Source organism: Lampetra fluviatilis, chromosome 1, assembly GCF_964198595.1.
Source record: "Lampetra fluviatilis chromosome 1, kcLamFluv1.1, whole genome shotgun sequence".
In the NCBI taxonomy this organism is placed as follows: domain Eukaryota; kingdom Metazoa; phylum Chordata; class Hyperoartia; order Petromyzontiformes; family Petromyzontidae; genus Lampetra; species Lampetra fluviatilis.
Window position 1 is genome coordinate 13,887,555 of NC_136275.1, and position 59,407 is coordinate 13,946,961.

The 59,407-nt window shown below is 46.9% G+C and overlaps 2 protein-coding genes across 2 annotated transcripts; one reads left to right on the forward strand and one right to left on the reverse strand.

Moving 5' to 3' along the window:
• Positions 1 to 12,201: 12,201 nt before the first annotated feature.
• On the reverse strand, positions 12,202 to 21,680 carry LOC144932799 (uncharacterized). The gene is made up of 2 exons (XM_078857263.1): positions 20,167 to 21,680; positions 12,202 to 15,768 (listed from the first exon to the last, which is right to left on the reverse strand). The coding sequence occupies exon 1, from the start codon at positions 20,864 to 20,866 to the stop codon at positions 20,168 to 20,170; it is 699 nt and encodes a 232-aa protein (XP_078713389.1). The 5' UTR covers positions 20,867 to 21,680; the 3' UTR covers positions 12,202 to 15,768; position 20,167.
• Positions 21,681 to 31,075: 9,395 nt separating this feature from the next.
• Positions 31,076 to 39,394, forward strand: LOC144932786 (glucose-6-phosphatase 3-like). Its single transcript, XM_078857239.1, has 6 exons — positions 31,076 to 31,624; positions 33,488 to 33,594; positions 34,654 to 34,744; positions 36,392 to 36,510; positions 37,075 to 37,216; positions 37,739 to 39,394. Exons 1-6 carry the CDS (start codon positions 31,365 to 31,367, stop codon positions 38,088 to 38,090), a joined length of 1,071 nt encoding a protein of 356 aa, XP_078713365.1. The 5' UTR covers positions 31,076 to 31,364; the 3' UTR covers positions 38,091 to 39,394.
• The last annotated feature ends 20,013 nt before the right edge of the window (positions 39,395 to 59,407 follow it).

The following is a 59,407-nucleotide window of genomic DNA, read 5'->3' on the forward strand; positions in this document are numbered from 1 at the left end:
GGTCCCTTTAATTATTAGAGGTATATATATACTTTAAATCACAGCCGTGCACGGTGGCTGATGTCACAGCACGCATTAAGACAACACAGCGCGTATATTCATGGCTTCATAATGCCTCAATATTGATTAATGTGTCGTAATTTTAACCACATGAGAATCGACTAAGATTCATTATCTAATATACAAGAAGGCTGGTTTGACCTACATCGGCAAAACCATTGTTCAAAATCTAATTATGGACACTTTTTTTAAATTGATATTTTAACTGACGACGCATTTAAGAGTTGCCCTCTAGAGTAACCTATAACATTGCTGTTTACCCTAAACGACTCTCAATACTTTTTTCAGTCGGGTCCTGTATTGGGGTGTTTGGCCCATGCTGTCAATGAATGTATTGGCATATGAGAGGAAACTGTGGTACTTGGAGAAATGCCTATACACATTAAACACTCCGCACATATATATGCAATTATCTATCGCTGTACTTCCTTAAATGTGGCATCTCGCAATTCAATCGTACACAATAATTCTCAGGGAGTCTCCCATTCAAGTACCAATCGGGCTCAAACCCCGCTTAGCTTTGCGAGATCCAACGAAATCGGGCGAAATCACAGTTACTGCATTTGGGCGCAGGGGAGAAAGTGATTCCAGCAATCCGTGACGTTTACATTACAGCAGACGCCGCGCTTTGCGCAATTTCCCACGAGATATTAAATCGCGCGCCTGCAACGGGAATCGAACACCTCAAATGCACCACTGTAATCGTAATCGGAGGGGATACTATTTAGTAACGTATTACGTATATAAGTTTCTGTACAACTAGAACCCATATCTAACGGAAAAGGATCCTTGCTGGGCAGTTCGCAAGCATTTGTTGGCGTAAACCTGACTGCCGACGATACGCTGAATGCCGAACTCGGTCCAGAGTTTGCTTGTGAACAAAAATGCTGACTGAAAAGACGCACTCCCACAAAGCCATTTATCATGTGGAAAGGCCACTCAAACTCGCCTATGCAATGCGCAACTCCACCTCGCAGCTCGTGGACCCTCTCCGTGTTATTCGCTGTCGCTGTTCCAGGCGCTTACAATCCATCCACAATTAGCACGCAAAAACTAAAGCTGACACGGGGGTGGTCACTACCCCGACCAGCCTTATAGACCCCCTCCCCTCCCCGGCCCCGACCCCCTTTCTCCCCGTTTTCCACTTGGCGCAAAAACAGCTGCGCATTGTTCCGATTCGACCGCGCACGCGCAGGCCTCCGAATTCACGTATTGGGGCATTGGCACCCGCCGGACGCTAAGTTCATTGCGAGCGTCAAGGGATCGCTTGTGTTCCCCCCTCCCAGCCCCCACCCCCGGGTCTCTCACAGCTCAGTCGGTGAGATTGCATTACCAGCCCGCGTTCTGCTCGCAATTATCCGAGCACGCGGTCAGTCGCCTTTATATAACCAGATCAGGTCTAAAAAAACATGTTCGCATTTTCGGTGGAGAGGTGTATATTTCTGCTGGCGTTTGGCGGAAATAAATTGGCCAGAGATATGGATGTTGAGGTTTTGTTTGTTGACCGATGTGTCCTTTGAAACGTCGATCGTTGCGCGGTGATATCTCTGAACTGGTTCTGGTCGCCCGCTCCGTCCATCTGAGTGCATTCAGCCACAAATTAGCGTTTAAACTCACACTGGGGAGAAAGCTGCGGTCTGGTGTGGCACTTGTCCATCCTCACGGAGTATGTGCCCTGCAGACAAGAATGGGTGCTCGCGAACAACACTTGCCTCGACAGCCTGCAAAGCTATACGGGGAAGCGATGCCGAGTTTGGTTAAGTCGACAAGGGGCCCGGGCGAGAGTGTGTGTGTGCTTACTAATGGGGGAGCGGTAGTGGAGGGGTTAGCGCGCTGTGCTATGAACCCGATATCCGGGTTCGATTCCCGCTCACGACCAACACCAGTGACGATTATCTGAACCGGTCCCTGGCCTCCCCTAGGTCGACTCTGCCTCAAACGAGTGCATGGTGTGGTGTTTTAGCATCGCCACTGGGGAGACAAAGGCGACCGGGCGTGGTGCTGGCCACCCACCCCCTCTTTTGCCGTGCCAGTCTTCATAGGTGCTCGCTGATAGCACTTGCCCCAACAGTCTGTTAAGATCTTTGTATTTTGTGTGCGTGTGTGTTTACCCGTCTCCTCCCACACCTTCCCTTCACTCCTCGCGTTAAATCGCTTTCGAGGTGACTTGGAACGCAGTGTTCAACTCGCAGTGATCGGAGTGCGTTTGTCGGTGAGCAGCGGTGAACGCGAAATGAAAGAAAGACAGCCTGCAGCGACTTTTACCTTTGGCGATGTTTGGCACCTTGCTCATCCTCCCACCTCATCTGGTTCTCGAGTTAGACGTGAAATTATAAGTGCGTTTATATAAATCAGCAGCAGTATGGTGATGGTGATAGCAAGTCACCAAACTATTCGCCCGATTTCGCCAGATCTCTGAAACTAAGCAGGTTTGAGCCTGGAAAGCGCTTTGGATGGGTAACCACAATACAGGCTACGCTGTTATAGGCAGCAGAATTGTAATATTTATTTAAACTGGATGAATCCGATGAGCTATAAAGCTCTTTTTTCACAGATGTCCAGCAGCTGCGGGACGGTGCCACGTGGTGGGCAGCTAAGGGGCGCTGCATCAAAATATATTGTTGTATCCTACTTCTATGTCCCCGTGTGTATTCTTCCTGCTTTCACCAACCCAAATTGACCGGCGTGGTGAAATAGTTACCTCACCCCTACGTCCCGTACGGCGTGATGAAGCCCTCATCTAGCAGTAGTATTACTCTATTACTACAAGGGCTAAGATCCGAATTCGTCCTTGTATCCGCTACCAATCGTATGAATGTGACGTCAACACTCGCCCGTACCGAGCTGAAACAGCTTGAGGTCAGGTGCCGTGGCCAACATTCTTATGCAGGAGGGGTCGGTCACCGGACGAACCGAGGATTATGTCGGCTACCTGTACATAGTTACTGGAGCGTCCCTGCCAGGAGGCTCGGCGGTAGAGCGAGTGGCTCGTAATCACAAGGTTTGTGAATTCAAACCCTGGTTGGGGGTTGACTTAGTCCATGATCCCTTTGGGGTCAACAGTGGTTTTACTCTGGAAAGATTCTCCCCCCGCCGTAGGAAAGTGGAATTTCCATCACTGGATCAGGGATAAAAATAACGTTAACTTGCTATATCACGATTCACCATCTGTGAATCGTCATGATTCAGAATCGTGATATGATTCCTATGTGTCCCTTTTGTTGACTTAAAGCTTTCGTGACTGCAGGAATTCATATTCTTTGGGTCTATCGGTAAAGAAAATAACAAAAAACTCGTAGTTTTTGTTATTTTCTTTGAACCTATCTACGTGACTTTTACCGAAAGACGCAAATAATATGAATTCCTGCAGTCACGAAATCTTTAAGTCAACATTATTTACTCATCTGTTAAATCTCGTCAACCCGCCGGTCTCAATAGGCGCTCGCTAAGACCTCTTGTCCCTACGGTCTACAAGCTGACGGTGGAGGTGGGTGGACTGTCTTCGCCTTCTGTATTAAAACACGCGTCATGAATTGCTGCTCAATAGAAATAAATCTCTTGCATTTTGCAGTTGAAGCGAAATGTCACGATCCGTTGCTCGCCAACAAAACCCGCCTCTCACCTCGAGCCAAACTCACTTAATCGTCCGTGTTTATATTCCCTCTCGGTACACGTGCATCCAATTACAGTCGCCCATTGCCTAACGCGCCGTGCGAGTATCATTCGCCCCATGCCTGCTGCGCGCAGCAGCAGCATCAATATTAGTATTACCATTTTGCGCGTGTTTTTTCCACCCACAATTCGCGTCACTTGGAATAACTTTCAGGACGAAAGTTGTAAACAAAAAAAAGGGGTAGCTGAAAATGTCATTACATCCATGTGCTCCTTGTAAAATGGTTATTCAATTTGGCAGCGTCGTCAGGGTAAAACTATTAGGCACCAAACATTAGACAAATGTACGCACACTTTCTTTTTTTTGTCCGTTCCCACTCTGGAAGTGATTACGGTGTTGCATTTATAACGTTATTTATCACCGCGCAGCTGCTTCGTGTTTGGGTAAGTTAGGAGCTTCATTATGAGCACATTATAAGGACCATTTCTACCGTTGACCTTGCTCTGAAAGGCACACACATATAGTGATGCACAGGACAGCCGCAGGTTTAATTAAATCATCATGAGTAGCAGCAGCCATGGTCAATCTACTGCTAGACGAAGGCATCTCAAAGCCGCCGCTGCTGCCACCTCCTACCGTCTTACGATGTGGTAGTCCACCTAGCACCTTGCAAATAAACTAAATCGCTCCATCTCATCAGTGAACAGACTCTCCGGCGCTCGCCAACTGCGCTTGTCTCTACAATCGTAAAGGCGATAGGGGAATCTTGATAAACTGTGTATGTTTCTTTGGTCTATATCACAGTTTCAGAGGCACAGGCCCAAAGGCTTAACACGCCAAGCGATCAGCAATAAAAAGCACGAATAAAGGTGCAATACATTATGAGACATCCTTTGCCAGTAGCAATATATAGTAATAGGTTTTTACCCTTTAATCTGGCACCAAAACTGACACCTTTATACAAGGGATAATGTTTGCAATAACCACAACACAAGCAGTCAAAATGCAAACAAAAAGAGACAACTCTGAAAAAGTTGCAATAGACAATATTTGACATGTTTCTTGAAATGAGCAAGGCTATAAGAACTTGGGGGAAAAGAAGATGGGAGGGAATTGCAAGAACCGGCACCACAGATGACCCAAAATAATAACCCCTGCTAACAAGGTATCCTCCATCAACGGATTTGGGCATCTGCACTATCAGGCGGCTGGCCAGCGGAATTCATACTGGTAGGAACCTCCTGGTTACACCAGCCCACAGGGGATTATTGTGTCCGTCCGTCCGTCGTGCATCCAAAAATGGGAGGGGTGGGGCTGGGTGGGGGGTGGGTGGGGAGGGGCTGGGTGGGGAGAAGCTGGGTGGGGAGGGTGGGGCTGGGTGGGGGGTGGGAGGGGTGGGGCTGGGTGCGGAGGGGCTGGTCACCCCGTGGTGCCCTTATAAAACTCAACGTTTAACCTACTCACGCCGGCTTGTGCCCGCCCTCACAATCGGGCATATTTGCGGAATACACCACGCCACCGTTGACCCTGGCCATTGACCGAGCAACCCAACGTTCCTACCAGCTCCCTCCGCAGGAATGTGTTTATACTGGAGTACCCTCAAGACAGGTAGAGCTACCACGAGAGGACGCACACTGACTCCAGCCGGAGCAGAAAAAACAACTGGATTAAAACTGACTGAAAATCCCATCGAGGTATAAAAATTGGACGGATCCCCTTCAGAACGCAGTACGTGGCGGTGGTACTTCCCCGGGAGATGTGTTAAGACGGTGTTTTAAGACACCTGCCACGCCTGGTTTGGTTCAGTGTTGAATGTTAATGCTTTACACGTGCAGCCACAGACCTCTACCCAAATATCCACCAGCGGGAAATCTGCGAAGTATTTCAAGGCAATGAACCAAGAGGTGTCCTCACCTCCTAGTGGCGAGGGATTAATGAATGCCACGAAAAAGATCATGCTTAGGTGGAATTCAACACATGCGTCCATAATAACACTGCCGTTAAGAGAGCGGCCACCAGGTGATCCACGGGTAGAGTGAGTGCGGCTCGCAATTGGAAGGTTGAAAATTCAAATCGCGGTTGGGGGACGACTCAGCCCTTCTGGGGTCATTAAACTACGCACCACTTTGTGGGGAAGTCAACAGTGGGTGTCCTATGGATAGACCCGCCCCCACCATATGAACGTGGAGTTTACCCCTACTGGCTCGGTGCTGTCAACTGGAGATTCTCATTTGAGCAGGATATCATTTTGACAAAAAGGACTTCATATCATAGACAAAGTTTTGGGCAATGGCCCTTTTGCATCGCAATGGCATGACGCATGTTTTTAGCGTCTGTACGTTGTGCTTTATGCACCACTGTCAACGCAAAATCACGTAAACCAAAACGTGAAGAGCGATAGGCCAGTCGCTTTAACTACATTAGCTATTGGGCGCATGCCAGGCAGGCTGGCGTTCCCGACACGGCGCTTTGATGCGATCCCGTGCGAAGATGCTGCCTCGCGCGAAGATGCTGCCTCGCGAACGTAACTTACGCTCTTTTGGCTCCGTCTGAACGAGAGCCCGCGCCAGTGATGAGAGCCCCGGGGGGATTTTTAGGCACGGCGCGCAGCGCTTGCGTGGGCTGCGGGAACGACGGGAAGTCGGGTGAGGGCGGTGGTTGGGAGGGGTGTTGGTGGTAGTGGTGCGAGGTTGTGTGAGAGGATGGTGGTTGTAGGTTGGTGGTGTGAGGTTAGTTGGGTACGGATGGTTGTTGTGTGGGGGGGGGGGTCGCTTGAGTGAGGGGTTAGTTGAAGAAGAGGATGGAGGAGTCTTGAAGGTGCTGTTGTTGGTTGGGCGAGAGAATTGGTTGTTAAGGGGTCTTAAGTTGGGTAGACGAGAGGGTGGTGGTTGTGGATAGGAGACTTGATGTCGGTTGGGTGAGCTTAAGTGGTTGTTGGGCGGTAGAGATGGAGGAAAGATGGAGGAGTCTTGGAGGTGCTGTTATTCCACTGCCTTGGTCCTCTGGCACGACAGGCTTGGCTCTAATGAGGAACAGAAGACCCGGGGTGGCTTTTCCCGTCGGAGAAATCTGGTTTCAATCTCCCCGTAATCAGCGCGGCCGTTTGATGTACGGGAGGAATTCCCCGGCGCAGACGCAGAGCGCGCGCCGCAAGCGCCAACTCCAGCGACCCCGTGTCCACGGCATCGCCCCACGTGCACATCCCCTTTCTGCCTCTGCGTGTAGTAGTAGTCGTCGTCGTAATTATTTACAATGTTTTGATAATCCACTGCTGGATAAAGGCCGCCCCACGGCGCGGTGGTTGTTTGAGCATACTTCCCCAGGCTGGTTTGTGCGGTTTGGTGAAGGAGGAGGCGCCCACGATTGGGTCAGATATCCCTCTGAACTCTGGCGAATTATCATGATGGGAGAAACATCGGGACGCTTTCGCCAAAACATCTGACGAAAATGAGAATTCGTCAAGCTGACAATCTGGCTCTTTAACCTTTTGATCTGCGAATACATCAAACGGTGTCCATTCGGGAAAGGCGGGGTTGGGGATCGAGGGGGTTTTGGGGGGGGGGCATAACTCAGGTCAATGCCATAGCGTGGTTGGCATGGACCGTGATGCAAAACAATGAAATGGGCCCCCCTGGTCTCTTTCTCCCCTCTTTCTCCTCTCCACGTGTTGGGCCGCAGGGCAACCGCACCGCCGTCACACTGGTGGGGCGGCGCGTAGCGTGGCACTGACCCTGGTGCAAGGTATGACGTGTAAAGATATCTCAGGTTTACGCTCTGTCGCCACTGCCTGTGTAGTCCACCGATAGTGGAGCTTTATTGGAATGTGTCCTGCCCAAGCCATGTCTTTAAGCTGTGTTTGTTTTCGAATCCACGTGTTGCTCTTTCTGTCTCAGTTTAACTCAAAGCACGCATCTTTCCGTGCGTTTGAGCTTTTGTTCCATCTTGCTCGAGTTTGTTTCCCTGCATAAATATGAACACGTGTAGGTCCGTTAGTAGCAGATAAATCATGATTAATTATAGCTGTTAATGTTTCCGTCACCATAGGAACGTTTTCATAATTATTTCTTTAAGCGGCTTAACTGCTGCTGATGGTGAAAACATTGGTCTTGAAATTGCATCGGCTGATTAACTAAGACGTTCCGTTGTATTTTTTTGTATTGATATTGGAATGGACCTTGTCTATTTCGTTTAAATCTCTCACAACTGCATTAACGCTGTGTGAATTGCGTTGTACAAAGAATTGCCAAAAGAAGGCGTGTGGGAAGGGGGTGCGTGGGTGCAAGTGGAGGGGGTTGACTCAGACATGGGGGGTGGGGGGAGGTTGAAGGCCAGGAGAGCGCGAGTTAATAGAGTGAAGTGGGGTGAAGGGGGTTCGGATCGTAATGAGTGAATATGATTGATAATACTCCTGCGTACGTTTTAACAGTTTTGCTATGTAGCTCTCCGACGGTGCGTTTAATTTTTTATTTTAGCTCGTCTTGATCGGCGTGATGTCCGACGTTTTGCATCTCGTGCTGGTAATTCCTTAATACCTCCCCAGCATGTGGAGCGAAACGTCGGACATCATGCCGAACAACACGCAGTACAACCAGGAAATACATCGGAGAGCTACATACTTCATAATGCCAACACTGCACTTTGATCTGCAGGCATAATTCCTTTCACCCGCTCCGCTGAAATGTTTACGATTTGATCAACGTATGACGTGGCGCTCACTCTTTCTAGCGACGTGTCCTGCCTAAGCCCACTTATTTTACGTTTGAAACATCACAGAGAAATGTGTAGAAAATGCACTCAGTATTTGTGCATTATGCAAAACCCATCGGCAGATCCTGAAGAGCTGCATTGCGGTCCTCTTGTCGTCTTAGGTCACCAAAGCAAATAATTTAAGCAAATTTGACCCAATGAGAGGCAGCAGTAAGACAGATTTCGACAACTGTTGATCGGTTTCGTCCTTATTAGGACTCATCAGTATTGTATGGCAACCAATGCTCACTTCTGCACAGTCTGCCGCTGGGAACCTTATACTTATTTAGCCTAATGGTTTGTAGTACTCCGTATAATTAATAGCCCTTCTCCATAAGACGTCTGCTATCCACAGCTGCACGGAGAACAGTGACGGGTGATTAAGGAACAAATGCAAGGCGGGTTAATTATCCTCCGGATGAATTAATCGTCTGGATAAGGAGGCCGTTGCGTGTAATTGCACGTGCGTCTCGTTACGTGGAAACTGCGGATCTTGTATCGGCTACGCGTGATTCGTCTGTGTTGGCCGTGAGCGAGAATCGAACTCGGGTCGCCAAATTTGTAGGGCAGCTACCCACTGCACCGCCATTCCCCACTAACGCACGTGCACACACACACGCGATTTATATATTCAGTGTAATATTCGACCAAAACGAATAACGTGAAAGCCAGTCATTGGTTCTTTGTGCGTCGATCGTTCGTAGCGCCCTGCACTACGAACCCGGCCTTCCCGGCCATCAGGGACGAGTGATATTCGAACCAGTCCTGCCCCTCAACTCCTCCTCCACCAACCCGCACTGGCCACCCCGCGTGTTGAAGTAGCAGTGTATTGACAAAGTTCTATAAAGTATTCGTCTGCGTAAAATAAAATAAAAACTTCATGCTCTTGTAAAAAGGTAACGGCGCATTTCTGCAATGTCTTGCTCACGCCATCTCCATAGAAAACTATAGCAAGCCCCTCTCTATGGCATTTGTTTTGACTTACCCTTCTTCGCTGGCCAATACGTCTTGAAAGAGGTGGGTGTGCCCACCGACACCTGATGCCACCACACGGCGATCTGCCAATCGACTAACCGCGGTGTACCCAATTCTGCTTCTCGGTGGAAAGAGGATTTAAGAAAGTTGCCCATTGTTTTTCACTTACCGCGCCGGAAGATGGCAATCAAACCAGCGACCTCTTGACTACAAGTCCAGTGCGCTGACCGTTGTACCACTGTGGCAGCATCCTTCTCGCTCTCGTAAACCATGAATGTATATGCATGGCTGAGGCTAGTGTGTTCTCTGCCCGCCTCGCCTGGTCTCGCTTTGAAGGAGTCAAACGCCGCGTTCAGCAGAGCCCTGAGAGTCATTACACGCAAATCCACACGCGGGGAACTCTCAAATTACCCCTCTTAAGGTCAAACAGCCTCGCTCATTACGGGGCCGAGACAGGAAACCCCGAGCCGCCAATTAAACCAAATCAAAGCACACTGCGCGAACGGGCGCCGCCATCGGCCGCTGCCTGAACAAAGTCACTCCTGCGTGTAGTCGGGGCTTTATTTCAACCGGAGCTGTCTGGGGCTGAGGACCGGAAAATGATTTTTTAAATCCTTTATATTAAGTTCGCTTGCTTGCTTACGACCGTGTAAATCTTGCGGTCGTTATTTAACCCACTTCCCGTGATCCAATCGATCTGACATTTTCCACACAGACTCGTTGTGCGTAACAAATAATGTTCGTGAAATTTTTTTTCCAAAATTTTACACTTTTTAGGCAAAAAAAAAATTATTTTACATTTATTCAAATAGAACTCATTCATGGCTTTGGCTGAACGTCACAGTGTAGGAGCCCAGAGCGTGACACCTCCACAGGCCCTGGCGGAGTAGCGCAGTTGGTAGCGCCCTCGCTTCCCATGCCAAAGGTCGCGGGATCGATCCCCGCGTCCTCCACAGGCGAATATATGTTTTTACATTTATTCAAATAGAACTCATTCATGGCTTTGGCTGAACGTCACAGTGTAGGAGCCCAGAGCGTGATACCTCCACAGACCCTGGCGGAGTAGCGCAGTTGGTAGCGCCATCGCTTCCCATGTCAAAGGTCGCAGGATCGATCCCCGCGTCCTCCACAGGCGAATATATTTGTAAATCCTTTATATTAAGTTCACTTGCTTGCTTGCTTAAGACCGTGCAAATCTTTCGGTCGTTTTTTAACCCACTTCCCGTGATCCAATCGAGCTGACATTTTCCACACAGACTCGTTGTGCGTGACAATTAATGTTCGTGAAAAAATTTTTCCAAAATTTTACACTTTTTAGGACAAAAATATTATATTTAATTACTAATTGCTTAATGGTGCAATGCAATCATCTGACCCATAGGTGGCAGCCATCTCAAGCCAGAGGACGAGAGGACTCTAGCCGCCACGCATATAAAGGATTTATAGTGAAAAACTTTGTTTTTACTGGTTATACTTATTTTACGTGTGTGTTGTGGTGGGGGCGGGAGGGGGGTGGTGGATACAGTACGCTACTTACCTTTCGTGAGTTATAGGAACATGATGTGGGCCTCCCTTAGTTCAGTTCAGCCTTAACAGATTTCCTGATGCAGTGTGTGACATTGAGCTCGCTTGCAAGGCGTCACATATTCTGGCTACAAGGGGGATCCTTGTTATATTTGTAGGCGTGACTGCATTTGCCGGTGTGCGTTAACGGTAAATACCTAATAAGGATTTTTTTTGCAAATAATGGTAATCATTAATTAAGCCAAGTAAAAAAGCAAACACCAGAAAACACAGTTGCACTGCACTAATAACGCGTTTAGGCCGAATTTCTGTTCGTGAACACATAGCACGACTAAACTAAACTAAAACACAATTTTTATTTTACCAGCTGAGACCCACTGAGCAATATATATATATATTTCAGAAGCGTCCTGACCACAAATTATAGCCCAATTAAGTGGCTTATCACGTGGAAATGTATAGCAGCCAAATACTTTAAACGCATGTTTCTAAATGTGGAGTAAAAAAAACCGGAGGACTCGGAAAAAAAAAATCCACGCGACGACGGGGAGGGAGACACACAAACTCCAAATATACGGCAGGCGTCAGGTCGGGATCGAACCCACGCCCGCGTGTATACCAGGCGAGGTGGTTAACATCTCGCCACCAGAGACAAGTAGCGAACTCAACCCGTCCAGTTACGATCATCTTCTCTCATATTTCCCCCAAATGTTATTTTTTTAAATGCAGAAATTGATGTCGGTGTCCTGTGCCGCGAGACAAATAATCACTCCGATCTGTCCCAGGGCAATGCAAGCACTCGCGTTAGAGAACGGCCCACGGAAGTGGGCATTAGAGATCTACCTCTGCTGGGATTCGTTCAAATGGCCTCATGTCCACACGATGATTCGAACCCGGCAGTTCAGCGGTGCCAAGCTCAGCGCTCTTGCTGTTACCGAGTGCATGAAAAAGTAAACCAAGCTTTACTCTGTACTAATTTTGTGGTCACCTGTGCGGAGATCATACGTTATTAACTTTCAAAAGTGTATTTGAAAATTGTTCCTCAGAAATGATCGTAGGGCTATCCGAATATATATGAGGGTTCTCAAGTTCTTCCAGGACATCTCATTTTATCCCTGGCCACCAAGTTCACGCAGTGGGCTCAGGAAAGCAAACGCAGTTGAAGACCATAAATCAAAGAGGTCATCACGGAAAATGCTGAATACAACGCTACACCCGCCATCGCATCCTTCCTTCTGCCAGATCCAGCAATTGTTGAACACCCGCCCACCTGACCCCAGGGGTCTCGTCATGACTTAATTCACATTTTGCTTGAATTATATTTGCACTCGTTATCAAGGCACAAAATCATTAAACACACACACGGACACAAGAGTTTCGTCCATAACAGAGCAATTATATATTTGTATAGTAATTAGTAATAATCGAACAATATTGCATTGACAGTAACTGTACGTCCAGGTTCGGCCTTAGCGTGGCATAGACGACCGGGGTAGCCGCCCAGGACGCAAAGCTGTGAAACGGTGCCAGCCACGTATGTTGAACTGTCGCACCGTACGTGGCCAACCGTGCAAATCGGAGGTGTGGGGGAAGGACAACAAAACTACACACATAAGGCAGTTCTAAAGAAATGAGTATGAGGGGTGCAGACAATTTTAGAGACAACGCGACCAGAGAGACGGAAACGAAGGCGGCGACACGAGACGACAGAAACCCAGTGAGAGAAAAGGAGCAAAGAGACTCAACGATAATACGGTGTACCAAAAACATGTTTTTTTGTCCATGGGTAGTAAGTGTTATTTCCTAATTGCTTACGCCTCAAAAGTACAGAAAATGGCTATTATGCACCAAAAACTTTGCTTTTGTGACCAGAACAGTGATATTTTGAAATTTACCTATTTTCAATGAGAAAACGTGTGCATTTGTGTCATTCCTTCACGTAAAGTACTGGTCAAAAAAGCAAAGTTTGATGGGGAATGATAGCCATTGTCTATCCTTTTTGGGCACAAGCAATTAAAAAATAACACTTACAACCCAGGGACAAAAATCGTGTTACATCGTGTTATTACCAACCACGTCTCCCCCTGCTGGCGAACCCTAGGAGCCGCAAACATTCCTCATTCGCCCTGTGCGCTGTGATCAGCAACACTGAAAACAGAACTAACAAAAGTTGAGAACCGATCCTGTTTGGAGGGCGAAGCTCGAGTCAGCGGGTTAGGATCAGAGCCGTAGCGAGGCATGTTGGTGCGAGGGGGCAACGTTTTCCCTTCAGCCCCACCCCCCGCAGCTGCGGAAGCCGACACTGGCCACCAAAAATGTGATCGATCAGCCGCCACTGCTCGCTTCGTTCCTAATTAATTTGGCTACCGATATTTGACAGCGCCCGCCTCGGAAAGGGGCACCTGCTCGCCACTGTCACGACCACTGGTCAGAATTAGTGAGAGAGCGCTTGGTGGGTTAGTTGATCAACGGTAGGGGGTGTATGCAGTGCAAGTAGCAGCTTGGCCAGTTGCGAAAGATCTCTGTAATGTCTGGTACGATACCCGTTGCCGGTTGGCGAGTGGGCGAGGGTTAGTGTGTTCTGCCCCCAAACGGTTTGCCCCTCATCGCCCCATTGGCACTTGCAGAACATTTTTCGTTTCTGACCGCTATTCGCTGCTGGTGTTGGATGTTAACAGCAGTGGTGGTGCTAGCCCACTGGAGACCTTACCCTCTTTTAATGGGCGTCGCGGTGGCGAGATTATATCTTCTTCGCCTGGTATGCTGGAGGTTGTGGGTTTCATCCCTACCCTGACGCCTGTATATTTGGAGTTTGCACGTCGCTCTCTCTCCCCGCGATCGCGTGGATTTTTCTCCAGGTCCTCCGGTTTTCCCCTCCACATTTAGAAACATGCGTTTAGAGTATCTGGCTGCTATACATTTCCACACGATGATAAGCCACTTCGTTGAACTATCATTTGTGGCCAGGTGGCTTCAGAAAAAGAGCTTCACATAGCTCGGTGGGCCTTACCTTGTAAAATAAAAATAGTTTATTTTTTGTTTAGTTTTAATGTACGGTACAGTATACATTCCTAGAGAGATGACAGGAGATATATATCTAGACAAAACAGAGATGTAGTGAGATAAAAAAAAATGCAATGAAAAAAGTTCATTGCTATAGTGAGATGCAAGATGAGAGAGATTAATTGTATTTTTATGTTAATGAGCTTTTTATATATTTTTTTTATCAGATTTGTGATTCGAGCTGATATTTGTCCCACCCCTATTGGTCCATGAATCCGTGGAGCCCCTGCGCCTACTTAGGGCCCTGAGCTTTGGCCACCGCTAGTTACAAGACCGGACCTGTATACGTCTTAAACGAAATTCAATTGCAGTAGATACGCAATTAGCATTACAGCGCACATATATATAATACTGTAGAGTGGTGCAATTTATAACAAGCCTTTAAGGGTTACCTACAATAAATTAATTTGGGAGCAGCGGCGTGTATTATTCTGCACATAAATACGTTAACACTGTCAATGCTTCTTACACGATCAATATGCGAGCAATTGGAAAACCAACAAATATAAACGCGCAATGAGTAACGATTGATCGATTATTAAACTCACGATTTCGTGCATCGAGTCCCCGCGAATGTAACGTGGATGCTCACGGAATGCACTAAAACCCGAACGGGTAAGTACAATAGTTGGAGAATACAAGTAAGACAGCACGCAATGAAAAATACAAAGACAGCAGAGAACGAACCACAAAGGAGACGGTAGAATCTAGGTCGACACGCAGTACCAACGAAGCAGGACAAACAATTACAAATGAGACATTACGGATGAGCAACAATACAAACGATGTAAATATGAATCGATTCTTGACTCGAATTACCAATTTCATAACATCGCATATGAATCGTGATACATCTCAAACTGATTTTCTGCTCAAATGAGCATCGAGGCAGTGCTCATCTCCTGCTTCCAACCCTGAGCGAGTGGTGGAAATTCCACGTTCCTATGGCGGGGTGCGATTCTCTTCATAGCACAATCCCCACAAAGCGGTACCAATTTTAGCAACACTGAAAGGATGATTGGTTGAGTCGTTCACCAAGCAGAACTTGAGCTCGCATCCTTCTGATCGTGAGCCACTCGCTCTGTCGCTGTATCTGGCTGGGTTTATATCTGGCGCAATATATGCGGTGTGAAACGAGATTGCATCAATTTGCGAAAATCCGGTTCACGACACGAATCAAGAATGGAGCCAATTCAAGAATAAAAATTAGATTTGTTTAATCGTGGCTAATATGGCGACCCCTAGTGGCTGGGTGAGTCGCGTGAACTCATTACGTACAAACTTGATTTGAAGCTTTCGTGACTGCAGGAATTACTCTTTGGTTCTTTCGGTGAAGACTTTACCGAAAGGACCAAAGAGTCATTACGTACAGTACAAGTGAGAGGAAACAAATCCATGAGCGAACCGTGAGATTAAGAATCGATATTAATCCACGACTCGATGTACATACAATGGATGAGCGTGTGGCTGTATGTACGCATTTGATGATACATTGCTGTCTTGTGGGAATCCTGATTGTATTACAATCTTTGCACCTTGTAACAGCCTCTGGCAGCTGTGTCAACTTTTAGAGGACGTTCGTGTAATAATAAGCACAGATGACGTCCATCCGCTGACATGTGGTATAGTTGAAACGCTCCCGGCAGCACGATTCGTTCACTCTAAGTCAAGACCACGTGGCCTGCAACGTGGATGTCGTGAGCGGTTCCTCCTCTCGGCGCTAGGTCCAGGGCATGAACCCACTGCTGCCCGGCGCGGGGTACAGCCAAACTGGGACTCGGGGTCATCTGCAAGGGAGGACGGGGACACACACGGATTAGTGTCAGACCGTGCGTCAAAACTTTGAAGCGGCCAGTAACGCAAAGTACTGTCATAGTTGTAATCATCAAGAGTGAACGCGTTTTTTATTCAAACATCCATCCCATTCATCATCATCATGCCGCTATGGTCTACAACATGAACGGCGCCACTTTGTGCAAAGTCCCAAAAACATCAACCGTGGTTCTATTTAAATACTAAATCCCTCCGTATCTATCATAATGTGGAATTGCCACTAGGGTCGTCAATATATAAGATCCTATCATGTGAGATCCACGGCCGAAACGTATCCCAGTGAATCTGGCGACTTATATCGTCGTTGGTGATGAAGGCGAGACATCGGGACGTTTTTGTTAATAACATCTGATGGAAATTAAAATTCGTCTACGTGACCTTTGAACAAATACAGAGAGTCAGGGGGCGGGGGAACGGGTTACTCGGGGACTGGCCATAACTCAAAGCAGTGGCGACACCCGCACCCAACAACACCACGTGACACCACCACCACCACGCGATGCCATCACTAGAACCATGCGACACGACCCAGCGACACCAAGACCAGAACCACGTGACATCACCACCAAGCAATATCCAGATCAGAACCACGTGACACCACCACGAGAACCACGCGAAACCAACACGCGACAACCATATCAGAACCATGCGACACCATTAAGAGACACCACCAGCAGAAGCACGCGCCACCACCACCAACACGCGACACCACCACGTGACACAACCACGTCCACCACCACCATCGTAACGCGACACCCGGCATGTCTGAAATCATATAGGCCACGATATCTTCGGCGTGCTAAGGGGACTTTCATTATTAATATTTAATTCAATTAAGCTTGTAAACCCTACAGGCGAGGAGGCGGATTGTGCATACGCGTGTTTGGCTGGGGTAATTGGCCGTGGCATGCCACGAATGTTGCCGGCTGAGTTGCGAAAGCGGCGAGCGAGTGAGTGTTTGGCGGGGTCGAGTAACATCATCGTCGCTCAGCGTGGCCAGGTCGTGCGAAGCGCTCGTCTCGCGGCAGTCAATAGCGCGAATGCGGCCAAACCAAACTGGAAACGCGACGCGAAGTGGAGTGGAGCAGTGGTCACGGCGGTTAGCGGCACGGAGTGCGCCGGCCAGCCGGACGCCCGTGACATACACACGACCCCAACTCCCGACCAGGAGTCAGTCGGTTACCAGTCCTATATAACCCTCTCGCTGAGCCCTCTAGCACTAGCCGTGCCATTGACCGGCATACGCATAACCAACGAGCCAATACGCAACAAATATTACCCCACACTCATCCCCGTCTCGACTCACTAGCTTGTCTCCGTGCTCTCAACTGGCTACCCATCGCCAGTAGGGGCACATACAAGACCGCCTGCCTCTGCCACAATGCCTTCATATCCGCCTGCCCGCCGTACCTTTCTTCATTATTGACAACTTGCAGCTCAGCACACGGCAGATGCCTGCGCAGCGCGACTCACGACCTCCTTTTGTTACCAAGATCCAGGATGGTCATGTCTATGCGCCGCTTCTCGGTGGCAGCCCCAACAGTCTGGAACGATATCCCTCTGCACATTCGCAGCATCACCTCAATCGCCTACTTCAAGAGAGACTTAAAAACTCACCTCTACAATCATGCTTTCGAGCGACTCTGAGCTTGGCTCCGCGCCTCTGAGTTGCGGCCACTACGTCTGCAAATTTGCGCGCGTTACAAATTGAACTATTATTATTATAAGACACGACCTTAACCCTAACAAATGACCAAATCAGACACGAATGTTAAGCATCACACTGACCCTAACCCTTACTAGCTAGCCAAACATGAGTGTTAATCTCTCACATTGACCATAACCAACGAGCCACCTAGTTACTTGTACTAAATCTACTACTGACCCCAGCCCTACCCATAAGCAACTAGCCAACCAGGGACTAGTAGTAACTCTGCCAGTGATCCTAACCCGAAACAACCCGCCACTATTGCTAGACATGCCTACTGACCCTTGGCATAACCAACTAGCCGAGCAAACGCAGCCACAACCGTAACCAACTAGCCAACCAGACACCATGACTATTGACGAAAACCCTATCCCGAACAAAGTAGCCAATCTGCGTCGAGTACCGGCCCCGACCCCAAACCTAACCAATTATCAAACTAGCCACAATCACAAATCTTAACCCCCACCCCTACCTCTAATCCCACCTCTCGCACTCCACCTGTAAGACCTCGTTTCACTTCTTGCGTTGCAATTGTGGAGTTCACAGCACAGCTCTACAAACACATCTCGAGCCAATGGCGCTCCCCGTGGAACCATGAACTATGCATACACAACGAGATCCCCACGTGTAGCCTTCAGAGACTCTGCGGGAAAGCAGCGTAACTAGCATGGAGGCAGGGGGTGCCTTGCTCCCCTCTCCCCCTGATCTGGTGGCCAAGGCTACGAGTTGGGGCCTTCGTGACAACCACCATGAGATATTTTTTCAATAGTTATAATAATAAAAAAAGTATTTTGCAAAATACGGAGCTCCCCTCCAGCGTGAAATATTCTATACCGTGATCTTATTAGGCAAGAGGAGCCGCGATATAAAGCCTTGGTGTGACCTTGCGAGTCAAATCAAATATTATGGCCTCGCCTGACCGATTGCCGCACCGCCTGAGCTAAAAGTGTCGTTATGCCACTTTTAGCGAGCACCTATTTAGATCGGAATGGCTCGTCTGATTTTGTTGGAATAACAATAAATGTGATGTTTGGTCATATGTACGTCACGACTGTAGCTAAGTTCGAGATGTAAATGTTTAATGTTTTCGCAGGGCAATTATATTTACATTTGGTATAAATATAGTCGAGCCCATGCGTACAACGATAATAATTCGAAAACTTAAATGTTTAAAGTGGGGCCTTCAAAAAACATGTCCCCAGATAGATTTTACTCTTTGGGCAGGCCCTGCAATGAATTTGAAATCGCATCAACTCGTGTTTAACGCCTACGCATTTACCATATCCACGATCAAGTAATCGGCCTACTCATGGTTGCTACTCCTGTACCTGCAGTCTTGTACACACGGAGCCCTGTTGCAGACTACAAACGCCGGCATAAGTGTCGCAGCCTATTTAAATGTGGTCGCATTTAGACGCGTATGTAAACGACAGAGTGCACGCTGCGCCCTGAACCTAGCGACCTGTGTTCGAATCCCGGCCACATCTAACATCAGTAGAGTGCTCTCTGCACTACTCGTGGGCCTTCTTTTGCTAAAACGCATTGACCAATGTGGTAAAGTATGGTGACACAAACCCCAGTGACCAACACGTTAGACAATCAACTCTTGGATGTTTGATTACTTATGCACGCCGTGTCGATCGATAATGGGGTTGTTTCGCCATACTTCACCGCGCTGGTCAGTGCGGGTTCAATGAATATCGGAGTGTGATAACCACTTACTGCACCACCACGACACCCCTGGGAACCATATACAACAACTTATATTATTCAACACATTTCCTGAAACATTTAATCCGAGGCTCTTTTGTGCGGGTCGGTAAGTGATCTATTGGCGCGTATAAAATTATCGCACACTCATAATCATCACGGGGCCTCCTTTGCCAGTGTCAAAATATAAGAATAGGTTTTCCTGGCAACAAAACAGGTGTTAAAATGCTAAAACACCAAACTGAAACCTTTTGCGAAGAATCATGTCTGCATTAACCACAGCTACTTGTCAAAGAAAATACAAGCAAAAAAACATGCTCTGACAGTATATGCATTGTCTTTGAAACTGGATTGGTCCACACCAGAGACAGCGTCTTGAGACAAGCACCGATGGAGATAAATCACCGCTATCTTCCTGTCACATCATCACTCTCCATCCCCTCAGCTATATCCATCATCATCTCTATAACCTTAATCCACCTTCTCTTCACCATCCACTACCTCGTCGCCAACATAATCTCACCTCCATCCACCATTTGTCCTCACCATCCGTCAATATGTCACTTTCGTCCACCTTTTCTCATCTCCACTCACCCCTCGCCACCTCCATCATCACCATTCATCCCTCGTTAGTCAACACCAGTTACCCTTCGTCATTTCCATCAACTCCTCTCCATCCACCACTTCATCATCTCCACCACCACCTTCCCCACCTCGTCCCCACCCCCCCCCCCTCCTCCTCTTTCTCCCCTCTTCACCCACAACCCCCCACGCCCGCACCCTCACCTCCAGTGATCATAGTGTGGTTGATATGGGCCCTGGTGCAAGGGAATTAAATGGTGCATCCTACCCAATTCCCCGGTGTCATCTCCTCAGAGCTTGGCGCTAGGGCCCTTTTGGCCACCCATGCACAGCCTGCACCCTCAACTCTCACCTCAGTGCGAGGCCGACATTGACCAGGCCCCCTCCATGCGCCACACCGAGAACGCGTAGCTGAGCCGCTCCTGTGCCGCGTAGCTGCTGCCGCACTGAACCCCTGCATGGGGGCCCTCGCCGCAGTCCCCCTCGCCTCCCCCACCACCGAGGACTCCGACATCACCACCACCGCCGCCACCACCAACATCGCCGTCGCTCTGCAGAACCTGGTAGAGGAAGTCGATGTAGCGCGTGGCGAGTTTGAGCGTCTGGATTTTGCTCAGTTTATCCGAGGGCAGTGTCGGGATGATTTGGCGCAGGGACGCGAACGCCTCGTTCAGAGACTGCGTGCGCTGCCGCTCGCGCACGTTCGCCACGAAGCGCTGCTGCTGGACCTCTTCCCCCGAGAAGGAGCAAACGCTGCCCGCGCTGCCCGCGCTGCCGTCCGCTGCCCCACAATCCCCTGGCACCACCGCGTCCCCGCATCGTTGCCTCCGCTTGCCGCTGCCGTCTCCTCTGCACACAGGAGATGATGTTGCCAGCCCCCTTGCTGCTGCCTCTGCTGACGATGTCGCTGATATTGACGATGTCGCTGCTCTTCCTCCGCCCTGCGCAGGGCGCTTCTTGCGGGAGCTTCTCTTGGGCGCGGGACGCCCAGGGGAGTCATCTTCACTGCATGAGAGGGGAGTGAGCGGAGAGCCGTTCACGGGAGACTCCATGGTTCCTAGAGTCCCCCGACTCTCCACCCGCCGAGTTCAATCCTTCACCCCCTGCCGAGTTCGATATCTATGACCCCCCCCCTTCCCCTCTGCGGCCTCGAAGTCCTCTGACCTCGCTTGACCGGATCGCGGTGACTTTGGCTGAAGGAGAGCGAACCCACTCTGGACTTGGAGCGAGGATGACGATGGAGCGAGGCGAGCTAGGCGCGAGTGGTAGAGTTTGGAAAATCGAGTCCCGTTCGAGCGGCCCGCTTCCGCTTTTTTTCCGCCTCTTATTTCTACGCGAGTTTCTAATCCGCGTGTATTTTGTATGTGCGACTTTCTGTGAGGCTTAACGTGAGATGTTTCTGAGCCTTTCTAAGAGTTGTTTTTATTGTCTTTTTCAGTGATATTCTGTCTTTATAAGTGTCTTCGTGCTAAGATTTGTTTCTGTTTATCTCTGTGTCTAAGTGATTATATTGTGTATTTATAGGTCTTTCCCTTTAATGTTGTTCTATGTCTTTCTATGTGTATTTTATTAAATGTTTATCTGTCTTTATACGTGCTTTAGCGCAAATTGTTAAGCGTACTTTTTTTCATAATCGATATGTTCTACGCATGTATTTTATAAGTGTCTTCGTTCTCTTTGCGTCTTTCTCTGCCCTTGTTCTATGCGCCTCTCTACGTGCGTTCCTGCGTGCCTCTTTGTGCGCCTTGGATTCGGTTTCACTGCTGTCCCAGCCGTGCCAATAATGTTCCACCCTGCTGCAGAACGTCTCCTTGGAAAAACGAATCCGATGGCTCCCTCCCTCCTACCTCTGCTCCGAACTTTGAGCAACTTTGCGCTCGGCGACTCTTTGCCATGTGCGCACGCCACGCCCGCGTTTATTAGCTCCGCAATTCTATTGGCTGACGAGTGGAGAAATGTATCCTCCTCCTCATCCACCAACCCAACCCTTCACACATCCCCATCCCAGCCCCATATGCGCCCACGACCCCTGGCTGCACGAATATCGTGAGCGTCGTAGTGGGCAGAGGAGCAGCAGCCACTACCGGGGTGGTGGGTGTACAAACACTCCAAACATGTTTCGATGCGGCTAAGAGACATCCACAATATTTGGTACGAATATAATAGCATTTTTCAGTGCGCGGTTTCTCCCCTCCAACGAAGTGATGCTGATTATAATGATGATGTTTGGAATATTTAAGGGTAAGTCAACATGTATTTGGTTTAACCGGGTGAGAATTCAAGAAACTAGATAAGTCTCATATAAATGCACAGTATACCGTGCGAACAGTCGGCTCAGTACTGAATCAGTAGAACTGTTTTTTTTTTTATCCATGACGAAGTGTCGGGAGAACTTCGCGGATCTAATATGAAACATTCGCTATAGGAGGGTACTCCAAAGTCCCACAGTGGCTGCGACCCTGGTATTAAGGGTGTGATAATGCATCTATTTTTCATCGATTAATGCCGATTTTTCAGGCTCGTGATCCATGCATCAAAGAATGCGTGCAAACATCGATGTTTTAACATTCGGATATCGTATTTGTATTTGCGAGTAGTGCCGCAGTCGTTAGTACACTGCACTGCAATTTCGACGACCCGAGTTCAATTCCCCGGATGCCGGTCACGGCTAACATGAGTGGCGGGTGGTATCTGGAACCGTATTGTCTTGGGCTCTCCCACACTCTGAATCCATCCCCTTTACCCGCCCCATCTGGAAACAGACGCTGCTCATGCGTGCATTCCTCTTCCATCCGTTTCCTCTTATTTTCCATTCTTTCTCTTCTCTTTCCCGTTCCAGTTTGTATTTTCCCATCCATCATATATTCTTGACTCTATTCCCACTCCCGCGGTGTGCTGCCACGGGTAAACAGTTACGAGTAGCGTGCAATGAACCGAAGCAATTACTTGAAATTGCCGTGTGCGTGCGGACTTCCACGCTGCACGCGTCACAATTCACGCGGTCCCACGCGCGCGATATTTACTCAGGAACACAAACCAGCGCCGCAAATTATAAACCAAAATACAGGTCCTGCAAGATTTAATGTGAAGGTCCCTTTTTAAGGTGGTAAAAAAAAACCCAGTGCCTTAATTAGCACAATGCGTCCCGTTCATTGCCTCTCGTGATGTGTACAATGCACAGGTGCATGGAGAACGCCGCTCATTTGCACACCGGTTTACAGGTTGTTGCCGCAAGTGCTGTCAAGTATACGTACGGCGTTCCGAAGTGGGTGAGTGATGATGCGGTGAGTGATCCAAGTTCTAACGATCTTCTAGAAGGGTAAGAAAGCTGAATTATGTCACAAATACAATATAGCCGAGTGTTGATCTAAAACTATAGAAAATGGCATTTAAAATGTATATGTTGGGGCACCCGAAAATTTGGGGATAAGAGGTTTGGAATTTGTACTTGTTTTAATTCAGGCCTTCGAACATTTGTATCAGAATTTTCTTTAAATATGACATCATATTCTCGATAACTAATTTTGTTGTAATTTTTGGAACAGTACGACGCTAAAAGAGATATATAGCGGTAGAAGACCGAAAAGCACCAGGGCCTTGTATTTCACAGGGTCGGTATGTTCAGTACGGAATTTCAGGTAAAAAAAATATGGCTCAGTAGACCCAAAATGTTAAAAGTGCATGTGTTTGGTAAAGGAATCAATAAAGATGGTATATGTCACACATCACATTTTCTGCATCATGCCTGGTCGCCTTTGTCTCCCAACCGCTGTTTACAAACCGTACTTATGTAACTAATTTTAAAGCTGTTCAAATATCACGCGCCACTGATCTTAGGTGTGGCAGGGAATCGAACTAGGGAGGCAGGGTTCGTAGTGCTCTAATTTAATACGCGACTGCTTCTCAACATACATACCCACAAAGACAATCATCCCCCGTATAGCCTCAACGGACTTTGCAGGCTCGCACGGTACACGAGGGGTGGGTGGTCAGCACCACGCACAGCCGCCTTTGTCTCCGAAGTGGTGATATTTACCCACCGCACCGGGTACTCATTTGAGGCTGAGTCGACCTAGGGGAGACCCAGGACCGCTTCGGATAATCGTCACTGCTGTTGGCGGATGTGAGCAGGAATCGAGCTCGAGTCGCCGGGTTTGTAGCGCAGCGCGCTAACCAGTACACTACCGCTTCCCACATAAACACACAACACACGTGTGCACACAAGACCACGCGTACTGAGTACACACACACACATCCACAAGTGCACACAGTCTGGTTTCCAAAATCAGAAGGGCCGCGGTTTGCAAATGTACGCATTATGGGTGTTTTTTCTTTCTCAGCGCTAACACAAATATAAACTGTATGAGCCTGGGTCGAGACAGACTCGGGTTCATTCATAACACAAACGTACAAATGTACGGCCGCTCCGGAATAATACTACTTTAAACAGCTACACAAAGACGTCTTTTGTCCACGTGTCGATATAAGTAAGGAGAGAGAGAGAATGGGGACTGTGAGAGGGTGAAAAGGGTTAGGGTAGTTGGGTGGTAGGTGGGCTGAAAGGCGGCGGGGGGGGGGCGAAGGAACACATTCTAATTAAACATTTCCGCGCGGGTTAATTGCCACAAATAACAGTGCAATTATTTCAGTGACACGATCGCTCGCGATGCAAAAACAAATAGGGCAACGCATCCTTCCCGTATTGTCTCTCCACGTACAAATACGCGAGTTTAGTCTTGTGTGATTACAGAATCACGCGATCTTTTGGGAATGCGTATTTTTCAGCAGCAGTGTTGGTTTCATCTGGACCGATTTCGACGTCCAGCGACTCATAAGCAGAGGCTCGCTTCCTTATTACATCGATGTCGATGAACTGCACGATGGTATATCGGACGCGACACTCCCGATTTGCAGAAAATGCGTCACAATGCAGCGCTCGCTGTCGAGGTGTCCGGGTGGCGGGTGGATTTTTTACATAACGGACTGTGACAGATGGTGACGGCTTGGGGAGGTTTTCATCCAGCAGTGGATTGATCATGGCTGAGGATTTCGTGCGAATGGGTAGGTCTAAATAAGCATGTATGCTGTGTGTCCAACAGGTCAGACATGGAACACATTACAATGCGCTTGCATTCATTCATTTCGCCAATGCGTTGGGCTCTTGGCCCGTTTAGACCCAGTTACTTAGAGTCATTTATAAGCTCGTGTGTTTTTTTGTGTGCCAACTATTCATTTTTAACGGAATTGAGAAACGAGGGGGAGAGGCGGCGCAACGGTGAGCACACTGCGCTATGAACCCAGTTTTTTCTGAATTCACAGTCCAACGCTTAGCACACTGCACTGTGAACCAGGAGATCTCCGTTCCATTCCCAGTCACGGTTAACATCAGTCGCGAATGACGTCCGGATCGGCCCTACGCATCACCTTCGCCACACCGCACTGCTCAGCGTGAAGTATGGTCAAACGACAGAGGCTACGCGGGTGATTTTTGTCGTACGCTTTATAAATATGTCTATGCGTGTGTGTGTGTGCGCACGAGTATGAATGTGTGTGCGCTGGTGTGTGTGTGTGCACGTTTATGTATTTGTGAAGTTTGTGCACTCACGTGTGTGCATGCCCAGACATTTGTATATGCATGTGTCGGTGGAGAGTGCAGCGGATAGAACGCCGCGCTACGAACTCGGCGACCCGAGTTCGTTTCCCGTTTCACGACCAACACATGTGACGATTACCCCCCCCCCCCCAAGGTCAACTCAGTTCCTAAATGACTGCCTGGTGTGGAGTGTAAACATCAACAAATGGGGAAACAAAGGCGGCCGGGCATTGGTGTTGGCCACACTACCACCTCATAGTCGCTCGCTCACAGCACTTACCACGAAAGTATGTTATGGCTATGTGTGTGTGTGTGCGTGCGTGCTTTTTGCTGTAAAGAAAACAAGGAGGAACAAATTCATTTATTCGGTCAGCTCATGAGCGATGGATGGCGTTACTGCCGCAGAGGTTTGCCCCTTCTAATTTTTCTTTCGTGTTTGCATTTCGCTTAACGTAAATACATTCCCTTGTATGGGCCGTTTACAAAAAAAAATTCTGATCCAGTATAAAGTACTGTGCTACATTAATGGTTTGCTGTGGCCGTTTGCATGTGAAGGTGGTTAGAGTGGTTAGAATTGCATGAAGATCCACTTCGTTCGTAAGACGGGCTGCCCTCTAGTGATGATAATAATATAATACGTTTACTCACGGCTACAATGGTTATATTGTACTCTTGCGCCAATATCTACACGCTCCCTGCTTTCACCAAACCCGCCCTGACCAGCGTGGTGAAGTATGTCAAAGTAACCGAAGACCGGGACGGCATGATGAGGCCCTCGTCCAACATTGAATTGACACAATCCACTGCTACATTTTCCCAGTGGAACCTCAGGCCTGGTTTTCAAGTGGGTCTTACTTTACATAACTGGTTCATTTGATTGTTTATGTCATACTACAGTATTTCAGAAAAAAAGTTTTGCTCGCTGGCAAGCCGGCTAGCTCTAGGGAGGGACAGCGGGGATGTCCACAGGATGCACAGGCTGCTAGTTTGACATTTTTATGGAAGATCACTAAAACTCCACACATAGAAGTCAGCAACCTCCTTGTTGTACCAGAGGCACGTTGCTGATCTTAAACGTGAGTGTCCCACGCAATTCATGGATCCATCTCGGCATCAGTGACGTGCGGTGAGGTCAATGGCTGGGGAGCCAGATTCACACACTGAGGGGGGCGTGGACTCACGGAGGGGGGCGTGGCCTCACGGAGGGGGCGTGTCTGACATGTCCCCCTCGGTGAGGCAGATGTGATAGTTGCCTCCCCTGGTGCTTTTTCATTGCAGTTTCATGACGAGACCAGCGAGCCTAAATATATTAATACACATACGTGAAATAAGTTACCTGGACTATGGAAGGCAAGGACATGAAATGAAGGGGTCTACAAACATTACATTGGTGACATACTGAGATAGTAACAGGCACGCGCTTATTGCCCGCGCTCCATCCAGTTACTGAGGGGTTGCGCAATCAGAGGGGAGGCTGAGCTCGTCGCTGCCTCACCTCTCGTGTCTTCCTGTATTTGCAGCGGAGCTCCGCAAATTTGGCGATTTCGAATATAAAAATGATTGGAATCGTACAGAAATGACATTTATAACACATTAGTGCAAACATCTTAATATTTATTTTATTCATTTTTTTTTACTTTTCGTAACAGCTATTTTCATTGGAGTATGACAGGTGAGGCTATGCCTCCCCTGCCTCCCCTGACCGGACGTCCCTGCTCGGCAGGATCCACCAACCCCTCAAGTTTTAATTGAAAAAAGTTGCGTTTCGAAAATGCTCGAATTGGCTTAATGTTATTTTTTACGCAATGTTCTGGAATGGAATAATCAACGTTACACCTCACATTAATTCTATCAACGGGTTTCCAATAAGAAACACGTGATATTTTACTCCATTATAATCAGACGTTTCTCTTTACTCACGGCGTTATAAACGCATTACAAAAGTATAGCTGGCATAAGAATGTGCAAATTTTGTATCAATGGTGGAATCAATTTGGTATTTTGAGTTTGTGCGACTGTATAGATGTTCTAGAATGCAGGAGCCAGCAACCAAAATAACAATTAGAGCTATTTTCTTCCAATTGGTAAAAAAAAAACTAAATATTTCGAGAGCCACAGTGCATGTGAATACAATACATGTCAACCCATGTTTTTTTGTAATCACTATTTTTTTGGCAACAGCATACGCACAATGGTTTGTAATCCTGCATTACGAATCACTGTCGGGCTTTTAGACGTTCACCGTTTATCGAAAATAATTCGAAGGGGATTTCCTCGTGTTACTTTGCAGTTATCGGGTCGGGAGCCACGAAGCAGTCCCTACAGAGCCACGTGAGGCTCTGGAGCCGCATGTTGCCAACCCCTGGAATCTAGACTCTAGACCAGGGGTGGGCAAACTTTTTGACTCTTCTTTCAGCTCCCACACTCGTTGTAACACTTTCCCCAAACTTAACCAGCGGACACGAGAGTGGTACAGCAAGTCCTGATGATCCGCATCAGTTTCCTCCAGGAAGGTAATAAACTGACGGTGCTGAAGTCCCCTTGCTCGTATAAAGTTCACAAGTTTTACGACTGGATTCACGACACGTTTAAGCTGCAATACAGACTTACACAGGGATTCCTGTTGGATGATGCAGTGAAGGAAAATAAGATCCTGGACAGGGTTTTCCTCTTTCACTTTATCCTGGATTCTTTTCAGCAGCCCAATATTTTTTCCAGTTAAATGTGTCGATCCATCCGTTGTGACATTGACAAGTTTACTCCGAGGTAGCGTCATTCTTTCGATGACAGCAGATACCTGGTTATACAAGTCCTCTCCCCGCGTTGTTCCTTTCAGGGACTCTATGGTCAAAACCTCCTCTGTTATCGCAAAACTGTCAATGCCTCGGATAAAAATGAGGAGCTGAGCAGTGTATTTTACGTCCGTACTTTCATCCAGTGCTAGTGAATATAATTCAAAGGAATCAGACTTTTTGTTTAATTGACTGGCTATATTTTTTTATCAATCAGTTCCACACGGCGAGTCACAGTCCTGCGTGATAAGCTGACTTTTTCAAATTTGCTTTTGATCTCCGGACACAAGATGTCTGCTGTCTGTACCATGCATTCTTTTACAAACTTGCCTTCGGAGAAAGTGGTAATGAGTGGTAATGTTGGTGAGAAGAAGGTTTTAAAGAAAATTGAAATCGAAGTGAAGAAGGAAATTATTGAAAAGTTTGTATAATTAATGATTTTTTAAACTTTAATTATGTGTTCTGTGCTTAAAACTCTTTAAAAAAACTGTGGGGTCTAGAACGGACTCGTGAAATTTGGAGAGAACTCAGAGTAAAGTGTTGTTTGTTTTGTTGAATTACACAAAGCGTAACAGTTATCTATATAACTTTTGTTATATAAAATTCCTAGTAAGATATTAATTTTGTGAGTGTAGACATACCCCTCCCCCTCATTCAAGCCGTATAATTTAGAGAGCGAAAGCGCCGAGTACGTAAATCGCTAACATAAGAACCCGTTAATCTCTTCTCGCATCATTCATACGATGATGCGGTGAAGTTAACGTTGATACGATATTACGGTGAATGCTTCCAAAAACAATACTGTACCCAAATATTACTGTTAACTTACTTTCAATAGAAACATGAATTGCTCATACGAATATTCTCTCTCTCTCAGAAACAATCATCTTGTTGAACGATTCTAAACCTTGATGCGGCAATGTTAGTTTTCTCTGTTATTCAAGGTTATCTCAGTGTTATTCAATGTTGTTACATTTAGTTTACTATTACACTGAATTCTATGGCGTAATTAACTATTTTTGTGCTTAATAATCTTTAAAAAAAAACAATATTTATATACAGTTCGTAGGAGTCTGGAACGGATTAATTGTATTTACATACAATCCAATGGGAAAATTAGGTTCGAGTCACGACCAAATCGGGTTGGACAAGTTCGGCGGGCCGGATTAAAAAGCCCAACGGGCCGTATACGGCCCGCGGGCCGTAGTTTGCCCATGTCTGCTCTAGACGAAGTTTACTACTCAACACACCGCCCAGAGCGACATCCATGCAGTGGCGGCTCGTGACATTTTCACTAGGTGGGGCTGTTCTGAGTGACCTCTGAAAACATGGTGTACTAGTTAAGAAAAGCCTAGTCGTGTTATTGGACTTCCCGTGAAAGTGATATCTACCAATGGTAGGCATTTATAAATATGAAACGATACAACTGAGTACTCAAATGCTGTCCCCATGACCCTCAAGTCCACACAACACAACACCTCTGACACTGACAAAAGCCGTGAGCTGCTGTAATTGCACAGCGCAACCTCGCGTTGTGACGTCTCATTACAGCCATGGGCGCCTTTTTCACTGCCCTGAATGGGTCTCAAACGGCGTGGCTAAAATGCGAAGCTGATCGCAGTGAATGAAGGGGGACATCTCTCACTCGGACGCCTTCACAGCCGCCCCGAGACCGTCCCCGCGGTATTAGTTGCAGCGGTTTCTAATATGAACTTCAAATATGATCTTCATTAGGCAAGTCACATTGAAAGAATCATTACATGTAAATAATGTAAACACAACAAAACGATTTATCTACATTTTTTTATTAGAAAAATATTTCTCATCCCCAGTTGCTTGGTGGGGCAATGCCCCAGCGCCCCTAATGGACGAACCCGATTCAAGAGCCGAATGGCTCACAGGGCTATACCTAATAAATGAACTTGAACTTGAACCGCGCCTGCATCCATGACCTAACACCCCAACCAAGATTCAAACGTACAACTTTTAATTTGACCAAGTAATCCCACTGAGCTATACAGACCTGGTCACAAATGATAGCTCAACGAAGCGGCTTACAATGTGGAAATGTACAGCAGCCAGAATACTCTATAACCGCACGTTTCTAGATGTGGTGGGGAAAAACCCAGAGGACCCGGGGGGAAATCCACGCGATGACGGAGAGAAACACGCAAACTCCAAATATGCAGCAAGCGTTAGGGTCGGGATCGAACCCACCACGACCTCCTGCATACCAGGCGAGAGAAGTAACATCTCGCCACCGCTGGCAAAGACAACGATCTCCCCGTATGGCCTTAACAGACTGTTGGGGGGCAAGTGCTGTTAGCGAGCACCTATGAAGGCCGGCACGGCAGACGAGGGGGTGTGGACGGTCAACAACCACGCCCGGTCGCCTTTGTCTCCCCCAGTGAAGATTAAACACCAAACCAGGTGCTAATTTGAGGCTGAGTCGACCTAGGGGAGGCCCAGGAACCGGTTCAAGCGGGCACCCCACTCGCCACCGACCTCCACATGCAACGCTTCAACCCTCCCCAACGTACAGGTGTCCACGCTTTACCTACGAAAAATGGACCTCAAGTCGCTCAATTGAACTCGCACGCAACCTCCTTGCCTAACATGGTGTCCGTGTACTGGCTGCTCCAGATGTCTTGTGACCCCCCACCCCCCCAAATTTTGGTTTGAATTAATCCCTGCACGTTTTTCCCCTTTTATTTCAGTTTAAAATAAACGTTACTTTTTTAAACGTTTCGGATAATTAAATGGAGGTCACGAGACATCTGGACCACCCTGCACAACAATGGGGGGGGGGGGGCTTCACTTCCCTACCCAACGTGGCGTCGGCAACCCACCAATCAAATCGCACGGCGACCACGTGGCCGCTCTGTCGAACCCGGCGGCAGCGCGCCCACGTCCGGGTCGCTCGTGCCGGTGCCAAGTCAATGAACGCCCGCGGCGGCGGCCCCGACTTCACCGTAATCAGCGGCAGTACCAGGACGTTTCAATGCCCGACATCAGGTGGGCATCAGCTTGACTCGCTCACAGACCTACTCGCTCACTCAAACCCATTGACTCAGGATCTCACTCACCTACCTACCCACCCACCTACCCACCTACCTTACCGATTAACCCAAATCATCTAACCACTCGTCAACCTACAATCCACCCATGGAGGCGGCCGTATACGCGCACGGCGTGGAGGTGGCGGCGAGGCTCCAGGCAGCCGTACGGGGCCCCACGGGAACCGCTGTGGAGGCCGAGGGAGCCGGGCACCTGGTGCGCCTCCTGCTGCTGGCGAGCGACCTCGGGGACCCACGAACTGCGCACCTGCTGCTCATGCCGCTTTCCCATGGCCTCTCCCCAGGCCTGGGCCGCGCCGTGCTCTGGGTGGCTCTGATGGCAGAGTGGCTCAACCTGGTGCTCAAATGGTGAGGGGGGAATGCCCAAGTATACACGGGCTCAATCCTGGCAGGTCTCACGCCTAATGCGTGAGACCGTGCAGGAGACCCACGCTGAGCCTCCCTGGTCCCACGCTCGATGCGTGAAACTCACAGGGGAGAGCCTCGCCAATTTCACGCTCAATGAGTAAAACTCAAGCCGCAATTCGCGAGGCTTACGCCAAGCGCACAGTCTGCCATAATTCAGGTATCTGGGCTTGGTCAGGTGCATCGAACCAGAGAGCTCACATTGATTCTGAAAAGCAGACCAGAGTGGCAGCAGTGCTAACTATAATCCCTCTCCGTCTGTCCACACGCTGTCCGTCAGTAAATCATAAGTCACCACTCAATGGCTAGTGGAGTTTAGAGCTCTGCACGGAGCCAGATAGTTAAACTCCAGATTCGTGTATGGTCTGGAGAATACGTCCTCAAGCAAATGGACAAATATTGAGGCCTGACCCCATAGGGATCATTCTCGTCATTATGGGGCTTGTGCCAATGATTGAACAACAACACGTCATCTGTTTAATAGATTTTCTAAAACGTAGGCCCATTGGAAATCCGCATGGCTCCCGCTCAGACTGTTCAAGGCTAAGAAGCGTGTAGTGAATCTTGCGATGTTTGACAAGGACAAACAAATTCCCCCCAACTTGGTCAAGGGTGGTGCATAATTAGGCTCCCACCCCCTTCCCTGGTTCATGCGGACGGCAGTCCTGGGTTTTTTAATATTTTGACAAACTATTTGCTCTTAACTGATGTCTTGGGTTTACAACAAAAAATAAATATGGTGGAATAAGTTAAGCATATTTTTGGAAAATTGATTAGAGGGCCAAAATAAAACCTCATAAAAACAAATGTCCGTTTATGATTCAAATGGGCACCATGGTTTTTGGCACCACGGTGGCTAGATGTTAACTACCTCACCTGGTATACTGGAGGTTGTAGGCTCAATCCCGACCCCAACGCCTGTATTTTTGGAGTTTGTATTTTCTTCCTGTGGTCGTGTGGATTTTTCTCTGGGTCCTACGGTTTTCCCTCCACATTTAGAAACATGCATTTAGAGTATTTGGCTGCTGTAAGTTTTTCCACATGATAGGCCATTTTGTTGAGCAATCATTTGTGGTCAGGTCGCTTCTGAAAAAGAGCTATATAGCTCAGTGGGCCTTACCTGGTAAAATATTATATAGTTTTTTTAAATAGTTTAATGATGAAGATACAAATTTTTACACATGTTCATATTGATTTGAACAGAAAAACCCTTAGGTTTATTAAAAACATATCTCAACCTAGCAAAGAAACCTCCAAATTAAAACTAAAATAATTATGGCTAGTCCTATGATCTGGTTGGCTAGTTTGTTCAGTGGAAGGACTCTGGGCTGGTTATGATAATGGTGGTAATGTATTTAATCGTGAAATAGTGATCACAACACTCTTCTCCTGACTACTTGTTGGCACACAACTGCACAACCGATTTAGCAGGAGTAGTATCCTCTAGCCCCCCTCCCCACCTGCACTGACCTCCCAAATATTTGAGCAACCAGCCACCATTGGCCACGGTCTAGTTGGCTAATGTAATATATACCCAAACAATGTGCACTTTCCCTTAATTTCTAAGTGTGGCCTTTTCACTTTTATTGAGGTGCTTTCCACTTTCAATGAGACTAATTGCAATTCCAAACACTTCATACCTGCTTGTATCATAATTATATGTTCTTTTTTCCTCTGTTAACTAAAAAAAAAACATTTTCCAGTCAGCGATATATCTCCATAAGTTAAATTTGACCTGGCTAGGAGAAATGATAAATTATAAAGTGCAAATGCAATGTATTTTCCTGTGGCTGTGTTCATCTGCAGGCTGCTGTTTGGTGAGCGGCCTTACTGGTGGGTCCTTCAGTCTGGTTTGAACTCCACCGGCATCTTGCAGTTGGAACAGTTCCCCAACACCTGTGAAACTGGACCAGGTGATCCTACTTGCCCGATGGTTCAGCAATTTTCGTCGTAATCGTTTGCTGGTCAATGAAACTTTCTTAAAAATATGTATCAACAGTCATGATTACTCCACTGCTGGATGAAGGCCTTCCCAAGCCATCACCATCTCCCACGGTCTACCGATGCAACAATCCATCTTGCTCCTGCGCATGCACTGATCTCACGAACCCCTGCACCTGGGCCCTCCCCCCTCCTGCCCTCCCGAAGATTTGATCATCGTTGCCATTCAAGATAACAGCTCATTCAAGAATGTATATATATTTTTACATTGTGGCAAATCCAGAGGCCACTAGTGGCTGCAGGTGTGACTTGAACCCATGGTCTACAACATACAAGCATCTAAAACATTCGTAAATATACCAATTAGATTTACAAATGTTGAGCTTATTAATTAATAATCATGTACAGACTAATATTAATCCAGTCTGTGATTCTATTGGAAAAACAGTAAACTTACAGTTGGAATGTTGAGTTTAAATTCTGGTCAGCAACAACAACAACAGCAATGCATATTTACGTCGCATTTTTTATGCAACTGAAACTCATGATGCTGCACAGAAACCATTAAATAAAATACTTGAGAAAAAAATTAAAAGCGCCCTTGTTCTGCCATTGGAGCCGGAGCTTGGTCTGCAATCGTCAGCCTTTCGCTAAACTTGCCATGGGAAATGAGCGCCACTTCCTGGTCACTAGCTCACAGACAAAATTTGACTTTTTTGACTGACTCAACACACCTCGCTGAATTGATCAAGTAAAACCAAGCTATGGTGCATTGATGAGTGTGCTGCTCTATGACTCGTGTGATGAAGTATAATCTGGCAACACTGTTTCTAATTCTAATGCAATCAGTTACTTTTGTCACTGCAGTGACAGACTGAGACGTGTTTTAAAGTGTGACTGCTGTCAAAGGTATTTGAAAGTCTTCATCAACCCTCAGCAAAGAAATGGTTCCTCACCCAAGATGTAGGGGGTTAACGTGACCGCATTTGTGTTGTTTGTGCTGCTGCGGTGTGTGGTGCTGCTTATTACAGGCAGCCCATCAGGCCATGTCATGGTGTCGGCCGCAGCGTGGGTGGTGCTGGCTGCGTGGACGTCTGCTCGCCTTCGCTCCATTACCAACAAGTAAGGAAGCCAGGTCTGACGGTCGTGTGTAGGAGGTAATGCATATGAAGGCTCTTGGGGTGTCGTATGTATGTATGTTGAACTTCTTTCGCACCGTACATAGTCAACCTTACTAATCGAATATGTCATGGCAGGGATACAGCCATTGTGATTGTCCTGGGTGTCTGGAGACCCACATATTTTTTTTAGATATGGCCAAGAGACACGCACAATAGTTTGCACCCTTGGTCAACACACACATGGCCAACACACACACAGACGGCATGGTGGCCGATAGATGGGACTGGTGACGGATTGGCAGCCGAGGGTAGGAACATGGCTAAGTGGATGACCCACCTCCCCAAGAGATGGAACGATGAGATCAGTTAATTTGGAGGATGGGATGGATTGTGACATCACCGTGATAGATGACAATGGCAGGATAATGCCATTGATTGATTAAATAAATGCTGTTAATGGTGACGATTAATTTCTGATGTGCATTGCACAGTGAAGCTGCACCATCTACGAGCACACTCATACACTAAGGGGCAGTGTTTAATGAGTTGCAAGTGAGTGCTGTCAAACGTCAACCATCGGACTGCGCATCCATTCTATAGCACATCCTTATCAAGGCCCTACACCATAGTTAAGTGTCCCACTGCTCGGATGAACCTTGAGCTGTGCTAATCTTTGCCAGAGGAATTCAGGAATTCCAAAGTTATATGATGTGGGCCAATCTCTCCACAAGACAACCACTTTGTGTGGCACATTAAAATATGTAGATGTTCACTCACCGCACCGGCAGTAGCAAGTATCCATCCCAAATTGTCCCTCACCGTCTTGATGTGACCTTGTTGTGGCGGTGAGGCTCGTGTGATTCAAAGACCTTGAGAGCTATGCCAGTGGGGATTTCTGGCTCCAGGCAGGTTTAACCATACCGGACCGGTTTCAGACGAGAGATTTGACAAACGACAGTATACTGGCCCTCCAGGTTAGGGGTTGGGTGTAGCGCCCATATAACTACCCTGGAAAAAAATGTTCGTTGTGGAAACCAAAATGAGAAAGAGAGACAACACTCGGGCCACAGTAGGCTCAAGCCTACCGACAGGCAGTATGACCACTCCTGATGAAAGCCTGTTAGAAGTCAGGAGTGTGAAGGAGAGTGCTACTGGGTCCTAAAGCCAAGATACGACTTGGTACATGGAACGTCCGCACTATGTATGAGACATCAAAGACGGCCCAAGTCCTCCGTGAAATGAAGAGATTCAATCTAGACCCAAGACCACCTGACACAAGACCGTGAAGGATGAGCTGGCAGCTATCGACTCCTCTTGGGGCAAGGCTCAACATGTTGCCAAGGACAGGAAGAAGTGGAGGGAACTCATTGTGGCCTTATGCCCCATAGGGGATGAAGTGGATTAACTAACTTAACTATCCCAATTGTCGCAATTTGGGATCACGATTCAAATTTTTTTTTTGAACGTTTCAATGAATGCCCCATCTTTATTGCCTGCAGGGGTCATGTGACTCGCATATAGGAATAAAAAATTATTCTCACTCAATTAAACGCATGCATCTAGTGTGCTTAAGCATTTGAATCGATGAACCGTTGCATCGTCGCTACGTACCAAGCTTAGCGATTGGTGCCATGTGTTTGTTCCCCAGGTGGGTGGCCTGGGCCGTGTCATACGGGACACTGCTGGCATTGTTGTCCGCTGTTGGGGTGTCCCGCATCTACATCCTCGCTCACTTCCCGCACCAGGTGCTGGGCGGAACGCTCGCAGGTAGTACACACGATGGAGAGATGTAGAGATGGGGAGCCAGTTTAAATACTTACGGTTTAAAAAGAGCTTCTGCATAGAGTAGATTGTAAGAATATATAAGCATCGAAAGTTGGTGCCAAACATTTGATGCATGGCAACATAGTCCAAGTTTTGTGGGCAGTCGATGTAAGACATGTCGACTCCAGATAAATTAGTGATGGATATATGTCCACGTGGTTCGCGTTAAGGTTATCGACCACACCTGGTCGATGCAGTGTTTTTCAAAAGCTGAAATGTTTTTTACCGATGTGTGGAATCAAATTTTTAAGTTGCATTCATAATCTTTTTTTTATGCTGCACATAAAAGTTGATTTATGTTTAAATAAAATAATACTTGGCATACTGCCATGAAGTTAAGCCTGGCCAATGTACAGGTATTGGTAGTTTGTGTGTGTCTTCTTTGAGCTGCCCACACCACACCACCCAGTAGTACGCTGTTCTGGCCTTCATTGGTGTTTGCTAACAGTCCTTTCCCCAACAGCTGTTCAGGCTACATAGATGATCTTTGTCTTTGTGTGTATGCAGGATTATTTCTGGGTCAGGTCCTCGGTAGATATTTGCCCAAAACACAGCGGCTACTTCCCTACGTAGCTTGGTCTCTCAGCCTTTTAGGCATTGCCTTCGCCATGTTCTACGGAATGCAGTTCCTGGGATTCAACATGAACTGGTGAATACTCGCAGATTCACTATTCACATTGCACATATCCCCCATACAGGCACCATGCTTCCATACAATCCCACATGACTCCTGAAGCATTAGCTTGGGTCCCATTTATTATCGTTGTGGAAGCGTAGCAACTGCTACTATGTAAAATGCTCATAAAACGTTATTATGCGATGCAATGGAAAGTCAAATACATTTATAACCCCAACCTTTTATGACTATTTGCAAGACATTTCATAATAAATTTGTAACTTAATTTCAAATAGCTAAATGTGTTTTTTTGTATTTTTTTTCATTTAAACTTTAGAAGCTTAGTATACGAATGAAAAGAAACACATAAATACTTTAAGCATGACCTTAGTTTTACACCAACTGCTAGTGCACTCAATATAGTTAGGGTTGGAGGAATGGGAGAGAAACTCAGTACGCAGCTAATTACTGATGTCACAAGCACATGGAGACCGTGACAACGGTGGCGCACGTGGTAGTCGTCGTTAATCCAACACGAGTGGCACGCCTGCGCAGGTCGGTGCAGCTGGCGGAGCGGTGGTGCATGCGGCGCGAGTGGGTGCGGCTCGACACCACGCCGCTCGCCTCTCTCATGCGTGACTCGGGTGCGTGCCTGGGCCTGGGCCTGGCGGCGTGGCCCGGCGCCGTCCCCGCCCCCGGCTCGCGCCGCAGCCGTCTTGCCTGCACCGCGGCCTCGCTGGGCATCTTGCACGCGGCCGAGTGGGTCCGGCTACCGGGCGCCTCGCCGGCCATCTTCTACCTGCTGTGCTTTGCGAAGAGCACGCTGGTGCCTATAATTGCGATGCTGGCCGTGCCGCTTGCCGTAGGTTTCGCTTCTGGAAGCGGGAAGGCCCTCAAGCGTAACTAGGATGCAAGCCTATTGGCCTTTGACAAATCACATCATGCAACTTGTTACCACCGATATAACATGTATTATTGCAAGGCAGGCTGACTGCTCCTTATGCCCTGCACTGGTCGTAACTACCGTATTTTCCCGCATATAGCCCGCATACGCATATAACCCGCAGACGCATATACCCCGCAAAAATAGCGTTTTGTGTAAAACAAATTTTAGTTAGCCCGCACCTCCATATACCCCGCATGCATTCATATATTTAACGTCGTTACCGCAGCTTAATTCCATCATATTAATACGAAGTTTACATTTGTAATACATTCCACTATCAATTGTTAAAATTAAAATCATAACGTGCACAAAGAAAACAAACCAACCGGAAACGAGTGAACTTAAAACAGTAAATAAGTAACAAAAGTAAATATCCAATAAATAAGTAACACAACTGGTAGATAAGTACTGTACAGTTTTAGCACTGGTAGATTGCGCACTGCGCAGATAATAGCGGCATTACGGTAACGCCGTTGCCTCGCCCCCCCCCACCTCTCTCCCCAGCTGCCCCACCCCCCACCTCTCTCCTCCCAGCTCTCCCGTCGCCAGTAAACAGTGCGCGCGCACTTCAAACATTGTCGTTTAATTGTACAAACAATTTAAAACGTGATAACGTGCAATTTTAGTGTGAGTGGTTTATTCAGCAGTGCTTTAGTCAAAGGTAAGTGTTGCATAGTGGATAGTCCTACCATGAAACAATTAAACGAGTTATGACATGTCACACGTGTAAAATATTTCTGGGATAGCCCGCACCTCCATATATCCCGCAGGGTCTTTATTTGTTTGTAAAAAGTGGTATACCCCGCGGGTTGTATGCAGGAAATACGGTAATTGCATCTTATTTCTATCTTTGTCTCTTCTCAGCACATTTCCAAACCATTTACATCTTGCCTACTTCACCTTCAGAATATTTGTAACCCCTGCTAAGACTCTAAATTCTTAATTCCTCATTTCCCTTGAGGTATTCCCAACTTCAATCTCAGCATCCTCACCTCTGCCCTTTCAAGCCCTCATCTTTCTTATGCCATCTTCGGTGCCCACATCTCTGCACCATAATAACAACACTGGTCCATTATATCATGAACTTGAAATATATTTAAAAGTGTAAACCGATTGCAGCTTGAATAATTGCTGTGCACTTTATAAGTCTTGTTTTGATGTACATCACATTTAACAAATTGTACCTTTTATTACATTCATTGTGAAGTTGAAAAATATACATTTGCTTTTGGGTGATCAAACAATTTGACAGTCATATATTAAAAGTTAATGCAGATGATCATGTTTGTCCTTCAATTTGGAAACCCAAATATGGAAATCCAAATATCATAGCGCTAATTACATAGTTTCAATATCCATATACTAAGGTGGGGACTTCAGGATTAGTACATCATGATGCCATTTTTCCCGGACATCCTCATCGAGTCTCAAGACTTGTTTCCAGGAGGGTCTTTCATTGCGATTATTGGCGAATTCTATCAATGAGTGTTTGATTTCATTTGGAAGGAAACTGGAGAACCCAGATAAGCCCCAGCACCACACACAGTGGGGAATGACACTCAGCACTGCCATCTCCAGGTTACACCTCGCAACCCCATGGCTACAGTATCTGGGTGGTGGTCACCCATCCAAACGCAATCCAGGCTCAAACTGCTTAGCTTCCAAGATGGGACAAGTTCACATAATTTAAATGACACTTTACGGATTACCATTTTGTACAATCTTAGAATTTTACAACAACCCCTGGTATCATCTTCTTGGTTCTTTCGGTAAAGTCACGTAGAATGGAAATAATAAAATAATAAAAATAAAACATTTTTTTTTATTATTTCCATTCTACGTGACTTTACCGAAAGAACCAAGAAGATGAATCCCTGCAGTCACGAAAGCTTAAAATCGAAATTTAACCCCTGGTATGTTGAACTGTCTGGCACCATCGGCAGTTGTCTTCTTTGCGAATGCCAATGAATGTTTTAAGACATCTCAAGTCCCAAGTGCTTACCAGGCTCAGAGCCTGCTTTGCTTCCAAGATTGAAGTCTGTCACAGAGTCTAGATACCATTTTTACAGAATCTCTTCGTAAATATTTTTTCTCCGAATTCTAAAATCACCCCTGGAATGTGAACTGTCTGGTATCGTCCACCAATTGTTTTTCTTTGCCAAAGCCAATGCATGTCTAAGGACTTCCCTTCGCACTGAGTGGCTCTGTGCGAATATTGAAGGAGGGAAAAAGCCCCACACGTTTGCGTTGCCTGCAAGACCCCGGGAGGATCTGAGACCACCCAGATGCGCCGCAGACATCAACAACGTGCTCTGTAAAAGAGATTTTTAAAACCCGTCTCCTTTAATTATGCTTTTACGAACGGTTTGCACGGTAAAGGTGACCCGACATGTATCAAGTTGTGGTCACGTCCGGTCACTTAAAATGTACGACTCACTCTTGATGTGGTCATGGTTGTTATCGTGTTGACAGTGCATGAGTTTTGTTGATTAATAGCGATTCTTATAGTCCACGATGAATGCACCAAGTCTCTCTTGAGGTGTGAAATTAATGCATTTCGTTTTTAAATTGGTGCACCCCACAACCACCCCCCACAAAACACTGACGCACACGTCCGAGTGCATACCACTCTGTCAAACATCTCTACAACGTCTCGCACTAACGACCTTGATTAAGAGAGATTTGAACAGCCTGTATATCGTCAATTATACTCTCAAGGCTTTGGTGGGTGGATCAGCGGTGGTTCACACACTGAGATATGAATCTGACGTCCTGAATCCGATTCCCATTCACAACTAACGTCGGTGGCGAGTAACTTTTGACCTGCTCTTGAGCACCCACATTTCACCAACCCACACTAGTCAAACAACTCTCGAGCACCATGGCATGCGGAGTCCTTCAGCGGTAGTATTGACAAAGGGCTGCAAAAACAATCTGTGCTGTGATGTTTTTCTGGGTGTAGTAAAATCCCTGGTGAATGAATGGCTCGGAACACGCAAATTATCCGATTCCCCCGTCAGCAGATTTTGATTCGTTCATACCGGTGCGATGAGCAACTCTGGCATGTGCTTGTGTTCGCTGCGTTTTCCCCACATGGGCTCCAGCAGAATTTTAAATTAGAAATGAAGATTGGAGAACTAAAACGAAGATAACAGGTGCCATTTACAAAGGGAAACAAACTGAAATAGACTTGGGCAGGTCATCAAGCTAGGCATAGGGCGTCGAATGAGATGGGCAATATTAATGACAATGGAGGCTAACAAAGACAAAATACTGGTACGGGATGTTGAACATAATTAGGATGGGCAACATGAGCAATGAAGTTTTGAGAATTGAAGGATTCAGGCGTGTGGAAGCTGGAGCCGAGCATTGGTGGATTACATAGATCCATTAAATTCCGAAACCTCCTGGGGTCCCAGGTGATAGTACAGCGAGTATATTGAGCCCATCTGTGCGGAGTTGTGTGCATTAATAAGTGGCTTATCGTGGGAGGATATAATCTACCATAGGGGGAAAACAAAACTTCACACATTGATTTAATCCACTTGCTGTTCCGCCATATCCTGGCCACTTTGCATCGGGTTGGGGAGTTTCACAGGTATGTGAACCATGTGATCCACCAACCCTCACCTTCAAAGCGCTGCATCACATGTGCCAGTAAGTGTGATCATAACTGGCACAAAGTATGTGGCTGAGCATGTATTTCGTGTGCCAGCACTGTGGCCACACTTGTCCCAGTAACGTGCCAGCTATGTGGGCACACGTTTGCCAGCAAAGTTGGCACACGTTTGCCAGCAAAGTTGGCACACGTGTACGAGTGCTGTTGGCACAGTGCATGGCAATAGTGTAACGCGTGTGCCAGGGATGTGGGCACACTTGTGCGAGCTACGTGGCCATGCATCATAGCCAGTGATGATGGGACATGGGTGCCAGCGCGGTTGCCATGTGTGCCAACATGCAATCACTCGTGCACACGTGTGCACCGTGCATGCGTATGAATGTCGTATTTCCTCGCAGCGTTTGACTTGGCACGAGTTCTGCAGATGTGCTCGGTTTGTGCCAAAACAAATCTAAGAGGTCTCGAGAAGGGTGCTGCTTGAAAAGTTCTGGAGCACGGGGTGGGAAGGAGACTTAGGGATGCCGAGGCGCTGGAGACTGGGATGAAGACAGCACAAAATAGGGATTGGGCTGAGTGGACAAAATGTAACTTTGAGAAACCAAGTCCTCCGAACAATCACAAGACACTGCTAACGGCTTTTGGGGGAGCTCACTCATTGTAATTGCAAAATGTCACAGGTGGTGGCAGAAGTTTAAATAACGTAGCCGTTTCAACTACCACTGTCAAGTGCAGTTCATATCAGAATTAACTTGTAGGCGGTATCTGCAATAATACTGCGGATTATAAAAAAAATGATGCCACATTTGAAAAATGTATATTTACAGCCCATTGTGAATCCCCCGCTTGATGAAGGCCTTCCCCTTGCTAAGTCGCTCATGAATGTTGTTTTTCCATACTTCACCAACCTGACCGGTATGGGTTGGTCAAGCGGGAATGCAGAGGACCGGTTCAGAAATCACTCTCCACTGCTATTAGCCGTGACTGGAATCAATTTCAGGTCGCCAGGTTCAAAGCGCAGTGCACTGCAATATAGATGTACCCAGAGAAACCTCACTGAGTCGCAATCCTCTTTCAGAAGGATCTTGCAATGGATTATATGGCCAATTCCACAAACGAGTGTGGAAGAAAATCCACTACACATAATCAACTTATTTAAATAAATGTAGGGACAAGTTTGAGTCCACTAAGGTGAGTTACTTATATTTATTAACAGCATGCCATTGTGTAGGTCTGTGTGTATTTGGGGATCGTGCTGCGCTACGAGCCTGGTGACCTGAGTTCGATTCCTGCGCACGGCCAACACCAGTGGCGATTATCTGAACCAGTCCTGGGCCTTCCCTAGGTCAACTCAGTCTCAAATGAGTATCTAGTGTGGTGTGTAAATAAGTGGTACCAACAGTCTATTGGGCTGCAAGAGAGATGTTTGTCTTTTTATCTCAGGAACAGCAATAACAAACTCTGCAAAACGAGGCGAGCTCCTCCAAAAGCCGTTAGCAGTGTATTGTGATTTGTTAGGAAGACTTAGTTTCTCAAAGTTTAATTTTATGAATTGAGTTTAATACGTTTACAAACCCCATCTTTAGTCACGGTGCATTTACCGGATTTCAGCCCACGCGCTATATAATTCTCTCTAATAATAAAATAAAACCAAAGTATTTCAGCACAGGCGCATGGGCTATAAAATCAACATTCCCTCTGGATACCTCTACAAGGGGGCCTTTATGTGCGTCTTGTAAACTGCCTGGCCTGTGGAGCGGAACAGTGGGAGGGGGAAACTCGTATGGTAGGGTAAAGTGTAGGTACTCCCACATATTCTAAGACATCTGGCCAACGTGGAAGAGTAGGCGCTCTCGAGAGCTCCCTCTGATGGAGGCCCTTCCGCCAGTAGTGGCGTGGGCAAGACATTGCAGGGCTGCACCTTTACCTACGATCTGAATTCGAGTTGAAATTTGGAGCATCCCTGCATTTTTCTGAATCCGGGAGGACCTCTTGTATTGCTAGGGGCCCGAAGCTGTTGCTTAGTTTGCTGCTTATGCCGAACGCCACCACTATCCAGAGGTGAACGATGAGGGTTTAGGAAATGTCAATGCCGCAGTAAGTGCTCGCTTGCTTCTCTGGGTCTTGTTCAATGCCGTTTTCGCATACGGGGCTAATTGGAATGAGTTCGCAATTCCCCCACGGGTATGAACGCATGCAGCACAGGAGGGGGGGGGGGTCATGCGTCCAAGTCTATCACGTCGAGCTCACGTGCAGGCGTTGTGGTTATAGTTCCACTTCAAAAGCGCTGAGCCGGAGTCGAGAAGAATTCCCTGCAGAGAGAGGGTTGGAGCCGGATGCCTGCCCATGTAGCGCGACCTATAGGGCGACCGTTTCTCGCCGTGAGTTAACTGCCCGAGACGGCGTGGCTCGGGCAGGAATACGTTTTCTTTGTTTAGGAAGAGAACGTGTGAACACTGGTCATGGCGAGGTTCTTTAGCCCCTGGGCCACAGCAGAGAATGGTACCGACTCGGGTAGCAAAACTGTCATTGTGGTAGTGCCGGTGTACTTATATGGCTCATACGAATGACTGGATAACGGTGATTCATTTTAAACGATTGTCCCATAATTCACCGTTACTGGCCACATATAGGAAATTGGAACCGCTAAAGTTATGGTACTGCCGAGCGAAATATCTGGACTCGTGGAATGACAGACAACTGTGCCACCTACAGTCTAGAGTAGGGAAGGTGCACGTGCTATTCCATTACAGTACTTTTGTCCAGATCCTGGCAGTGCGTGTTACCTGTTATGTGCTATGCAGAAGGGCCATTGCCCGAAACGTCACCTATGCACTCCTCCCACCCTTCTGTCCACGCAACAGTATAAATGGGCACAACCACGCGTTAAATCGATCGGCAGGTCGCGTATGGTGGGTTATCGTGAGTACTCCGACCTCGAAGAGGTCTGACCAACGTGGAAGAGTAGGCCAAACACCATCTAGAGGGCCTTCTCTAAACCTCACTGCAGTCAGTGGAGGTCCCTCCCGCCAGCAGTGGCGTGCGTGAGCAATTGTGGGACTGCATCTTTATGGGTGTGTGTGTGAGAGAGAGCGCGTGTGAGTTCTCATGTAATTTCTGTCTGCCATTCACGATATGAGCAAAGAAGAAGTAAACAAGCTGCGAAGAGTGGAGCCAGCTGCGAGCCGAGTGGACGAAAGGCTGTATCGCCTGGATTCGTGATCTTATGGGAACAAAACTTGCAAATCACATTTCAATCCGCAACCTCTAACCCCCCCCCCCAACCTCCCAGATCCCGAACAGCTTTCCCATTCAAAGGCAGACTGTTTTGTCATTTTGGGGCTTTTTAAAACATGGGATTGGGGGGCGGGTGATCAAAAGAAATTAAAATAATAATAAATGTGCAGACTTTTATCGATGTCGCGAGAAGGAGGAGGAAAAACATTGCCGTTATATCTGAGTTTGAGCATGTTCGGCCTCACTGTTAAACAGTCCGCAAGACGTGGGAGTATAATCGTGACGTGTGTGGTACTCCCCCCCCCCACTCTAAACGCATGTATGAGAGAACATCCTATTATCAACATTAACCGTGGGAACAAATACAAAGGCAAATATCTCCCCTGTAGCATTTATCAGACTGTTGGGGGCAAGGTGCTGTTAGCGAGCACTTATGAAGGCTGGGACGGAACGCCAAGTGGTAGTGTGGCCAAAATCACGCCTGGCTGCCTTTGTCTCTCCAGTGCTAATGTTTACACACCGCACCAGATACTGTATTTAAGGCTAAGTCGATCTAGGAAGGCACGGGACCACACACACAGAACACACCTGTGACTGCAGCTCTTATAGTTGCTCATCAAAGTTTTTGAGAAAAGTGTCTCACACTCTACGCAGTGTGTCGGTTTGCACCGGTCGTTATGGATGTTCGACGTTCCGCTCCACGTGCCTGGGAGCTTCTTTCAGAACACTGGATAGGCGGTCATCGTGCCGAACAGCACGCGGTACAATCCGAAAACACATCCCGAGAGCAATACGTGCAACAGGGTGGTGCAGTGGAAAGACTTGCGCCTCACATCAAAACACACCTGGGTTTGATCCCAGACTCGGACGTCTTTCTGTGTGGAGTTCGTATGTTCTCGGATTCTGCATGGGTTTCCTCCGGCTTCCTCCCATCGCTAAAGAAAACACCAATGCCACTGGTATTGGCCAAACATCCCGATGCTGACACGTAACCTGCAAACTACACAATTGCCATGGCAGCAACTTTGTCGCCTTCGACAAAAACTGGCACAGGACCCTCTTGAAAAATAATCTTGAGCCTCAGTAAGGCTTTCCTGTGTAAACGAGCAAAAAATATCCAGCATAAAAACCGTGAAAAAGATACGCCGTAGTGTTATACGCACTCACACATAATCACTGACTGATATTTCAGTATAATCACGTGCCTAGGAGTGAATATTGTATGCAGGTGCTGAAATATCGTCCCTATATGATCTACCAACCATAATTGTCAGTGGCAGGAGTACGGGTGTGCGTCATCACAGCCGACGGGTTATGCTCATTTTAAAATGTAAGTCTCAGCGTAACGCAAATTTCTGCACTTTAGAGATAATCACGTTGAAAAGCCCTTGACCAAAAATCCGGAATGTGTCCATTTTCATCAGATCTCGGAAACTAAGCAGGTTGGAGCCTGGATAGTGCTTGCATGGGCGACCCCCATGCGTAACTGGTATCGCAGGCTGAGGCTATAGATGGTGGGAATCGGAGGACAGTTTAGAATATTATTTGGGTCTTTCGGTAGGTACAAATGAATAAAAATAATACATAAATAACCCACGACGTTTCGATCACAACACAAACGATCGTCATCGATTGATTGTGTTGTGATCGAAACGTCGTAGTCTTTTTGTTTATTTTATATTGATTCTTTTTATTAATTTGAACTAATCTACGTGACTTTACCGAAAGACCCAAATAATTACTGCAGTCACGAAAGCCTTAAGTCAACACAGTTTATAAATTACATTGTAGCTCTGTACTTCTATACCCCCACGTCTATGCTCCCTGCCTTCAACCTGAACCACGACCGACACGCCGTGGGGAAGGGCCTTCATCCAGCAGTGGATTGACAAAGGGGCTGTCGATTCAATTGGAACTATATTACACGAAAACATGTTTAACATCTGCATCTGCTCAGACATGCGAGTCAGCAGATGTCTCGTCTGGATGATAACGCCCATGGCCCTAAGCAGATAAGCAGGGACCAGCAGCAGTGACGGGTTCATGCCTCCGCGGGGGGTGGCGATGCCAGACAATTATCAAGCTAGAGAGACTGATACGATGACGGCTCTCTGGATGAGGGAGTGTTTTTGTTGGGATGTGGAAGAGTGAAACAAGAACAAGCCAATGTTTCCTTGCGTGGCTCCATCAACATAGATATCAGTGCATGGGAGAAATTAAAGACGACTCTTTTTTTCCTATGCAGTAGAAACATTGACGGAGTGGCAGCCACGAAATGTAAAGTGTCCGAGAGGGACTTCTACCGAGGAGATGGAGCGATGAAATCAGCTCGCGTGCAGGTTCTGGGTGGACTGTTACATCGCGGGTTTTGTGAGAGATAGCAACGGATTGGTGAGGCTTTCATCCAGCAGTGGATTCACCATCGCTGATGATGATGACAAAGCAAATCTAACAACACAGGCGGCTATGGCGTTAGTGCCGTTAGTGAGCGGCATATTCAGGCCGGGGCAGCGCACGAGTGGGTGGTGTCGCCGCGCCAGAACTACACCTGACCGCCTTTGTAGCCCCAATGGTATTTTATTTTACACAGTGAATCAGGTAGTCCTCTAAGGGTGAGTCGATCCACGCTCACACCAGTATAATTGCTCTCTTCTCCACATCACTTGTTTCCGGTTCAGTTTTACAACTCAACTGAGACTATAACGAGACCGTTCCAGGCCACATTAAATAATAGTTCACAATTATAAAACCCTAGTTTTATTAAAAGGCTGGTGGAGCGGTGGTGCAGTAGTTAGCTTACTGCGCTATATATATAAAAACCCAGCGACCTGAATTTCATTTCGGGCCATGGTCAACATCAGTGGTGAGTGACATGTGAAATCTGAACGGGTCCTGGGCCTCCCGTTCAACAACCCTCGCTAACCGACACGGCGTTGGGAGGTCTTTATCCTGCGGTTGGATTGACAAAAATGGGCTTTAAATGTGTACATTTATTTATTAATGGTACATTGCAATTGTTAATTGAAACTGCGCAGAAAATAGCCTACACATTTTTGCAACAGTGCTGGGCCGATTACACGGGGAACAACTGCACAATGTTTGGGCTCTTGCATATCATTGTCCTTTTGCTGTATATGAATTATTCATTGCAACTGGAACTATTTTACAGTATTTAGCATCATTTTACGACAGGGTGTGTGTCTCATATAATCATACTCTTTGGTTCTTTCGGTAAAGTCACGTAGAAAAATAATAGATCAAGACGTTTCGATCGCCACACAAGCAATCGTCATCAGGTGCCGTTAGTGAGCGGCATATAATCGTTAATGTTGTAGTGAGTCCAACTGAGTCGCAGACGTTGTCTTGGGAGCAACACTATTACGCAACTTTAACATAACACAACACGTTTCGATTTAAAGCTTTCGTGACTGCAGGGATTCATCTTCTTGGTTCTTTCGGTAAAGTCACGTAGAAGGGAAGTAATAAAATAATAAAAATAAAACATAATAAAATAAAATAATTTTCACGACGTTTCGGCTACAACGCAAGCAGCCGTCTTCAGGTGAAGAATGAGACACTACCAAGCTAGGAGCTTATATAAGCTGGGTTGCCACTCTACGCCCGACCTTATGGAAGAGGTATGTAGACGACACTTTTGTCATCTGGCCACATGGCCGGCCTGCTCTAGACCAATTTCTCGACCACATCAATTCCATACACCCAGCCATCAAATTCACCATGGAAGTCGAAAAAGATGGCAAGCTACCCTTTTTGGATGTCCTAATCAAAAGGAGACCTGATGGTTCAATGAGCCACTCTGTCTACAGGAAAGCCACCCATACGGATGCTTACCTAAAACCGGATTCCCACCACCATCCATCCCAGAAGAATTCCCTCATCAAGACTCTGTATCATAGAGCCCAATGCATCTCCGACCATGAACACATTTCCAGTGAACTCAAACACGTACGCCAAGCTCTTAAGGCTAATGGTTACTCCGACTACACAATCCGCAAAGCCATCACTCCAACCATCAAGAAGGATCCTGTTGAGGAGCCTTTCAAGACCATCACCTTACCCTACATTGCTGGGGTCACAAAAAAGATCTCCAAAATCCTGATTAAACACAAGATCCAGGTCCGATTCAACACAGTACATAAAATCCGTGATCTGGTACTGTCTGTAAAAGATGTGGTTCCAGACATACAGTACCCTGGCGTCTACAAACTAAGTTGCCTCTGTGGTAGCAGTTACATTGGGGAAACCAAACGACATATCTCGGACCGCATCCGTGAACATAAAGCTGACCTGAAACACGGTAGGACAAACACCTCAGCCGTGGCAGATCACTGTTACAACTCAGTGGGCTCACATGACATTGACTTCTCCAAGACAGAGGTTATCTGCAAGCCATCTGGCTATCATGAGAGATTCGTTCATGAGGCGATCCACATATACAAACACAGAGACAATTTTAACCGAGAAGATGGATTCTGGCTTAGCAATCATTGGAAGGACGTAATAAACCATTTCGATACACATTAGGGTGGGTAGAATAATACATAGTGTTATATTAAAATGTATAAGGTATAGGGTGGTTTACAGCAATACAGTATATAATTTAATGTTGAGTTTATCTATGGCAGTATATAGTACGGTATATGCTCGTGTGATGTAAGAGAATAAAGTTTAGATGGAAGCATATTATATAATTTTTACGACGTAGAATTGTAATGTATTACTTGCTGTTAGTAACTCAGCTTATTGTAGAGTATAGTAAGTATACTGATGGTGCTATGCAGTTTATACTTTAGTTTTTTATGTAGTTTATACTTTAGTTTTCTACGTGGTTGTTTAGTAACTGCAGCTACATATCATTAACATTCCTTTCCTTTGTTAATGCTACTCCCTGCACCCCCCCCTTGGTGCTGCTGATCCTGCATAATGCATGGGCATAATATGACTTTGAAACCCCCCCGCCCACCTCCTACGCATTTCCCATGAATATGCTAAATTCCTCTTCATATGCACATTCTTTTTGTTAAGGCGCTCTTCCACCTCCAACCCAGCCTTTATAAGCTCCTAGCTTGGTAGTGTCTCATTCTTCACCTGAAGACGGCTGCTTGCGTTGTAGCCGGAACGTCGTGAAAATTATTTTATTTTATTATGTTTTATTTTTATTATTTTATTACTTCCCTTCTACGTGACTTTACCGAAAGAACCAAGAAGATAACACAACACGATCTACACTCGGGTCTCGAATGCCCATCTAACCACGCTACGGAAGAACTAGACACGGTTCGCTATCCCGGTCCGGACCACAAACGGGGTCCCAGACCGCGTGGCTAGAGGCTTCTTCTCCCCGACGTGGAGCTTCTTGACACCAGCACACGAAGAACCCCGAGCTCCTCACGGGGCCCCCGTTATATCCCCTCTGGGCTGAGGCTGGCTCTGCCCTTCGCCCCGCCCACCTTCCAAATCTCTCGAGCTCTTTCTCGAAGGCTCCCGAGAGCTCTTTTAGACCACGTGACCACCCAGCGGCCCCCATCCAACGGTGGCCCCCCTTCAATATGATCCGGTCACGTGACAGCAGGTCAAACAGCGTATCATGCCCCAACGTAACATTGGATGGCTGACACTCCCTCTCGCTCCCTCACAGGGAGCCCGCACCGCACATTGCTCGCGGTGCCTCCACGCTGACCAGCGCTCACCCAAGCCCCGCTAGGGCTGGTGGTACTACGCCCCGTAAGCGGGCCACACATAATGTCAGCACATTATCCGCCATTGCTTCGTAAGTCCGGCATCACACAGTGACAATTGCAGTCACTGCATCATGATACGTTAAATTATGGCCTATAGTCAGTTATTTATCATGTACATAGCCACTACGAGTCTCTTCCATTGCACAGTTGTCGAATGGAAAACATTAATGTCGATTGTCTCTTGGTAGCAGCAAGGTTGATCATTACCATTTCACTGAACAATGTGGAACATATTCTTGTCGATGCACAAATGTACCGTTTGTAAGAAAAACAATGCGAATTATTTTCCCAGGAAAGGCCCGCTGAGTATCAATACTTTTTTTGCAATAGGATCCTGCATTTGGAAACATCCATTAATGAGTGTTTGGCTTTCATTTGGGAGAAAACCAGTGCAATAGCTGCTTACGGTACACTCCTCAGACTATAGTGGGTCTCAAACAAAGAGAAATACCCCCCGATTAGCCTTCGCAGACAGTTAGGGCATGTGCTGTTAGCGAGCACCCATGAAGTACGGCACGGCACACAAGGGGATGAGTGACCAGCACCACAGCCGACCACCTTTGTCACCCCAATGGTGATGTTTACACAGCGCACCATGCACTCATTAAAGGCTGGATAGATCTCGGTGGGGGGGGGGGCAGAATGGGTTAAAATGTTCGTCACCAATGTGTGCTATGAGCAGGAATCGAACTCGGGTCGCCTGGAACGTAGTGCAGTGCATTAACTACTACAAGAAAGCTCCCCAAACTAACACATACACGGAACTGTTGCTATTGTACATATACACTCGGGTAGGGCACGGTTCAGAGGTACAGTGTGTAGCGTTACATTTTAATAACGATTCATCTCTAATATGAAAAAAACCCAAGTCGGCTTGTTCAAATGTCATCTATATTTATCACTTCCTCGCCTAACAAAGTAGGGCGCACGGTTCAGCCCCCACTCCTTGATTCCCCTACGAACGCGGTTTAAGTCAGTCACACTCCGAAGCCCTGCAATAATATTTTCAGGAATTCCACGCTTCACTTCCAAGAACAATATTTTTCGAAAAATTCAGAGCCTGACATTTTGGAAGGAATTCCTTTACCGCATCCACCAAAACCACCACCACCACCGCAGGCCAACCTTCTGAGCAATCCGCCCTAATTAAATTACGATCAAAAGAGCCGAGATTTTTCAGCGTTGAATCCAAGTCGAAACGATACCATCTTTTTATGTTTTAGATTTTTGTATTATATATAAACCGAATGTGGGTAACTCCACTGTTGCGAGGGTAAACATCAAAGCGAGTCATTGCACTCCCCTTGGATCTAGATGCCCAATTTAAATCCAAGTCTGGTCAACGGCTGAATTCATCGCACAGGGTGCGGAACAACTTGATTGGGCCGTCTCGGAAACTCGTTGTGGAAAAAGCAAATCTACAATTATTCCAGGTTTAAAAAATAAGTCTATAACAAATATATTTTTTTTTGCCGAAAACCCAAAACATTACTTCAACAGAAATGTGCGTATCAATATGCGATGTTTAATATTGACCGAATTAAACCTCGCAAAGAAATAAAGTGTTTACGTTTCACATTTTACGGGATGGTTAGGCAAAATTAAAATTGGTGACTTGTATAACTCAAAGTAACGTTACGTTATATTCTATTCACCAAAAGGCAACACAGTTGTCAATAACATTGTGGTCTTAAATTTATATAATTTGCGATGTTTTGGGCAATGGCCCTTCTTTATACCACATAGGCCATTGAGGTAGCAAATAATGTATTCACTAAAACTTGTTCTGAAGTGTAATGTTTTGATGGTCCCAGCCTGGTCACAAATATTTGCACACACAACAAAATATCATGACATTAAATTAGATTTTGCAATTAATTTGGCTACATTGCAGCTCTGAGAAATACATATCGGGTTGACTGTCATGCGACGAACATTACTCTCAATGGCAGTGGGTGGGAAAGTACCGCCCTCTACTCTGTGGACCAGAGATCACTTGAAGAGATCTCAGACGTATCTCTGTGAAATGCACTTCCGTAGACCGTTTCCTACCACCAAGGGGTTGCACGGCGCTGTCAGAGATATGAAAGGGTACTTCATCTCATGATGTGAAGGCGATAGTATGATCGGGATACAATTTATAAAATAAAAAAAAACGCACGTTACAGTTTAACACCCATCAGTGATGGAAAATGTTCTTGCACAGCCTGATCACTGCGTATAAGGGGCCGTCCATAAATGACGTCACGCACCTAGGGGGGGGGGAGGTCAGATTTTTGTGACGATGTGTGACGAGGGGGGGGGGGTTGAGAAATGTGACGTCACATCAAAATGCGCAACTTTAAATAAATATAGAATTGTTATAACACTAATTGTTATAACACTCCTACAACATCAGAGTTCATCGCCACATTAAATACGCACTACTATGACAATAGCTGAAAGTGATTTGAAGCATGTTTTATTTTCAAAATTGAATTATGGTTTTGGGGGAGGGCAGAGCTTTGTGACGTCATATTTGAGGGGGGGTCTGACTTTTTGTGACGCCGTGTGACGAGGGGGGGGGGGTCAAAAATCTTCCAAAATCGCGTGACGTCATTTATGGACGGCCCATAAACAATAATTTAAAGCCCTCTGTCAATCTACTGCTGAATGAACGCCACGCCGTCTCATTTATGGAGATTGTTGAACTATACTTTACCATGCTGGCCAATGCAGGTTGGTGAAGGTTGGCAGGCTAAGAACAGATTGAAATGTCACTCACCACTTCTGTGAGTGGTGGCCGGTAATCAAACTCGAGTCGCCGCGTTCATAGAGGAGTGTGCTAAGCAGTGTGCCAAAATATAAATTAAAATTGCATAAACAGAATGGCATTTATCATTAAACACACACAATCCCATGCGATCTACTACGATCCAGAATAATCGATGCAATTCGATGACTCAATGTATCGCTTCACACCCTAATCATCTAACCAGGAGGCGGTGATATGGTAGCGCGCTTGCAGCTCGTTGTGGAGATACACTGTTCGAACCCGGTGGACGCCCTGGTTAATGTTACGGGAGTATTAACCATAGACGTGCGCAGACAACTTCACAGTGGACGTTAAAAGATCCCGCGATGTGTTCATCCTTTCCCCGTGATGATGTCCCCACCTGCTACCGCCCCCCCCCCCCTCTATCAGATGGCTCAGCCGCGTTGGGATCGTTTCATGCGAAGGGTGTCGCCAGATTGAACAAGATATGCAACGGGCTGTAACGGGCTCGTGCATTCTTTCAATAAAAGCAAAAAAAATATCCCGCGACGTACCTCAAAAAACGAGGTCATGTGTGTCGGCGTCACGTCCCAAATAAAAAAAAATGACTTGAGGTGGAAAAAAAACCTTGTCCCCCTACTGTGAAACTACTCAGACTAGAATCGTCTGTAGACCATAGTTCCTTCGTTGGACGTCCAAAATAAACACCTCATTCAAGACACAAATATCGCACCTCCTGGCTTTGACATTCCTCGGAGATGCTGGTGGAACAAATAAACGCATCCGAACATTAACAGGCCATAGCCCAAATCTCCTTCATGAGTGGAAATTTAAAGACAATCCAAAGTGCAACTGTGCCATGCAAACCAAACTATGGACAATACAGTAACCATTGTAAGCTGTCCATCTTCAATGGAGCAGGAATAGCAAAACTACACAAACTCTATTCTGAAGCCCTCTCGTTGCTATCCAGCCTCGACATTTAGCTCTAGAACATATTGACATAATATGCAATAATAAAACAGCACCTTCATGACAACCTCGTGCTATAAGAATTGCACGAATCCCAAATGTACCCTCGTGAGTTGATCAGGATGAATTGATCAGGGGATTGTATCCGCTCGTTCTCCTTCAACTCTCTCCCACTCCCACCACGCTCCCACCCTCCCGCCTCTCTCCCACAGGACGTCCAAAATTCCACATCTGTTGTTCCCAATAAAGCTCCAACCACCACCACAAGGCACTGCCTCCCACAGGCACGGGTATATGTAAACTCTGCCAAATTGTTACTCCGTCATAACTACCGCAGTGACATTTACAAGCGTGTGTACATGCACTTGTACAACCCCCCCCAGTGTAAATTCACTACCGGATGAGGGAGGCCATCCCACATTATGGGGGTTGTTTGAACATACTTCACCACGCTGGTCAAAGAAAGATACGGGGAGGAAAGACGTTTGGACAGAGCAGAGTATCACAATGGATTTTTTTTCTACTGCTGACGTAACCCCGATGCAGCCTACAACGCATGTTTCTTTGTGCATGGTCAATGCGGCTTGGTGCCCGTCGTGGTCAAGGTGTCCCCTTCCCTCAACCAACCGGAGAGGGCGATACTTGTTCGGCAGGACTGCAACCAGGGCGGGGGGCTTTTTAGCGTCGCTTTGTCCTTCCATGTTTTGGGCAGCCCTTTGATAAATTGAGCCCATTGTCACGAGAGAAAGCCCCCTAATAGCAACACCACGAAAAAGGTAACGTTTCACTTGTACAGGTATTTAATGTGTATTAGAGTTATCGGATGGACGGACGAACAGAGCTAATGCATAAACACTTTCAACATTGGTTGGAAAAGCGTAAAAAAAAACCTCCACTCAGCACTTTGTTTAGTCTGACTGAAAGGCAAGAGACTAAAGCAACGATAGACGGGAGGACCAAACAGGGGAGAGAACTGTCACTCAGTTCGAGGACAGGGAATCAGCACTGGGGATACAAATACAAGCTGCACTTCGTTCTGTCTCTGCACGTATAAATAAGAAATATGCTTTAAAACCCACCAAGATTCCTTTCCAGACAAACAGTATCAAGCAGCGTGTCTTTAAGCAAGCAAACTCTCGGCCAGTTTCAACACGATGGGTCTCATCAGCAGAGTCAGCCTTGATAAATCCTAGCTGCTGAGTTACCAGATGTTATCCGACAAACATCATCCAAACGATTAAGACAAGTAGTACAGGTTGTGACTTTTGGGGGATTATGGACTATGGTCAAGAATAATAACGGGAGTGCCAGCCAAGGAATGTAACTGCGTCCGACACGATCGTACAACGAGGAGATGGAGCGATAAAATCAGCTCGTGTGCAGGTGGCGCTGTGTTAAAATATATCAGCATCGTTGGCGGTGTCGTCGACAACTTGGCCGCGTTTGGGAGGCTTCATCCAGCAGTAGATTGACCATGGCTGACGACGATCGTCCAGCAATGAGAGGGGGCCTCTCACGACCCCCTCCCATCTCCTCTGCTCCGACATGCACGACAGGCGCGCTTTGGCCACGTATGGTGCGAAAGGTTAAACAGACAGCCTGTGTCGTTCGGTGCGTGGCTGTGTGTGGACGGCTAGCGGCTGGGGAGACAAAGGCGGCCGGGCGCGGGGTTGGCCAGCCTGGACGGCCTTCATTGGTGCTCACCAACAAGCACTTTGCCCCAGCAGTCTGTTGTGGGGTATAATACGAGGTTATCTTCATCTTGTCGTGTGTGTGCACGTTGTTCTGCAATGAAAGTGTGGTGGGGGAGCGCATGCGTGCAGGAGCGCTCAGTCAAATTGCACTGCGAGTCCTGCTTGGCCGAGTTTGATTCTCGGCCACGGCTATCATCAGTGGCGAGTTGATGTCTGAACCGGTGCCCACTTTCACAAACCCGCACCGACCAGCGCGAGAGAAGGTTATGGTCAGACGACCCTCGATCTGCCTTTAATCCAAGCAGCATTGGATGGACAAAGGGCATTACTGTACACTGTTATATGTACACTTCGGTTTACTATGACGGGGCGAGAGTTGTACTATCTGTCAACTCTGTACACGGCATGGCCCATACTGGCCTCTCTTAATTTGTAAAGCTCAATACAGTATACTGTACAGTTATTTGTTTTCCCTCAAACATATCCATTTACAGATACTCCACTGACATGATAGGGAGATGTCGTAGAGAAAGCGACGTTTATGTCGAAGCCTTTACGTGTCGCTCACCAAGTAAATCTTCGAACACTCGCCCCTCCGTAAGCATCGCTTTCACATTCCACCATTTAAGTTACCTGCTGAAAACACAGAGGGTCATCATAAATATATCGGTCTGCACTTCTCACGAAGGACAAATGTACGGCTGAACAGCATGAACGGACACGAGTTGCAAAGTTCATAGAATGTTTTTTTTAATGCGCCTCAAAGACAATTTCTTACGATGTTTTTTTGTTACGTCCTTAACAGATGACAGCTTCTGGAATGGATTACATGGAATGTGGACAACAAGTTGAGGAGCAGCTGTGAGTTTTACGATTAGCGGATCCCGAGGGATCCTCTATATTTGTGTGTGTGGTGTTGCAGTGGTTATAGCGCACTGCGCTACACATCCAGAGACTCGAGTTCTGTCTCGGCCTCGCTGTGCGTTGCACCACTAACCGAGTAGTTAAACTCGCATTCAATAAACCTTCAGAGCCAGGGTGAACATCCGACTCCAACGTATTTAATGAATGAAACGAGGTAAAACTGATGGAACACAACACAAATACAGCATCCGTGAATACTTGCAATATAAATACAACGAACATTACAGCATCATAACATTGTCTTAGATAACATGAATCTCAACAATAGGTCCTGGATGGACCAGGCACCTACATTAGTACTGAATAGCTATACAAGAGAATAAGCTACTGTGCTAAATAAGGTCACTTTATGCAATCACCATACTGCAGCCTAAATGTACAGTGCTGCATATAACACCGAACTGTGGATGAGATACTTCCTCATCCTTGCTCTCAAGAATGCATTAAAGTTACATGGGCACAAGTCTGGCTTGACTTATCCAACTACAAATAACATTCACAATAATGCAAGTGGCAGGCTTCATTGTTAACTAGTCCCCATATTCATTACAACAATTTAACAGCATTATAAAGGCATTTACAGCATTATAACGGCAACCCCGACATTATAACAGCATTCCCAGTATGATAAGACCATAAACGAACTTACAGACACTGCTTATTAAAGTTCCGCAATGAACAGATGCACCCGTCTTCATTGAGACACTAATTGCGCCTCGTGAATTAGAGACCTTTAACTCGTCACTTCCTGGTCACGTGACTAAACTCAGCACCATCATATCAGGAAGTTTAAGTGTAAACACACACCCATATCTGGCGCGGGGCAGACCAAGTTCTATTCCCCCTCATAACCGACATCAGCACACCTTAATGTAAAAATATCCTATATTATCGATATTGGTCACGAAAGCCTACGTGTTGAATTGAGCTGCATACCTGTCAACCCCTTATCAGTTCCTACTTTCTTACACACCAATTCAGACCTTCATTATTCTGTGGTGGGAATTACACTCCCATGGCGAGGTTAGTCCAATAATATAGAACAACCAATATTCACTTCCACAACGCCATATTCATTTTATCAGTCTTGGCAAAATGATGATGGGCAGTTGAAATCCTAAATTCGAGCCCAGCATCATCCATCAGTGCTCGACCTCTGACCCATCTGGTCACCTCTCTCACTCAGCAGGGGTTTTAGTAACCTACAGGCGGTCACATCATGAAGTTGTACGCCAGCTGATTAACACATTTCCCTTCCCCACAATTTAAATAAGGTAAAGGCGCCGCCCTGCAATTTCTCGCTCACGCCAGTGGGAGTGGAAAGGCCCCCACGAGAGGCAGCTCTAGAGAGCCTCTCTGGTCGATATTTATGCTTATGCCTACTCTTCCACGCTGGTCCAACGTCTCGGAAGAGGTGGGAGTACCTAAAACTTGAACACCGCTTACCGCGACTTGCCAATCGACTAACGGTGGCGTACCCATTTTGACTGTCGGGTGGACAGAGGCAGCAGGACCTTAATAGACTTACCCCTTTGCTAAAACTGCCATGCCAGGAGATCGATCCGGCGACGTCTGGATTATATGCCAAGTGTGCTCAGAAATACACCAGGGCACCATCCCATTGCGATATAAATAAATTCAGTTCAATGCGAAGTTCTAAACAACAGAAAATAAATCCGCGCAAACATTACACACAAGACGTACGACGCGCTCCTAAAAATACGCGTAATTGCCATGCTAATGGTATTTCCTGTGTCGCGTGCCAGCAAATACAGCTGTGAGACCCTGCTGGCCTACGGACACACACACACAGACAAGGCAAATGCAACGATCCCGTACAGCTTTCAACCGGCCATTGGGGTCCAAGTGCTGTTAGCGAGCACCTATTAAAGCCCGTACAACGCACGAAGACGCCAGGAGGAGTGGTCGTGGGGGGGTCAGAATTACGGCCAACCACGTTGTCTCTCCAGCGCCGGTTTACACGCCCTGCCAGGTCAAAGCTCAGTCGACCTCCGGGACGGCCAGGACCCGTACAGGATTTATTACTCGCCACTGATGTAAGCGGTTACCCGGCAATCGATATAAAGTCCGCTGAATTATGTGGCGCAATGCACTCACTGCTGCACTACAGACCGCCGCACAAATCACGAGCAATGCTGTCCCATGCCTGACGGTGACACCGTGGTTGTAAGCTAATAAACATAGCCCTGGTCATTGCGAACTCACTCACACATCCAAAATGTAGGACTGTGAGTGTTGGTAATATCCGTGTTTCTCTATGCGTCACACAGCAAGAACCGGTCTTCAACAGAGCGATT

Coding starts and splice junctions, on each gene's coding strand:
- LOC144932799 (XM_078857263.1), bottom strand. CDS start 20,866: ATGGAGTCTCCCGTGAACGGCTCTCCGCTCACTCCCCTCTCATGCAGT.
- LOC144932786 (XM_078857239.1), top strand. CDS start 31,365: ATGGAGGCGGCCGTATACGCGCACGGCGTGGAGGTGGCGGCGAGGCTC. Junction 36,511..37,074: donor GCTGGGCGGAACGCTCGCAG/GTAGTACACACG, acceptor GTGTGTATGCAG/GATTATTTCTGGGTCAGGTC. Junction 37,217..37,738: donor CTGGGATTCAACATGAACTG/GTGAATACTCGC, acceptor ACGCCTGCGCAG/GTCGGTGCAGCTGGCGGAGC.